Source organism: Schistosoma haematobium, chromosome 3 (assembly GCF_000699445.3).
Source record: "Schistosoma haematobium chromosome 3, whole genome shotgun sequence".
NCBI classification, from domain to species: domain Eukaryota; kingdom Metazoa; phylum Platyhelminthes; class Trematoda; order Strigeidida; family Schistosomatidae; genus Schistosoma; species Schistosoma haematobium.
In genome coordinates, this window is record NC_067198.1 from 21,805,649 (window position 1) to 21,866,596 (window position 60,948).

The window sequence follows — 60,948 nt, forward strand, 5'->3', positions numbered from 1 at the left end:
TCAAATCTCGATGTTGTGGTGGTAAATAAATCCCCAAAATAAATAGCCCTGTAATTTTCCGACATTGGATGCTGACCACATGTTTTAGAGGACTCATCTAGCTGAAGGCGCTCGGTCAGGCATCCGCACCAGATCACGTGTGGTAACGCCGTGCTCAACATCAACCATAATCGCTAGTCAGATTAGATCAGAGAATTCCGATATTTTGGTTATCGCCAAATACACTCTTCCGATCTCCTCGACTCTGTCTTTTGATTTCTCTGGGTGGTTACGAATTATATTAGGTGTTACTGGTAGAAGCGTTGTCAAACACTGAATATCTGTGCGATCCTCATTGGTGAGACTGACGTGATCTGGTACACCTAATTGCAACTGTGAGTCTTTTCCTTTTTGGGATTTTTATATATCATTGCCTTATTTTTTATTTTTTTAAACATTGTCATTTTTTTCTTGAATATATATATATTTTCCCCTCGTTCATTATCGTACTTCATATTTCATCATGACTGAACAGACACCCAAAGTACTCAAGCTTAAGACTTTGTCCCCGCCTTCGTTTCAACTGATGCCTTTCTGGTCCGACAATATAGAAGCCTGGTTCTGTTACGCAGAAGCCGACTTCCACGAGCACGGCGTGAACGACACACGTGCACAATTCCTCGTAGTAGTCAAGGCACTACCGCGGGAATTCAACAGGTACGTAACACCTAGTATGTTTACTAGTGATGTTTCTGAACCTTACGAAACCTTAAAACCTTCGATTCTTAAACGAGGAGACCTAACCGATCGACAAAGGTTAGATCAACTCTTTAATAACATAGACCTGCAACACGGTTCTGCGACGGACATGTTGCAAAGGATGAGAGAGATTATAGGCCCAAGAACTTTCGACGAAGGTCTATTGAAACAACATTTCTTGTCTAAACTTCCCCCCACGGGTGCAAGCGCTTCTGGTCTCGTTTAAGAACAACGCCTTAGACGAACTGGCTGCATTTGCCGATCGTATCTTAGAAATTACGAAATCTACTGCCGAGGTATTTTCAGTCAAAGAAAAGCCTCAAACGACTCAGAATGACATAACCGAGTTATGTCATACACTCACGCGTTATCTTAATCTTCGTAACGACCGTAATCACTCACACAGCCCACGTAGAAGCATTTCACGTAAGCGATCTGTCTCTAGACCACGAGAGACGGATAACCCCGACTGGTGCTGGTATCATAACCAGTATGGAAAGTTTTCCAGAAATTGCAGAAAACCCTGCAATTTTCCCAACACGAAACCGAATGACTCGATAAACAACTCGGGAAACTTCCAAGCCGGCACGCGTTAACGGCAACCGTAGCCGGCAAACATAGCCGTCTGTTATACGTCACAGATGTGACAACGAGAGTTCGCTACCTCGTCGACACTGGCGCAGAAGTAAGCGTTCTCCCAGCAAATCCTAACGACCGGCTTAACGAATCGGCTCTAAACTTACAGGCGGCAAACGGAAAACCGATCGCTACGTATGGCAAAAGGTACGTTTACCTTAACGTGGGTTTACGCAAACCCATTCACTGGATTTTCGTTGTTGCAGATGTTTCTATGCCAATCATTGGTGTGGATCTTCTACAACACCATAATCTGATCATCGACACGCGCAAACGGAGGCTAGTAGACGGAAACACTAATTTGTCCGTTTGCGTAACTTCTTTTACTGGTTGTAGAGTATCCCCAGTCACAGTTAAACATATGATAGACCCACTCTATCAACCATTACTCGATAAGTACCCTGGGATACAACAAACGCAACCGAGATTACCGTGTGTAACCAGCAATGTTACACATCACATCACGACTACAGGACCACCTGTATTCTCTAAAGCACGACGACTAGCTCCTGAAAAGCTAAGGTTAGCGAAAAACGAATTCGATCACATGATAGATTTAGGAATCATACGACCGTCAAGTAGCCCATATGCATCTCCGTTGCACATGGTCCCTAAAAAGGACAGCAACGATTGGCGTCCAACTGGTGACTATCGGCGATTGAACGCGAAAACCATTCCCGATCGTTACCCGTTGCCTCACATTCACGATTTGACAGCTACCTTGAAAGGTACAACTGTCTTTTCGAAAATCGACTTGGTTAAAGCGTATAACCAAATCCCTATGGCTACTGACGACATACCGAAAACAGCTATCATAACTCCCTTCGGACTCTATGAATTTTTGCGAATGCCTTTCGGTCTAAGGAACGCTGCTCAAACATTCCAAAGATTCATAGACGACGTTTTTCGAGGACTCAACTTCGTACATGCGTATGTTGACGACTGTCTAATCGCAGGTCCGGACAGAGAAACACATCTCAAGCATCTGGATCTTGTTTTCGAACGACTACAAAAACATGGCATAACTGTAAACGTTCAGAAATGCCAATTCGGAACCGACTCGTTAGACTTCCTAGGACACACTATCGATGCTCAAGGTATCCGACCCCTTAGAACCAAAGTGGCGGCCATTCTGGATTACCCGATCGTATCTTAGAAATTACGAAATCTTCTACTGCCGAGGTATTTTCAGTCAAAGAAAAGCCTCAAACGACTCAGAATGACATAACCGAGTTATGTCATACACTCACGCGTTATCTTAATCTTCGTAACGACCGTAATCACTCACACAGCCCACGTAGAAGCATTTCACGTAAGCGATCTGTCTCTAGACCACGAGAGACGGATAACCCCGACTGGTGCTGGTATCATAACCAGTATGGAAAGTTTTCCAGAAATTGCAGAAAACCCTGCAATTTTCCCAACACGAAACCGAATGACTCGATAAACAACTCGGGAAACTTCCAAGCCGGCACGCGTTAACGGCAACCGTAGCCGGCAAACATAGCCGTCTGTTATACGTCACAGATGTGACAACGAGAGTTCGCTACCTCGTCGACACTGGCGCAGAAGTAAGCGTTCTCCCAGCAAATCCTAACGACCGGCTTAACGAATCGGCTCTAAACTTACAGGCGGCAAACGGAAAACCGATCGCTACGTATGGCAAAAGGTACGTTTACCTTAACGTGGGTTTACGCAAACCCATTCACTGGATTTTCGTTGTTGCAGATGTTTCTATGCCAATCATTGGTGTGGATCTTCTACAACACCATAATCTGATCATCGACACGCGCAAACGGAGGCTAGTAGACGGAAACACTAATTTGTCCGTTTGCGTAACTTCTTTTACTGGTTGTAGAGTATCCCCAGTCACAGTTAAACATATGATAGACCCACTCTATCAACCATTACTCGATAAGTACCCTGGGATACAACAAACGCAACCGAGATTACCGTGTGTAACCAGCAATGTTACACATCACATCACGACTACAGGACCACCTGTATTCTCTAAAGCACGACGACTAGCTCCTGAAAAGCTAAGGTTAGCGAAAAACGAATTCGATCACATGATAGATTTAGGAATCATACGACCGTCAAGTAGCCCATATGCATCTCCGTTGCACATGGTCCCTAAAAAGGACAGCAACGATTGGCGTCCAACTGGTGACTATCGGCGATTGAACGCGAAAACCATTCCCGATCGTTACCCGTTGCCTCACATTCACGATTTGACAGCTACCTTGAAAGGTACAACTGTCTTTTCGAAAATCGACTTGGTTAAAGCGTATAACCAAATCCCTATGGCTACTGACGACATACCGAAAACAGCTATCATAACTCCCTTCGGACTCTATGAATTTTTGCGAATGCCTTTCGGTCTAAGGAACGCTGCTCAAACATTCCAAAGATTCATAGACGACGTTTTCGAGGACTCAACTTCGTACATGCGTATGTTGACGACTGTCTAATCGCAGGTCCGGACAGAGAAACACATCTCAAGCATCTGGATCTTGTTTTCGAACGACTACAAAAACATGGCATAACTGTAAACGTTCAGAAATGCCAATTCGGAACCGACTCGTTAGACTTCCTAGGACACACTATCGATGCTCAAGGTATCCGACCCCTTAGAACCAAAGTGGCGGCCATTCTGGATTACCCGATCGTATCTTAGAAATTACGAAATCTTCTACTGCCGAGGTATTTTCAGTCAAAGAAAAGCCTCAGACGACTCAGAATGACATAACCGAGTTATGTCATACACTCACGCGTTATCTTAATCTTCGTAACGACCGTAATCACTCACACAGCCCACGTAGAAGCATTTCACGTAAGCGATCTGTCTCTAGACCACGAGAGACGGATAACCCCGACTGGTGCTGGTATCATAACCAGTATGGAAAGTTTTCCAGAAATTGCAGAAAACCCTGCAATTTTCCCAACACGAAACCGAATGACTCGATAAACAACTCGGGAAACTTCCAAGCCGGCACGCGTTAACGGCAACCGTAGCCGGCAAACATAGCCGTCTGTTATACGTCACAGATGTGACAACGAGAGTTCGCTACCTCGTCGACACTGGCGCAGAAGTAAGCGTTCTCCCAGCAAATCCTAACGACCGGCTTAACGAATCGGCTCTAAACTTACAGGCGGCAAACGGAAAACCGATCGCTACGTATGGCAAAAGGTACGTTTACCTTAACGTGGGTTTACGCAAACCCATTCACTGGATTTTCGTTGTTGCAGATGTTTCTATGCCAATCATTGGTGTGGATCTTCTACAACACCATAATCTGATCATCGACACGCGCAAACGGAGGCTAGTAGACGGAAACACTAATTTGTCCGTTTGCGTAACTTCTTTTACTGGTTGTAGAGTATCCCCAGTCACAGTTAAACATATGATAGACCCACTCTATCAACCATTACTCGATAAGTACCCTGGGATACAACAAACGCAACCGAGATTACCGTGTGTAACCAGCAATGTTACACATCACATCACGACTACAGGACCACCTGTATTCTCTAAAGCACGACGACTAGCTCCTGAAAAGCTAAGGTTAGCGAAAAACGAATTCGATCACATGATAGATTTAGGAATCATACGACCGTCAAGTAGCCCATATGCATCTCCGTTGCACATGGTCCCTAAAAAGGACAGCAACGATTGGCGTCCAACTGGTGACTATCGGCGATTGAACGCGAAAACCATTCCCGATCGTTACCCGTTGCCTCACATTCACGATTTGACAGCTACCTTGAAAGGTACAACTGTCTTTTCGAAAATCGACTTGGTTAAAGCGTATAACCAAATCCCTATGGCTACTGACGACATACCGAAAACAGCTATCATAACTCCCTTCGGACTCTATGAATTTTTGCGAATGCCTTTCGGTCTAAGGAACGCTGCTCAAACATTCCAAAGATTCATAGACGACGTTTTTCGAGGACTCAACTTCGTACATGCGTATGTTGACGACTGTCTAATCGCAGGTCCGGACAGAGAAACACATCTCAAGCATCTGGATCTTGTTTTCGAACGACTACAAAAACATGGCATAACTGTAAACGTTCAGAAATGCCAATTCGGAACCGACTCGTTAGACTTCCTAGGACACACTATCGATGCTCAAGGTATCCGACCCCTTAGAACCAAAGTGGCGGCCATTCTGGATTACCCGATCGTATCTTAGAAATTACGAAATCTTCTACTGCCGAGGTATTTTCAGTCAAAGAAAAGCCTCAAACGACTCAGAATGACATAACCGAGTTATGTCATACACTCACGCGTTATCTTAATCTTCGTAACGACCGTAATCACTCACACAGCCCACGTAGAAGCATTTCACGTAAGCGATCTGTCTCTAGACCACGAGAGACGGATAACCCCGACTGGTGCTGGTATCATAACCAGTATGGAAAGTTTTCCAGAAATTGCAGAAAACCCTGCAATTTTCCCAACACGAAACCGAATGACTCGATAAACAACTCGGGAAACTTCCAAGCCGGCACGCGTTAACGGCAACCGTAGCCGGCAAACATAGCCGTCTGTTATACGTCACAGATGTGACAACGAGAGTTCGCTACCTCGTCGACACTGGCGCAGAAGTAAGCGTTCTCCCAGCAAATCCTAACGACCGGCTTAACGAATCGGCTCTAAACTTACAGGCGGCAAACGGAAAACCGATCGCTACGTATGGCAAAAGGTACGTTTACCTTAACGTGGGTTTACGCAAACCCATTCACTGGATTTTCGTTGTTGCAGATGTTTCTATGCCAATCATTGGTGTGGATCTTCTACAACACCATAATCTGATCATCGACACGCGCAAACGGAGGCTAGTAGACGGAAACACTAATTTGTCCGTTTGCGTAACTTCTTTTACTGGTTGTAGAGTATCCCCAGTCACAGTTAAACATATGATAGACCCACTCTATCAACCATTACTCGATAAGTACCCTGGGATACAACAAACGCAACCGAGATTACCGTGTGTAACCAGCAATGTTACACATCACATCACGACTACAGGACCACCTGTATTCTCTAAAGCACGACGACTAGCTCCTGAAAAGCTAAGGTTAGCGAAAAACGAATTCGATCACATGATAGATTTAGGAATCATACGACCGTCAAGTAGCCCATATGCATCTCCGTTGCACATGGTCCCTAAAAAGGACAGCAACGATTGGCGTCCAACTGGTGACTATCGGCGATTGAACGCGAAAACCATTCCCGATCGTTACCCGTTGCCTCACATTCACGATTTGACAGCTACCTTGAAAGGTACAACTGTCTTTTCGAAAATCGACTTGGTTAAAGCGTATAACCAAATCCCTATGGCTACTGACGACATACCGAAAACAGCTATCATAACTCCCTTCGGACTCTATGAATTTTTGCGAATGCCTTTCGGTCTAAGGAACGCTGCTCAAACATTCCAAAGATTCATAGACGACGTTTTTCGAGGACTCAACTTCGTACATGCGTATGTTGACGACTGTCTAATCGCAGGTCCGGACAGAGAAACACATCTCAAGCATCTGGATCTTGTTTTCGAACGACTACAAAAACATGGCATAACTGTAAACGTTCAGAAATGCCAATTCGGAACCGACTCGTTAGACTTCCTAGGACACACTATCGATGCTCAAGGTATCCGACCCCTTAGAACCAAAGTGGCGGCCATTCTGGATTACCCGATCGTATCTTAGAAATTACGAAATCTTCTACTGCCGAGGTATTTTCAGTCAAAGAAAAGCCTCAAACGACTCAGAATGACATAACCGAGTTATGTCATACACTCACGCGTTATCTTAATCTTCGTAACGACCGTAATCACTCACACAGCCCACGTAGAAGCATTTCACGTAAGCGATCTGTCTCTAGACCACGAGAGACGGATAACCCCGACTGGTGCTGGTATCATAACCAGTATGGAAAGTTTTCCAGAAATTGCAGAAAACCCTGCAATTTTCCCAACACGAAACCGAATGACTCGATAAACAACTCGGGAAACTTCCAAGCCGGCACGCGTTAACGGCAACCGTAGCCGGCAAACATAGCCGTCTGTTATACGTCACAGATGTGACAACGAGAGTTCGCTACCTCGTCGACACTGGCGCAGAAGTAAGCGTTCTCCCAGCAAATCCTAACGACCGGCTTAACGAATCGGCTCTAAACTTACAGGCGGCAAACGGAAAACCGATCGCTACGTATGGCAAAAGGTACGTTTACCTTAACGTGGGTTTACGCAAACCCATTCACTGGATTTTCGTTGTTGCAGATGTTTCTATGCCAATCATTGGTGTGGATCTTCTACAACACCATAATCTGATCATCGACACGCGCAAACGGAGGCTAGTAGACGGAAACACTAATTTGTCCGTTTGCGTAACTTCTTTTACTGGTTGTAGAGTATCCCCAGTCACAGTTAAACATATGATAGACCCACTCTATCAACCATTACTCGATAAGTACCCTGGGATACAACAAACGCAACCGAGATTACCGTGTGTAACCAGCAATGTTACACATCACATCACGACTACAGGACCACCTGTATTCTCTAAAGCACGACGACTAGCTCCTGAAAAGCTAAGGTTAGCGAAAAACGAATTCGATCACATGATAGATTTAGGAATCATACGACCGTCAAGTAGCCCATATGCATCTCCGTTGCACATGGTCCCTAAAAAGGACAGCAACGATTGGCGTCCAACTGGTGACTATCGGCGATTGAACGCGAAAACCATTCCCGATCGTTACCCGTTGCCTCACATTCACGATTTGACAGCTACCTTGAAAGGTACAACTGTCTTTTCGAAAATCGACTTGGTTAAAGCGTATAACCAAATCCCTATGGCTACTGACGACATACCGAAAACAGCTATCATAACTCCCTTCGGACTCTATGAATTTTTGCGAATGCCTTTCGGTCTAAGGAACGCTGCTCAAACATTCCAAAGATTCATAGACGACGTTTTCGAGGACTCAACTTCGTACATGCGTATGTTGACGACTGTCTAATCGCAGGTCCGGACAGAGAAACACATCTCAAGCATCTGGATCTTGTTTTCGAACGACTACAAAAACATGGCATAACTGTAAACGTTCAGAAATGCCAATTCGGAACCGACTCGTTAGACTTCCTAGGACACACTATCGATGCTCAAGGTATCCGACCCCTTAGAACCAAAGTGGCGGCCATTCTGGATTACCCGATCGTATCTTAGAAATTACGAAATCTTCTACTGCCGAGGTATTTTCAGTCAAAGAAAAGCCTCAGACGACTCAGAATGACATAACCGAGTTATGTCATACACTCACGCGTTATCTTAATCTTCGTAACGACCGTAATCACTCACACAGCCCACGTAGAAGCATTTCACGTAAGCGATCTGTCTCTAGACCACGAGAGACGGATAACCCCGACTGGTGCTGGTATCATAACCAGTATGGAAAGTTTTCCAGAAATTGCAGAAAACCCTGCAATTTTCCCAACACGAAACCGAATGACTCGATAAACAACTCGGGAAACTTCCAAGCCGGCACGCGTTAACGGCAACCGTAGCCGGCAAACATAGCCGTCTGTTATACGTCACAGATGTGACAACGAGAGTTCGCTACCTCGTCGACACTGGCGCAGAAGTAAGCGTTCTCCCAGCAAATCCTAACGACCGGCTTAACGAATCGGCTCTAAACTTACAGGCGGCAAACGGAAAACCGATCGCTACGTATGGCAAAAGGTACGTTTACCTTAACGTGGGTTTACGCAAACCCATTCACTGGATTTTCGTTGTTGCAGATGTTTCTATGCCAATCATTGGTGTGGATCTTCTACAACACCATAATCTGATCATCGACACGCGCAAACGGAGGCTAGTAGACGGAAACACTAATTTGTCCGTTTGCGTAACTTCTTTTACTGGTTGTAGAGTATCCCCAGTCACAGTTAAACATATGATAGACCCACTCTATCAACCATTACTCGATAAGTACCCTGGGATACAACAAACGCAACCGAGATTACCGTGTGTAACCAGCAATGTTACACATCACATCACGACTACAGGACCACCTGTATTCTCTAAAGCACGACGACTAGCTCCTGAAAAGCTAAGGTTAGCGAAAAACGAATTCGATCACATGATAGATTTAGGAATCATACGACCGTCAAGTAGCCCATATGCATCTCCGTTGCACATGGTCCCTAAAAAGGACAGCAACGATTGGCGTCCAACTGGTGACTATCGGCGATTGAACGCGAAAACCATTCCCGATCGTTACCCGTTGCCTCACATTCACGATTTGACAGCTACCTTGAAAGGTACAACTGTCTTTTCGAAAATCGACTTGGTTAAAGCGTATAACCAAATCCCTATGGCTACTGACGACATACCGAAAACAGCTATCATAACTCCCTTCGGACTCTATGAATTTTTGCGAATGCCTTTCGGTCTAAGGAACGCTGCTCAAACATTCCAAAGATTCATAGACGACGTTTTTCGAGGACTCAACTTCGTACATGCGTATGTTGACGACTGTCTAATCGCAGGTCCGGACAGAGAAACACATCTCAAGCATCTGGATCTTGTTTTCGAACGACTACAAAAACATGGCATAACTGTAAACGTTCAGAAATGCCAATTCGGAACCGACTCGTTAGACTTCCTAGGACACACTATCGATGCTCAAGGTATCCGACCCCTTAGAACCAAAGTGGCGGCCATTCTGGATTACCCAGAACCGACCACTGTCAAGCAATTACGCACGTTTAACGGCCTGGTAAGTTTCTATAGACGCTTATACCGAAATGCGCATTACTTCTGAAGCCTCTTACCGATCAACTTCGTGGAAGTGCGAAATCCATTCATTTGGACGACACCGCACGAAAAGCATTCTCCACAATTAAGGAACTGATCGCAAAAGCGATAATGCTTGCACATCAGGACACTTAAGCACCCATTAGCATCGCAGTAGACGCATCCGACTCGGCAATCGGAGGAGTCTTAAAACAATGGGTTAACAACTCCTGGCTGTCTTTGGCATTCTCCTCTAGAAGGTTGCTAGACACCGAATCGAGGTACGGCACATTCGGTAGGGAACTCCTAGCTATGTATTGTGCTGTACGACATTTTCAACACTACATCGAAGGTCGTGAATTCACTCTTTTCACTGACCATAAACCACTCACCTTCTCTCTAAGCTCTCCTTCAGACAAGTACTCTCCCCGTGAGTCTCGACAACTGGACTACATTTCGCAGTTTACTTCAGACATTCAACACATCTCTGGAGCAAACAATGTAGTTGCAGACGCTTTGTCTCACATAACTTTTTTGAACAGTTTCCAAGGAATCGACCTTCTTAAACTCGCCGAGCTTCAAAAAGAAGACACTGATCTTCAGCACGAGTAATCGTCTACATCCCTTAAACTACGCATCAAACAGATGGGAACAGGTAAGGAAACCTTACTTTGTGACACATCTACGGGTAGGGATCGCCCAATCGTGCCGAAACATTATCGACGCAATGTCTTCAACACATTGCACAAACTTTCGCATCCAGGTGTTCGTGCAACCATCAGACTTATAGCAGAACGGTTTTGCTGGACTGGCATGAATAAAGACGTGAGGGAGTGGACACGCTCCTGTGTAAGCTGCCAAAAATCTAAGGTCATCAGACACGATAAATCTCCCTTAGGCTCATTTAAAACTCCCGATGCTCGTTTCGTCCATGTTCATCTGGATTTGGTAGGAGCTTTACCAGATTCAAATGGATACTCTAACCTCTTAACTTGCGTAGACCGTTTCACTCGATGGCCAGAAGCAGTACCTATCAAGGACATCACTGCTGAAACAGTGGCCCGCACCTTCGTCGAACGATGGGTAGCAAACTTCGGCTGCCCTTCAACCATCACTACAGACCGCGGACGTCAGTTTGAATCTGAACTTTACCGTCGTCTGACCACACTTTTAGGAACCACTCGCTTCCGAACGACTGCCTACCACCCACAAGCAAACGGGTTGGTAGAACGCTTTTACCGACAGCTAAAAGCTTGACTATCAGCTGCAAACGTTTCACAGTGGACTGACGCTCTTCCACTCGTCTTACTAGGTATCCGCAATGCAGTGAAAGCTGACACTGGATACACCGCCGCTCAACTCGTTTATGGAACGACACTTCGACTTCCAGGAGAGTTCGTGGACCTTTCATCCTCTTCAATGAGCATGGATCTAACCTCCTACACGAACAGGCTTACAAACGCAATGCGTTCAGTTAAACTTGCTTCCACTCGACCTCAATCAACCGATGTTTCCGTCCAACCTGACTTACGATATAGTACACACGTTTTCGTTCGTCGAGACCCACATAGACGACCATTCGAATCAGCGTACGAAGGACCTTTCAAAGTTCTTCAACGTGGGTCTAAGTACTATATAATCGATAAGAACGGAACAAACGATAGCATCAGCATCGATCGCTTAAAAGCAGCGTATCTAGAAGGAAATCCTATTCACGTCGACTTTCCTTCGGTACAATCGAACGACACGACTCCACTCATAATTCCTCAATCGACAACCAACACACGCAATGATACTCCAAATTTATCTGAAAATAAACTTGAAACGACGCGTTCTGGAAGAAGAGTTAGATTTCCAGAACATTTGAACGACTATTGCACTTAAGGCACTACTAGGCATCTAATATTATCTCGATCTTTCTTTTTACGATATATAATATATTAAAAAAAAATTTTAATATGCTTACATATTTTTATTTTTATTCCAAAAAAAACAAAAAGAAGCATTATAAATTTTTTTAACGATATTACGTGTATATTAGTTTATATTCCAATTTTTTTCGCCGACATTGTATTTTTACGCACATACGAGTATATTTCGACATGCACTTACATTTTCTTTTTTGTTTCCCAGGCCGGCTGGAAAAGAACGATGACGTTCAGGAGGAAGTGAAATTTTCATTGTACGTTTTCTTTTTTTACTATGTTGTACCTCGGTCCCGTATAGTATGGAAAGACGACCAGACGCTGCTAATCCTATCAAGCTATCAGAAGAGTGTTTACCAACGACAAACTCGCTGGGTTTAAACTTCTGGCTGACCACGTCTTAGGGTCATCACAAACCCACTAGGGGGGGAGTGATCTGTAGTGGTAAATAAATCCCCAAAATAAATAGCCCTGTAATTTTCCGACATTGGATGCTGACCACATGTTTTAGAGGACTCATCTAGCTGAAGGCGCTCGGTCAGGCATCCGCACCAGATCACGTGTGGTAACGCCGTGCTCAACATCAACCATAATCGCTAGTCAGATTAGATCAGAGAATTCCGATATTTTGGTTATCGCCAAATACACTCTTCCGATCTCCTCGACTCTGTCTTTTGATTTCTCTGGGTGGTTACGAATTATATTAGGTGTTACTGGTAGAAGCGTTGTCAAACACTGAATACCTGAGTCATCTTCAAGCAGATAAAACAAAGTAGCATTAGATTCAAAAATTTATTCAAGAACTTACATTAAGAATCGAATATCAAACAAAGGTTTAAACCAAGTTCCCCTTTAAAAGTTGTATTGTTAATGTTAAGCTGCAGTTTTTGTTGTTTTTTTCCAAACGAAAGAGTAAAAGAAGTCAAAAAATACTGGAAGTGGTTATGAGACTGAAATGGACGTCCAGCATCCTTTTTATAATCTGCTGTTAGTTGGGTCTCCTGTAAACAGTTCCATAGGGCCATAGCTCTAAGGGCGAAACAGTTCTTAGGATCTGTGAAGGCTCACTCCTGTTGCATTCTAAATGGAAAAATAGTGATGAATTTCGTCAGAAATGTGGAATAGATAAGTAACCAAATTACATATTTTTAGCAAAGAGTTTATGCAGTTGTGATTTACCTTGAGTTCATGAATATTATATAAGGCCAGCTACTATTACTTGTGCAAAGCATAACATGGGCTTAGTACCGTATTGCAATGCTGTTATTATTTTGCTCCCATTTAAGTATTCCTATGCATCTGCGTCTAGTTTAACAGGAAAACATATAAGCAGAGTTAGTGTCTGATAAACTAAAAGTCCCAGATGTCAAAAAGATTCTTAACATTTGTCCACAGCCAGCTGCATTTAATTGAGACACAGAACACTCATCTTCTAAGACTGTATACTGCTGTTTTACGGGCAACTAAAAGCTCAGACGCTTGGCTATCTTGTTACCGATGTTATTGCTGGGGAAATTCGTTTGATGACAGTGATCATGAAATATGGTTAGTGATAGATGTACAGTCTGGAAATAAACAACAAACATACTTAAAGCTATCCTATAATATATGACAGCAACAGCATCAAAGGCACATTTTTTTCCTATTTTTAATCAAACTTATTTGAATCAGTACACGCATTAGAAACAGGCAGCTCTACTTACTAAACTGATCTGTTTCGTTACAGGCTTCAAGCACTATACTTAGGTATACCACAATTCTTTCAACTAAACTGAATTATACGACAACCAAGAATACTAAACTAAGCAAGTGTCATATTTATTGTTTCATTTGCACAGACATGTTGCTCAAAGTAGTTAAATGTACATAATTAAGCCGATAAAACCAAAAAACGAAATATAGGCCAGTTGAACTTACCTAACAGAAGACGAAGGATATATATATATATATATATATTGCTTTCCGACTGAAGACAACAGTCAGTTGTTCATAGAAACATAGTTTACAGTACAACAAACCTTTCTTCAGTAACATTATGCAGTGACGGTCTATCTGGAAACAATCAACTATGTGATTAAACTCACTATGACTTGAGATATCATTCCAGCGTGCAATGAACGTACAGTATAACGTAGTAGGATGTGACGAATAAAAATTAAAAACTGAGAAAACTTAACAACATAATCTAGTTATTTAATTAAAAATACATTATGAAATGACAAAATCTGTGGTTGCTTGAACTCACAGATGACCCTATGCGATACAATAAGATTACATGGTTGCGTAGCGGATAAATTCACTCGTCATTTATAGGTTTTTGTTGTTTTTAGAATAAAATCTGAGCTCATAACCGAGTGATATTGGTGTATTATGCCAAAAATCATTAGAAACAGGAATTTTATCTTTCATTCTCTACGTAACAAATATTGGATATTACCGTTGATTGCCCGCGCCTTTTAGAGGTGGTGTTATGTGTCTGTCAGATGTTCTACGGAAACATGTTTTGTCAAACATGGAGTTGGTTAGTTTTTATAGTATGATTTAAGCTGAATCCTACTTATTTTGGGTGTTTATAAGTGATCATGTAGTGTTACTTGTGAGCAAACTTGTCAAACGCCCAATCTCTCAAATTTGGGGAAATTTCTTATCCGTTTTGAGGGAATTTCGCGGAAGCCGCTATAGAAAATCCTGGGAAAATGGCACAGAACTCCTAAACTTTTGCAGATTTCCCCAAAATAAGGAGATTGGGTAGTGATTAATAACTGTTGACTACTGGGATAAGTTCCATAATTTTATTGACTATTCCAGTGGCCAATAAATGACGACCTTGTCATTCGAAATCACAATTACTTATGTCCAAATATTTTCAGAGGTGGGTACACGAGAAATTGTCTTCTGTCAGTCCTCCGAGTTCTCCGCTCTGTAGATATTACGTTCTGGTGTTGAGTCATAACCCAGGATTTTCAATATTGCTTGTTGTTGCGGAGAATCGCATTAGTACAGAGAGTGGTAATGAACACTTGATCAGACCCAGACTATCCAACTTCTGTTTTCGGACTATCGGAACTTTTTTCACAAATGATCGTTCGTACATATAAACATATAACAAATGTAAACAAAAACACCATTCTGTATTCTGAAAACTAATATAAGACCACTTCGACAGAAGTTCATATCTTCCAGTTTACTCATTAAATTCAAAAGGCCTTATAACACCCCCAGTTACTAACCCTTAACTATCTAGCGAAGGGTTTCTCATTGTTATTCTCTCAGATCAAGTTCAAAGTCAGCAAAAACTCCGAAGACTTAGTGTTGGAATACTTAGATCACTGCAATCGGTGTTCATAACTGGTCACAGAAGAGGGAAATTAATAATGAACACAGTGGCTTTGAGTGCGGTTAGAAGTATGGGGCGCTTGTCAATTCCCGGTTGCTCACACTGTGGAAGGGTTCTTCTACAGGTACCTGAAAAGGAAATTACGTTAGAGCTGATCTTAACGACCTGAGAACATGACCGCAGTGCTCAAGGGACAAGGTCGGTCACACGACCTTTTTGTGGGTACAGTGAGACTAATTTATGAACGACCTTTGAGCGACACTAGAGTGTCCACCTAATAACTAGGACCAAACGAGGGTTATAAATCAGTGTGGGGAATTAGAATTGTGATTTACAGTTGATGGTTAGGGTTAGAAATTACACTTACTCAAAGACCTCTTATCGTATACCTAATTGGTTCGTCCATAAATCATAGTTTTCGCTGTGGGTACTTTTTGTGTTAACTCCGTACTTCCTGAGACCTTACTGACGGATACGGATATCTGTGGGATAAGGCGAAGTATGTATTTATAGGGTCGACCTTTTCTAACCCCCAGCCTTCCCTTGTGAGGAGGCAGCATCGCTGTTATGCTGGTTGTCTGAGGGAAACACCTTACTGCCGTCACACCTCTGTACAGTTAGCAGTCCGACTTTGCCCTCGGACCTTGAGTTTACTGCTTTTAGTCTTAACGTTCGCCAACCGACCTACCTGACATAGTTGGACCTTGAGGAACGATCTTTCCAGCCAGTATAACCCAATCGGTCTATCACGCTAGGCAAGCTCGACCACAACGTCAAAGTGGTAGCAACGGTCGGGTCATAACTGATCATGTGAGTTAGTGCTCTCCAGTAACATCAAATTCGTTTTATTGGAAACACTAACTTTTGTCCAACATGTAATTTCGTAAGCGTATCTTCGCCATAGATCGTAAGATGAATTTCGATTCCATCAAATATATCCCTATTATTTACATTATAAAAACCAGGTATAGTTTTCTGAGCTGATTTGAGAATATGAGCTTCATGATAGTTCCAACTGATAAGAAATACCGTGGTTGGACGACGACGGATAAAATGTCACAATGAATTCAACACATAAACTTAGTCTGAATTAAAGAGAAATAATCATGCATCCAATATCTGTTTAGGTGACATTCATTTGATAATTTTGAGCAATGGTTTACAGTGTATTTATCACTCATCAACCTAACCCATTTATTTGCACTTATGAACATGTATTGTATTTATTATCATTAACACCAAAGCTCGCCAAACCAGATTGACCAGGTTTTGTACACTTGAACTTGAAAGTTCACCGATAAAGACTTTCCGTTGGTTAATAACCGTCCAGTTCCACTAATTATTCAGGATAATGTAACACTAGAAGTGGTTAGTAAGATCAAGTTTAAGAAGAGTTGTTTTGCACCTAAATCAGGAAAACTCTGTAGTAGTTTCACACTGCTGTAAAACCCATGCTCATAGTTGTAGCTAACCAATATTTCTGCTCCCAACTACTGAGTGTCATGCTTCAGTCCGTCTTATCCACTTGCGTATTATCCCTTCATAGTTTTAGTATTGATTGTCTGAATCATAGTACTTAAGATTTCGAAAAGTTGGTGGTTACATTCTGTCTTAAGTGTCATAATTTAGGCTTAGGACAGAGTAAGGTAAGCATCTACTTTTTTAATCGGTTGGATTTTACAGTAGCAATTTTGCGTGATCAGTGAACTCACTATTAATATGGTTAGTTTGTAATGTTTATACAATCTTCAGTAAATAATTCTTGTTTTTGTCGTACCTAGTCTTCCGAAGTTTCTTTCACAAATTACAGTCTACGATTTAGTAATACAAAATAGTTTGAGCATGGGATGGATTGTTTATGACGATAAAACGGCATATTTGCAATGTCACGACAAACGGAAAAATGAATTAGTGACGCTTCACAACTTACAATAGGTCTAGAAACGTTAGAAATAGACTACCTAACTAAACATAATATATAGAAGGTATAAGTTGATAGTAAGGTGACAAGTGTATTGTTAATGATAAAAAACAACAGCTCAAATCAATGTGTAAACGTAGGTAGGTCAAAGCTCAGAAGAATAAACGTTAAAATCACTCAATGCGAATCGTGCAGATAATCGAATAGTAATGAATCTTACGAAAGGAACTAAAAGGGAACAAACGAGCATAGGATAATCTATTCCATGGTTACTGTTTACTCAAATATGCACGTAAACATTACGGTATATTAGAGCAAAGCCCGATGGAAATCTAATTTTGTTTGCTTATATGTATTACAACTCATTATATTCTTATAAATTAATTTATAATAACTACCATAATTATATATCTTGAGAGATTTTTCCTGTTTAATGGTAAATTTTACAGCAGCAGTACTTAACAGCATGTTATTGGGCCGACAAACTTGTTTGTCTAGAAAGATGTATGGAATAATCTCAAATTCATTCAACAAACTAATTTAGATCGTTCAGAAGATGTATTACTTTATGCCAAAGCCCTGTATTATAGTCGACAATATCATCGTGCAATAGCTTTAATTCAAAATTGTAAGGAGTTAAAAGTACGTTAACTGGGATATTTAAAAAACAACCTAGCAATCACTTGTTTGTCGTTATTTCATTGCCCAGTGTTATTACGCTTGCTCAGAATACAAAAAGGCTCTTGAATTTCTCGAACAGTCTGATTGTAATTCTACCGATTTCAACTCCAATATAACGTCACTGGTCGCTGGTTCTTTATCTAAACAACTATGTATATCAACAGACTGTCAGAATGCTGTAAATGATGATTCCACAAAACAATCGAATACTGTATCAGACAGTTTAATAAGCGGTTTTAGTACAGAACAAGTAGTTTACTATTCGTTGAATATCCTATCTTGATATTTCTTAGCTTCATAGTAGTATTGCATTATTGAAGGGAAAGTTATATGAATTAATGGAAAACAGATCTTTGGCAACGCAATTTTATAAAGAAGCTTTACTTCTTGACGTAACATGTTATGAAGCCTTCGAAAAACTTGTACACTTTCAATCAATTAGCTCAGAAGAAGGTGAGTAATGATAGTAATAATTGGGGTTCTATTTATCTGGTAACAGAATCTGCTTTACTAACCGAATTGAATTTCACTGATCATCTCAATCCGTTGATGAGCAAATTGGCTGAATTTCTTTACAAAGATAAACTAAACAAGGTAATTGTTTTTGAAAATATTTCTTTGTCTAAAAGAATTCAGTATCAGAAACTAAGGTACCTGGTGAATTTGACTCATTGACCAACAATGTCGACGTTATTGTTAATAAAGCTGGACGTATGTTAGATGTTTGTCGATTTCAGGAATGCTACGATATTACATCCAGGTATAAAACAAATAAGAACAGTAATATAACATCAATATTTTTTCTTTCTTTAGATTAATGCAATCAGATCCATTTAATCTTGCATGTTTGCCAATTCATATTTCTGTTTTAAAAGAATTAGAAAAAGCAAATGGTATCTACATGATTTTTCATAGACTTTTATAGTTTTACTTCTAAAGAGTTATTCAAAGTATCTCATAAACTTATGGATGTTTATCCGTCAAGTGCAGTAAGTTAGCTTTGGTATTCGAGATAGATTTCTTTTTTTATAGCTTGCCTGGTTTGCGGTGGGTTGTTATTATCTGTGCATTAAGAAGAATGAACTTGCAAGACGACATCTTGTGTAAGTAATTGCTCAGACATTGAATTATTATACTATATGTATTGCTTAATTTTTTACTTATGAATGACTGTTTCGGTATGTTATTTAATTTTTAGGAAGGCTTCACAATTAGATAGAAGATATGGTCCTATATGGCTTACACTTGGGCATGCATTTGCTGCTGATGGTGAACATGATCAAGCTATTGCTTCCTATTGTACAGCTGCTCAAGTTATTCGAGGGTAGGTTTAAATTAAGAATACATTGAAAGTTTTTCATTTCTTTACAACAATAAGTCAGATCTAAGTGGGCAGAACACAATTCGACTTCTTAAATTATCGTTTACCATAACGTTAGGACTTATTTTCTGGGACTCCACTAATATCCACTTTGGGAATGGTACGTCTAGTAGGGATTTAATGCATATCATACATTTATTACAATTATATTGTAAACTTTTTGAAGCTATTGTACGTGGACTGTGCTCATTTTTTACATGGTGATCACTAATCGTAAACTTGATCATTTGTAATATCTCATTCTTCATCTGAATCTATCAAAAGATCTGTTCATGGAGTTTTAAAGCAATGACATAATCAGCATACATACACCCATCCTTTTTGCAACGATACCTGTGAAAAATTTTATCTCTCGGTAGTACAAAATTACGTGGCATCTAAGTAAGTCATCCAATTCAACATCATAAATTTTTCATCACTCCGATAACCGTGATCTTTTACTAATACATAACTTTCCGGAAGGCCAGATTCTTGTTTGTTTTATAAACTTTATATCTCAGAACCATGGAGTATCACAATACGATAACCATTAGAGTAACTTGAGATTACATATGAAACAAATAGCCATCTGTTCTTTCAGTTCTTCAAATGAACAAATTACTACATATGAAAATTGTTGTTTATTTTAGACTTGAATTCGATTCCTTCGTTTTTTAACAAACTACTGACTTTTTTTGGTGATATTATAAAATATGCCTGTTAGATTGTAGCCGTCAATACTTGCTCGTTTCTGGGCCAGATTCCAATAGATAGAATGGTCTGATTTTGGTGATATATCGTTATTTCTCATGTCGTAACACACAGCTTGTAGAATATGTAACAAAACGTTGTGATATGAAACGAGTTGATTACGACTGAATAAGCCAATCATTTTAAAAAACCCAGTAGTTGAACGTATTTGTAAACTTATAGATAAAATTTGAGAGCTTGTAGTTCAGTCCTGGTTGAAAATGAACAGCTATGGAATCGCAGGAAGTTTTCAGTGTTATTGGAACTCAGGCTTTCTTTACATCTTCACGTTTTAGACGATGAAGCACAGCACTGTTAAACCTCCGTTAGCGAAAGTTGTTCTAAAGCCTTATAGCTACTTAGTCAAAGGTGAATTTTTTAACAGTAATTGTGACAAAAAATCGAACAACTTCACTACCCGTTGTTAGTGCGTTTGTAATTAAAGTTGCTTCTATAATAATTAAAAATCTCAATCTATATGAGTTATTCGTAATAGTAATCACTGTTGTTCGTTTTCTTTTATCTTGACGCTGTATAGTTCGCATATTCCTATTATGTATATTGGTATTGAATACAGTGCTAGCAATAATCGCAATCTAGCTGAACGATTTCTTAATCAAGCCTATTTAATTAGTCCAAGTGATCCTTTTGTTTTACATGAACTGGGCACATTGGCTTTTGAATCACAAAAGTAAGCAAACTTTGTGCGTGAATTATGTTTATTTTTTTTGTATTACTTCTATCGTTAACGTTTTTGATATCATTTCTATTGAATCAATCACCATGTTATGGCACATGAATTTCTTATTTCTCAACCAAGCGTCATAGATTTTCTGGGCTAGCATTGGTAACCGATGCATAAAGTGTACAATTATGATTTTGAATTGTATTGACTATCTCAGGCACTGGAGACGATTTATATTGAACTGTTTGTCACATCTGTTGTTGAATATGTTCCTTCATTTGTGTTCAACTGTCGCGTGATCTATTGTTTGTTGCCCTTTAAAATCTAAGGTTGCAAGTCTTGAGTCTATAATCATTTTTCTTTTAAAGTTGTTCCAATAGCCTTAAATGACTCCATATTCCTAAGTGCACATAAGTAAGCAGTTTTATATCAATAGGATATCATTATACTCTGACAACATAAACATATTTGGAAAATAGTAGGTGAGTAATGGTCTCAACTGTTCGAGATCGCTAACTCTTCGTTTCAGCTTTTTGCATAGAGTATTCATTTAATATTTAAACTATAATCTTAAATGGATTTAATTAATCTTCTTTATCAGAATAGGGGGTTGTGGAGGTTGTAGTAATTCGACAGTCCGGTTCATGAGTCGATTTAAACTAGACCACCATTGAAAACCTGGAGGCGCTGAACGTCTGTTTCTTCTTAGTTTAGTTAAAGTCTTAGTAAGATCTTAATAATAAAGGTAAAAACAAAATATATTCAGTATTTAGGTGATATATCATAATTGGTAGTGAGTTATTGAATCAATAATCTAAAGCTGGATAGTTTAGCTTTTGTCATTGTGCATGTTTGTCGAATAGAACAAATCTGTCCGTTAAAAAAGTGTTTGTCCTAAATAATTAGCTTCTTTTTAAAGCCAATGGTAATACTACTGTTTGTACTTAAGCTGTTCAGCTTAAAGGGCATAATCGTATCTAAAGGGATTTGGTTTAATTTTATTTATTCCCTTAAATGTGTTGGGTTTTCTTAATTCACTTGATGGCGTAACAGTCAACATATTAGTTTGTGATGTATCTTCATGTAACCCTTTGATGAAAAATATATATTTACATAATTCAAAAAAATGATTAGTGTAACTCGTCAATTACTAGTTTATATTCTCGACTGTTAGCCACGTTTATTGGAAGAGCAGGGCTACAGGTTACTATTCAAGTGTCTAAACCTAAACAATTGGACAGGGGATTTTAGTCAGTCAGCTACAACGTAGGACCAGGAACATATATGCATCGGTCCAAGTTGCCATACCTCATCAGCACAGCAAGATAAACACCAAATTCATAGAAGTAATTACTTCAGTGGTAGTAAGGTATAAAAAAGATTAAAACTAACTAACGTTATTCCCAGCAGTAGGTATATGATGGAACTAAACAGAAATGGAGATTAAAACACGAAGTTCAGCGAAGGGATCTCTTTTCAACGAATTTATTATCAAGCTGTACAATCGTATATATATGAAAATTTTGTTTTTGTAAAAGTACTGATTCTGTGAGGATATGTGAACACAGTTAATAAAAAAGGTTGTAACACTAGATTACGTAATACGAATAATAACAATAGATTTAGTGAATATAATAAGATGATTAAAATGTTTTTGATATAATAATTAAAAGTCATAGAGGTGTGAAAAATAAATAAGGTGATATGATGAGTATTTACGAATAAAACAATGGGAATATAAGACATAAGTAAAGGGGGGAATGCAGTAATCACAATAATGACAATAATAATAATAGGATAATCAAAATAATTAAGGCCAAGGTAACGATAAGACGTACTTCTTTTGTACGCATAGTTCTGGTTTAAGCTCCTGGATGGTAAGAGCTTCGGCTATTTTTAAGAGTTGGATACGAAGAAATCTGGGTAGATTTGAACGAATCATATAAACAACCTTAAAATCAATTTGTGGATCTGTAGAATGGTTATAGTCGATTAGGTGTTCAAGTATAGAACTCCTAACTGCTTTCCTTCCACCCTTATAGAACCAAGCTGGGATATGTTCCCGTATCCGAGTTAAAAGCGAGCGCTGGCTACGGCCAATGTACCTTGCTCCACAAGAGTAGGTGAACTGGTAGATGCACATGGAGGCGACCAAACGCGGAAGCTTATCTTTTATGGATACAGAAAATAAGTTCCTACTAGTGAAGGTTATTCGCAGTTTTGCCGCGTTAAATGTTCTTCTAATAGTTGTTGTTAGACGATTTTTGATAACGTCTGATGTTCGACCACCTTTTAATTCCAGACTTATATAAAGGCTTTTCTTCGGAACGGAACAACTAGATTTCTTGTCGTAACTACTTCTATTCATATTCTTTTCTATGAACCGTTCCGGGTAACTATTTTCCGTCAAGGTTTTCTTGAGGAATGCGTGTTCTTCGTTAATGCATTCCGTACTGCATATCTGATGTATTCGATAACATAAAGAATGGATAAGGTTTCTCTTCCTACTTAACGGAAATCAGCTATAGAAGTTGGTTAGCTGGTCATTCCATATTTGTTTTCTAAAGATGGATCTTTTTAAAGAACCATTACTCTTTCTCATCAGACGTACATCGAGAAAAGGAATTGATTGGTCTCGTTCCCTTTCTAAGGTGAAGTCTATGGAAGGGTGGCATGAATTAAAGGTATGTAGAATATCATCTAAATCAATATTATTGTCACAAACGACAAACGTGTCGTCCATGTATTTCACGTATAGGTGGAATCGATTGATCATTGAACGGAGTTGGTCGTTTTCTACTTTTGTCATGAAACAGTTTGCTAAAGTTGGACCCAGCGGAGACCCCATTGCAATCTCATCCCTTTGTCTGTATATTTCATCATTGAAACTGAACTGGACATTAAAACTACAGCATAACAATAGTTCTTTCAAGTGTTCAGTAGGCAAACCTAGATCTATGTTGTTAGAATCAATATACTCACATATATAACATATCGTTTCGGTTAAAGGTACGCTAGTGAACAAAGAATTAACGTCAAGCGAGAACATGTGTTTTTTCGGAAGTATTAACGTCCTTAATACGATCAATAAATTAAAAAGTATCATGAATAGAATATTTACATACTTGCCTTCTAACCGGTTCCAATTTTTCCGCTAACCATTTGGCGATTCTGTGGTATGGTGAACTTGACATATCCAAAATAGGTCGTAACGGTAAACCCGGATTATGTACTTTCGGTAGTCCATATAAGCGCGGGATTGTTGAACCCATGGGACGTATGTTATTATATAAATCTTGGGTTATTATCCCCTTATTCTTAAGATTTTTAGCAACATCTGTTAGCTGTTTTTCGATTTGCAATGTTTTATCAACTTCTTTAAGTTTGGAGAATTTAGTACCATCCTCTAGAATTAACCTCATTTTATCCAAATATTCTTGGCGGTCAAGTAGTACTACACCAGCTCCTTTGTCAGGTTTACTTAGGATTAAACCCTTATTTCTTTTCAACAGTATTAGAAATGGAGATATTGGATAGTCTTGTCGGACATCACTTGAGGTTGCGAAATCAGATGACAGTTCGCCATAAGTTCTGACTCGAATAGTAGTGTTTGAGTAAAAAGCTTTCACAAGGTTTATGCACTTCTGAGGTACACCTTTCAATGACAGACACTGCCACAGGGGATGTTAACCTTTGATCAAGTGGTTGAAAGTTAAAGACTGTAACCGATTAAGCCATAACCCAAAAATTCAGAACTAATTAGAATAGTACTAAAAGATTTTTGTTACTTCATCACAATTCATTAGTAACTTTTTCTATACTCCTTTTTAGATATGTAGACGCTACAAGATTCCTAGTTCGAGCTTATGAAAAGGCTTGTGAATTAAGTGGACAAGTTCCTTCGCCTTTCTGGGAGCCTCTTGTTAATAATTTAGCACATTCTTATAGGAAAATGGGGTAAATGAAATTTTATGTCTACAATGTTTTAAATATTAGTATCTTATTCCAACAGGTTTTTTGTCAGTTGAAGACTCACACAATTTAGTAGATATAAACAGACCATATCTAGTGATATTTGTTTAAGCTGTTTAACTGTTGTTAAATAAGATTTAATTGTACTTGAGAATATAATGCAAGTGTAGTGTTATTTAGTTATATGTGAAAAACATTACTTGCCTAACTAATAACACATGTATAAAACAGAATAACGGTTATTCTTGGCAGTAAAATATTTTGTCAAGTAATCACGCGAACATAAACAAAAAAACTGTCAATAAAGACACAACCGCAGTGTTATTTCGTTGAAATTTTATATAAGAAAACTTCGTATCACAATCGTTTGAGAAATAATACCCTTAATCAAATCTCACGAAATATTGTCGCAATACCAATAGTATTAATAAGCTCACGCTGTCTTGTAATAAGGAATATAACTATCATTCTTTGTCTGAATGAGTCAAAAATGCTTAGATCTATCTTGAGTCACCTGACCAGTCTGTATATGTTTTTCATCGCGGCATTTCAATTTTCGGTCATTATGATTATTTGTAGATAATTAGGACAAAAAGTTGTACATATGATTGTTGAGTGTATTGGTATATTTAGTATATAACTAACTACTTAGTTCGCTGTACTTTTACATAAATATGTTAAAACCCTTTTATTTGAACTGAGTTAGACTTTACAGCCAAGCAATAGCTATGCATGAACTTGCACTTCGCTTAGTGCCTGAGTCTCCAACAACACTTGCGTGCTTGGCAATGTTGCATGCAATCAATGGTAACTTTGAAGTTGCAGTAGACTATCTTCACCGGTCTGTTGGGGTCCAACCATCGAGCTGTGGGTCTACTTCTAGCAATGTGGCTTCTACAATGCTGAATGTATGTATTGAAGCGTTAACGGGGAAAGGAATTTATGCTTCGAATCATAAAGTTGGAAAAGGTAAGGGTGAATTGAATCGACCAGCCTTTTTATTTTCTATATTAAATGAATGCGGGAAAATAGATATACACTATTACGGTGTATGCACACAGATTTCTACTCACAGAATATCGACTGTCAATATAATTAATCAATTAGTAAATATAAAAGAATAGTATATATTAAAACATACAGCGCAATTAAGGGAAACTACACATGCATGACTATCAGTTTCTATTCTAAATTATAATAAAATCTCATGCCACTGAGTTGCATGATTTTCATGAGTTCTCCTAAAGCCATGATGAACAAACAGCTTCTGTCCCACAGATTGACTGCTTCTACTGTTTTTCCACCTAGCGTCAGCAAATAATAGGGGTATGGAGTAGCGTGGAGCCCTTATAGAGTCACTACCGGTCCAAAGCCCGAGTAAAGAAGGGTTATGGATGAGATTGGCAACTCTATCCCGTAGAAAAGAATCTTGCTAAAAGAACGACAGCCAGAAAAGTCATTTGACTATTTAGGCTCTGCATCGGGAGTTAAAGGATCTTTCAAGTGACTGTGAAAATAAAATACAGTCTGGCGGTGCCTAAAATACTTGAAACACATTGGATGGAAGCTGGGTAGAAATATTAGCTTTGGGATATGTGCTGCTGTATTTTTATCATGGAGAAGAAGGTGCCTCTCGCATACAAGGAGCTGCACGTTTCTAATAAAAATCTTGACGGGACAATTTCTCTTGAAAAACACTAATATACCAGTCAGGATCCATTTCTAATCTCATACTTGTTATGGCTTACTATGTAAAATTTGGTGCGATACCTTACTTACACTTTAAATTTTATTTGACTGTTCAGATTCTATCATTGGAGATTTCATTTCTTATCCAGATGAGTTATGGCACGCTGGCGTTGCATAAAAATCCTATGGATGTTGTGATATGCAAGTATAGAACATCATAGTTGTCACCATCGCTTCTATGTAATTCATAGTGCCAGGAGCGTTGGTAAAATGTCATTGCCTTTTAAGACATTTTAAAGGCTTTATAGACTTTACAGACTACTGTGATGCTAGATTCAGAATTCAATTGACAGGAAACATTGTTTAAATGGTCACGGTGTGTATGCCGTGTTTGCCGATGTACACATTTTCGATTATTTATCAGAATAGATTAATACCATTCCCGGTCGCACAGTGAATCTATAGCTCTTGCTCAAAATAGAGTATAAATCATTTAATGTACCTGAGTGATCTAATCAAAACAAAGATTCAACTATGGGTTTACGATTACTGTATATTACGTATGAAGATGAATAATAAACCTTTATATGTTTGCTACAATTTTCCTAAAATCCAGTCGCTGAATTTAGAGAACTCAAGGAATTCTATTTACTCTTGCTATTGCTTTAGATATTCCAGATACTCTTCCTGAAAACCTTATGACTGCTGCTGGACCAGGAAGTCTCCCAGGATCCAACCGGATTCGTTTTAAAATGGCACCAAGTGAGACGTTAAAGCCTAACAAATCGGTGCTTCAGTTGGATGTTAATTATAGAGAAAAATCTGCTAACGCTCCTAACATATCGCTGCACACAAGCGATGAAGATGTGTCTATGGACCTTGGTTAATTCCTTGGTTTTATATAAGTGATTGCTATTGTCCACATATTCTCTTGTAACTAGATGTGAAACAAGACTAAGCTTTACACATGTTTTTTTTTATCTGTCATTAGGGATTCAAATTTTCCAAGTATAACATCTATCCTACTCGTCTTTACGATTGTATTCACGTAGATTCGTTTTCTCCCCATAATTCAGTCGTAGCTGTCACTCTGATGTAGTGGTCATCTCTACGTATATTATTTCTTAAACCAATTGATACTATAGCATCAATGATTGCGGGTTGGTTTTTAACCGGAAAACAAAGTCATGCTGCTGTATGATCACATACTTCAAATGCATGAAGAGACAAAGTTTACAACTTTCAGGTTATAAAAAGCAATCTGATAGTGATTGATTCCAGTTTGGGCGCCCGGACAGTATCTCAGCCCTCGCACAAATCGGATGATGAAGTGTGGCGCATATATATTTGGTACCCCCTTGTACCAGTGTTTGTGTTTAAATGGAATAAATAATAATTAATTTCAGAAAGCATACGTTTCGATTCCAGTCGCTTGCACGTCTATTGCTAAAAGAAATCTTTGAAACATAACTAAGGTTTAGTCTGAATTTAAAGGTCAACGATTTACTTATTCGTACATAAAGAATTATTGATAAATAGTTTCGTCACTCGGTAATACAATTTATTAATTATTGCTCGGTTTCATTCAGCTAAATTTTATATATGTAAGCAACAAGTATGAAAAAGCTTATAGTAGCTGCAACATTATCAGTTCTCTAGTCATTAAGTTGAACTGTTCACGTAATTTTATATCATTACAATTGTGATGAGGAATGTATAACAATACGAGTCGCTGTTTAGATCAATGTAGCTGACGAAAACTACTAGTAGTCTTTAATACGTCCGTGCACTATGGTAATATTTCGCAACCCCGACTTCAATACAGTGAACGAGACGATTATCCTCTTCTTTACTGGCACCATAACTGGAGTAAAAAGATTGAAGCGTTTCGACAATGGCCTCAGTACACCAACCGAAAATATTAATCAATGGATTATATATCAGTTACAATCATTGGAATCTATGGACTAATTATTCGTTACTAAGCCAAAATATTATTGAAAATGTATCGAAAGCCTACGAGTACAGTCCATACTAGATCACTTGATGTAACGGAAATGCATCTGTATTAATATTGATTTCATTTCTCTTAAGCTGTATTTCAGGACTGGACATCTTTAATAGTTTTAGATACAACGCTGTATGAAATAAGGTTCGTACTTAGGAATACCGCTACTCACTACACTTTGACCTACACTATTGTATCCCGAAATACCACAATACTCAGATAATGAGAAACACAATAGTATTAAAATAGTTACTGTTGGAAAAAGATGAATTAAGCATGTACTCTATATTTTATATTGTAGCTTCGTTTGAGCCACTCATGGGTTTCTCTCTTATAAAGCTAAAAATAAGTCAGTAATTTCATGGAATAGAGTACTAAGGTTTTTACTTCATTCCTATTACAGGCAACATCAATTCAAATACAAACTAAGCATGCAGTGCATAACGTTTTCCCCCACCATTTCGTTAACATCAAGAGTTTGGCCTGTGAAAACGCCCAAGAAACAGGCTTCTAATTTTTTTGCGGTCATGAGTGAGCGGTGGAATCTGCCACTATATCTACAAGACAGGATATAGGAACCGAATGTACCATACATTAATAGTCATTGGTCTGGCTTTATGATCTAATTTCCGAACTGAGCAATCTCCCAACTATATGGGTCTTGTAAATATATGCAAGCTATTTATGCACTTAAACGATCACTTAATCTGACGTATCTGGGTGAACAGTGGTGGATCGCATGTAAACTAGTCAAATTCACTACTACTAAGAATATAATTATTACTATTTGTGTGCTTTTCACTCATACTGTGCTAATATAGAGTACGAAAAAGTGGCATGTGTTTACAACATTTGCGACTGATTTTCATAGAAAGGAATTTCGGGGAATCTCAAGATACTTATTACAAGTAGATTTCTTGAGACTTCACGTAAGTAGTGATTAAAACATGCAAATCGATAAAAATGTATTCAATTCTATGTACATGGCTACGTAACATTTTTAGTGACTAGTTTATATACAAAGTTCTTAATCCGTTTAAGTATCACTGGGTAGACGCTCCAAATAAATCAAATGAAATGAAGTTACTTGAATGTAGGAAGAAACGAAGAATTATAGTACTGTAATGACTGTGAGGCACTTGGTACGGATGAATCAAGGTTGAGATGAACAGGCCAAAAAGAACTATTGGTATGTGGGTTTGTGAGTGTATACGAATTAGGAGTGGCATATGGTGGTAATGATCTGGGCAAATTCATTAGATTGAGTGGAATCGAAGGGGTTTTATGGTTAGTAGACTGATTAGCATACACGGGAGGGCATACAGGTTGAGAAAAAGATGTATGATTATTTAGAGTTGAAGGATATTGAAAGGTGTTTGAGGAATACGAATGGTAAGGTAAAGTACTGGCCGGATGCGATTCTAAGTGGTTTGAAGTAGGAACTCGTTTTCTCTCGGTAGGTGGTTCATTAACACCTAGAAAATCAGCAATAGCAGATAGTCGTCTTCCAGCTGGATTGTGGAATTGGGAGTTTGTGCCTGAACCCTGGTTAACTTCACCCCTCATTCCACGCCTGAAATATCTTGGGGTTTTTATCCAGTTCTGCTTTTGAGCTTTTTTAAGTTCACAGCGTCTTGAAAATATGGTGTACGCGTCGAATATTTTCTCATCATTTGTAAGGTTATCTGGTGCTGGTTGGTGCATTATATTTTGTGGTTCATAAGGGTTAATAAGTGACTTTAAAGGAGGATTGTTTTGCGCATGCCGATTAAATGACGTTGAAACGACTTGATTTTTGTGACACTCAACACCTCTTTGAGGCGAATTCGGGATATTCTTCAGTCCTTCTCTGTTTATTGGCACGGGAGCATAAACAGGTCTTGAGACGTTCAGGTGATGAGAGGGGTTAGGATGCTCCATTTTCGTAATCAAAGGTGTATTGTTTACAGTCGAACCTACGGAAGCATCTGACAAAACGAAAAATTGGTATAAGCTATAGAAATGAAACTAATCTGACTAAAAAAAATGTACATCTCAGACAGCCCCTAGACGGTAGACATGATAAAGCCAAAATATTTGTAAGAAACTTAATGGTAACACTACCTAGTACTTTGACTAATAAAATACTATTACTGAGACAATTAGATCGTTTTGTGTTGAAAATAAATGTCACATTTATAAAAATGTCACTCATGTAGTTAAGAGTTTGCTATCCATCATTCAAATTATAATATGAACTCGTTAGACGAGTTTATTTTACTGTCTGTATCAAATGACTAGATAGTTTTAGAAACATTGTATGACTGTGTAGGAGAGTATTGGTTCTTAGTAGTTTATCCATCTTACGAATAGAAGCAACGTATAGGGATGCTTGGCTGTTGAAAAGTCTAGAAATTCAATAATTGGGAATTCGCCTGAGGCAGTGAATTATTAATTGGAACACATGGTTTCCGTAAGTCCCAAGTAAAAACCTCGCATCACTAGCCTTATTGCAAACAGTATAAATCAAATATATCATTTTCTACTTGACAAATGAGTCACATCTAACTTAGAATTTTACCATACAACAGAATAGGTGTTTACTTACGGTGTACTGGATCTTCAATTCCTGATATTTGATTATAACCAGGAGATATATATTGCTGATTATCTCTGTTAGTAATCTGCTGACTGGAATTTTTAATCTCAGTTACATTGATATTCTTTTCTTTTAACGTTGGATTTAGACCCCTAGGTAACTGTCCGGAAGATTTGAGAGCATCAATAGCTGATAATATTACATTAAATGCACTGCTGGATAAAGCTATTCGAGTGCTATTCTCTCCTGCATTAGCATTACGTTCATTTAAGCTCCCAGTGTTTGGAGGAATAGGGTAGTTGTAATTCTTGTACATAGGAACTGAAGGGCCTACTGGAGTTCCAAGTGGTGGGAGAATTAAGCCTTTTTCAAATCTTCTAAGACAATGGATTGTTAAATTAAACACAAAGATAAAAATTGTCAATACAAAAGCATATAAATAGATAATTAAAAGTATTTATGCTAAAAATATCAATCCGAACAGCCAGTCAAAGCAACTACGAGGTATTCATTGACTTGTACACATATACAAAAATAATAGGTCGTTTGGGATTTCATTCTTAAGTATTTCATTCTAACTATATAAATATGAGGAAAAACAGTTTTTCAGGAGGGGTAGGCAATTTTTATGACTAGGGAGTCATCAAATTTTAGGACTTTCGTTGGGATAATTCTACCGACTGAAACACATTTGATTAAGTCTGTTTACTTTAATAATTTAGACAATAAAGTAATAAACAAAAACCTATGATTCAGATCACTTTGTTAGTAGAGAGGTAGAGGATCTCTAAATAATACAGTCGGGTGATGGCAGCCATTGATGTGAATCAAATGACCGTTAGAAAATACTAAAACAGTGAGTTGGGTGAGCAACAATTCTCCAAATATTGCTTTTTATTTCGTCACTGAATGTATGAAACATGGAAGTTACAGGGACTTGATACCAGATATCTTCCTACAAATTACTAGCTATGTCATTATGTAAAAATGGTGAATTAGTGAGTTTGTAAACTTTAATTGATTGAGATGGCCAAGAAGTGGTTTGCATGTGCCTACCTTAGTGGTATGCTAACCAGATTAAAGGTGAGTAGTCAGAAGTTTTAAAAAGGTCTAGATCACACACGTATTGTAGTATCAGTTTATGAAGTTTTGAAATGCTGGGTCCGAAACTTCTCAACTGGAATCAGTAGAGATACGAGACCGAAGGTTTGGGGCTTCAGGTTATCAGGCTCATAAAAAGATGTTGAAGTAAAGCTGATGCATTCTAAACATCATCCAATTCTAATTGCTGAGTACCTTTGTTTTAGTTACTTAGCACCTATTCATTTCCACTTTACGCTGTACGGATAGAAAAGTGGCAAGTGAGACAGATTATAATGGTGTAAATATTTCCAATACAACCCATTATTTGGGACATTTTGGACCTATGCTTTAAGTTGCCCGCCTTTATTTGCTGAATGTTTACGATAGTCATTAAATACAAATAGATTTTCAAACATAAGACACCAAAATATTTGCAGGTAAACAGGTTGCAACATTGGTAAATTCTATAACCATAATAAAATTCTACCAATAAATAAATTCACTTAGGCAAAAATATAAATTTAAATAACGTGGATAAATTGCAGCATATAATAATGCTGGCGACAACAAATAAACCATGATGTGTTCATAGGCCTGTCGTGTAAACCGTGATCTTGATAAATAATATTACAGTTTTAGCGTAACAATGAGATGATGTATTTTGCTAAATCCGTCAAAGTAATATACTCTATAAAACCAACAAGGTTATATAAAATGATGTACAGATATTAACAGAAAAATATGCCCAATTCCTAAAACTAGTCAATTTCTATAATCACTATAAAACGATTTTAAATGGTTATACTTGACTTTATTGAAGAATTTATCGGCATATGTTTGTTACTGATGTCTTGTCAAAGTACAAGGATTAGATGTTACTGAGGTAACTCGTTCCTAATGGCATCTTTTTAAGTGAACTCAGCTTAACTCACTAGTTAGATAACCGGAGCGGTAGCTTACTGAGTAAGATATTAGACTTTCAGCCACTACGTCCCAGGATCAGACTCCGTCCCACTTACTTTGGTCTGGATAACTGGGAAGTATGAATAACCCTTACCTAGGATGTAGCTCATACCCACGCACTTGGTGAAAGAGTTATATTTATATATTTTTAGACACATAAACATTAGTACAAAGGGGCACTAAACAGATGTGCGAGGCATAAATCATTCGATTTGCGTGAGGACTGAGATACCTGGGTTTCCCAATCGAGGCAGATGGTTTCCTTAGTGGGCAACTCGCCGAGCCTTTAACCTGAATGTCTGATCGACAAGGCAGTGGAACAACGTTGAGAGATTCAGTCCCATGGTAGTCGGTGACCAGCAATAGGTTCATATGTAATTTGTTCCCTCAGGATCCTGGAGCCCATGTGCACTACTGGTTTGGAATCTCAAGCCTGGACTCAGATTGATCACATCGCGATCAGCTACCGCTAGCGTGGTTGTGTACAAGACTGCCGCTCCTTTTGGAGTACCTACCTGGACTCTGACCATGCCTTGGTCTGCGCCAATCTTGCCTTACTTTTCAGTGGACAACGAAGTGACCGCCACCAACGGATTGATATAAGCAAGCTGGTTGCAACTTCTGTTGCAAGTAAGTATCGAACCGAGCTAGCCTCTAGGCTAGCTACCACTCCACCGAAAAGTATAGATGAGCATTGGTTGCAATTGCATGACGCCATGAAAATGGCGGGTACAGTCAGTTGTGGGTTTGCGAAACGTCCCGCTTATAAGCACTGGGTTTCTTCTGGTTCCTTACAACTCATTGAAGCCCGTCGGTCTACTCCGGGTGACCGTGAGTTTGACCATAAACGAAGGATGTTACGTAAGGAAATTGGGCAGAGCTTGCGTAAGGACCGAGAAGCCTGGTGGTCGGAGCGTGCTAATGAGCTGGAAGCAGCAGCTGCATCTGGTAACTGCCGGAAGCTCTTCCAGCTCATCCGAGTCACTGGCAGCAAGAAGTCTGGTGTGAGTGAAACAATCTCCGAGGATGATGGGATGCCAATCACTAACCTCCATCGACGTCTTGGACGATGGGCAGAATTTTTCGAAGGGCAGTTCAACTGGCCTGCTGCTCCGGCAACATCGGTCAGACTGTCCTGCCCTCCATGGCCGGTGACGACTGATCCACCAAACGAGGAGGAAGTCCGCAAGGAACTCCAACTCTTCAAGCGTTACAAATCACCTGGCCCAGATGACTTACCTCCGGCTCTTTTTAAAGATGGTGGTGACTTTTTGACTAACGAACTGACGACGTTGTTTACGAAGGTTTGGGAACTAGAGAGTGTACCAACGTCATGGAATGAGTCGATAGTTGTCCCTATCTTTAAAAAGGGTTCACGTCGTTCCTGTAACAACTATCGGGAGATAAGTCTACTTCCGATTGCGTTCAAGCTATTGGCTTCCGTCATACTTCGTAGGTTGTTCAAAACCCGAGAAAGATTGACTCGCGAGGAGCAGGCTGGGTTTCGTTCTGGTCGAGGATGTATTGATCATATATTCACCCTCCGCCAAATGTTAGAACACCGTCATACTTATCAAAGGCCAACAATCGTAGTGTTTCTTGACATCAGGGCTGCCTTCGATTCGTTAGACAGGACTGTTCTCTGGGATTGTCTATTGAAGAAGGGTGTGTCTGAGAAGTTTATTAACATCCTAAAAGCCCTATATAAAAACACCTCAGACAGAGTGAGGGCATACAACCACCTCTCTCCATTGTTCCATTCGAGCAGTGGGGTTAGGCAGGGTTGCCCAATCTCACCATTCCTCTTCAACTTTGCCATCGATGACATTCTGGAAACAGCTCTGATGAATGTAAGTAATGGTGGTGTGGATCTGTTGCTTGGAGAAAGACTCCTCGACCTTGAGTATGCGGACGATATTGTCTTACTGTGCGATAATGCCCAAGGCATGCAATCCGCACTTAATCAGTTGGCAATCAGTGTCCGTAGGTATGGTATGTGCTTTGCACCTTCTAAGTGCAAAGTACTTCTACAAGACTGGCAGGATTCCAATCCTGTACTCACCCTGGATGGTGAGCAGATAGACGTAGTTGAGAAGTTCGTGTATCTGGGTAGCTGCATAAGTGCTGGTGGGAGTGTGAGTGATGAGATCAATGCACGAATAGTGAAAGCCAGAGAGGCTTATGCCAATCTGGGACACCTTTGGCGCCTTCGTGATGTTAGTCTGGCTGTAAAAGGTCGGATCTACAACGCGTCGGTGAGAGCAGTTTTGCTCTATGCTTGTGAAACCTGGTCTCTCCGAGTTGAGTACGTTAGACGACTCTCTGTGTTCGATCATCGCTGTCTCCGAAGGATTGCTGACATTCAGTGGCAACACTATGTCAGTAATGCAGAGGTTCGGCATCGTGTGTTCGGGTACAGAGATGATGATTCAATTGGTGTCACCATCTTGAAACACCGACTTCGGTGGCTTGGACATGTTCTCCGAATGTCGTCCCAGAGAATTCCACGTCGTGCATTATTTGCCGACTCTGGGACTGGTTGGAAGAAGCGGAGAGGTGGTCAGTGCATGACATGGTGTCGTGGCATGAAAGAAAGCTGCAAAGGACTGGCTTCTGTTGGTCCTTCACGACTCCCTGGTTGGGGTCTGAGAGATGGTGCTACACAGTGGCTAGAGACGTTATCAGATATGGCTCAGAATAGAAGCCAGTGGCGATCCTGCTGTAACCTTCTTTTACTTTCTTCGTAAAAAAGAACTGGTTGTATCTTCCTTAACTGAAGGGTTTCTTCTGATTGTACCTTTCCATTCATCCATTATTACCACGATTATTATTACACTACCTTACACCAATCTCTTCCTTATTGTTATTTTTTACCCTCTTCGCCTTTTTTTTCATTTTCTTTAAATTCTCATTGTTTTGTGTGGCGCATATATATTTGGCGAAGTCTTGTACCAATATGTATGTGTACAAATAAATAAATAGAAAAATAAATAATAGTAACAATTGCTCAATTTAGTAAAACTTGGTAATTATTATACATTTAAAAATTGATACATAATTTGAATAAAATTGGATATAATTTGACACATATAATTGGCCCCCGAATGACCTGGTATGACCGTGCATACAACCACTGCAAGGGAAGGCCTACGCATTACATTCTCACGGTGGGGGTGTTGTGTACGAAATTGAGAGGATGAAAAGAGAGTGTCCGGCGCTTTAACCGGGTGGATGGACACGGAGGGTCTACATAGGAAAGTTGAAAAACCCTGATTTCAAAACAATGGTGCACATAGGCTCCAGGATCCTAAGGAAACAAGTGGCGTATTAACATATTGTTGGTCACCGGCTACCATCAGACTGCATCTCCTTACGGTGCTCCACTGCTTTGTGGATTAAACCTTTAGGTCAAAGGCTCGATGAGTGACCTCCCTAGAAAACCACCTGTTTCCGTTAGGGCACCCGAGCAGTACCCCAGCCCTCACACAAATCGAATGACTTATGTGGCGCATATCTATTTGGTGCCTCCTTGTACCAATGTTTATGTGTTTAAATAAATGATATAAACTTCTGGAGCCTATATCAAGAAAGCTTTTATACAAACTAAACCCGCTCTAGTTGGCAAACAGGGAAGAAGAGGAATGGGAACAATTTCGTTCACAGCGTTGAAGTTATAGATGCGAATCATTATCATGATGCACAAGCGTGTGACTAAGTAGAATTGAGCAAGGAAAATAGCACAACATAATAAGAAGGAAAAATGAGCAGCTTTCATATTTAATTTAGACAAAATAAAATGCATAGGTGACTGATAAATTTTATTGATGGTTCGCTATGCCAAAATTACTGAAGAACATGTGTATCTTTTCACCATTTAAAATGTTAACCCCTGGCTGGGGTCCGAGAGATGGTGCTACACAGTGGCTAGAGACGTTATCAGATATGGCTCAGAATAGAAGCCAGTGGCGATCCTGCTGTAACCTTCTTTTACTTTCTTCATAAAAAGTGGTGGTGTCTCCCTTACCTGAAAGATTTCTTCCGATTGTACTTTTCCGTTCCCTCATTACTACCACACTACCTTACACCAATCTCTTCGTTATTGTTCTCTTTTTTTTCTATTTCTCTTCGAATTCCCATTGCTTTGTGTGGCGCATATATATTGGCGCTCTCTTGTACCAATATTTATGTGTTCAAATAAATAAATAAATTTCCAACTCCCCTAAGTGGACTCTTCATATCCACCAACCCGGCTAAAGCGCCGGACATTTGCTTTTCGTCCTCTCAATTTCGTAAACAACATCCCCGCCGCGAGAAGACATTAGGTAGGACTTTCCCGTCAGTTGTTGTATACGCCTGGCCATGTGAGCATTTCGAGAGGGAGAGTTGACTCTCCCCACTCTCAGTTATACCAGGGTATTTGGGGGCTTTATTTATAATTACTTAGTTAGACAATCAAAACATTGAACGGTGCATATATATTTTTTGCAAACCCATTAAGAACACAAGATAACATTGGTTTAAACGACTTAGCTAGCAGCGTTCTATTTTATTTACTAGTCTTGATTTTAAAATTTTCCGTAGGAAATAAGCAGTGGGATTCAGTCAATACCTTCATAAATACAATTTTCTCCATTACAAACAAGTTTACAAATTTACACTTTCAAGCATTACAAGAAAGAATTGAAGAAATTATGTATTTATATTACTTACCTTGATTTATAATAATGATTGTAAGAAAAATCATGTATAAAAAAGCAATGTTGAACTGGAGAATTTTCAGTATTTGATAATTTGTTAGCCTGAATTCTTGCTGTAGCGGATACATCTGCTGCTGTTTGTCGAAGGTTTTCTTCATGTCTACTCTTCAAAGTTTTTAACTTTTCTAAAACCCAATCAGCTTCCTTTGTGAACTGGTCAGTGTAAGAAGAGTCTCGTCGTAATTTACCGCTTGAATTAGATGCTTTTAATTGCAGTAAGCCTTCTTGTTCTAGCTCTTGACTAGTGAAATATAAGTTTTATAAAACACAAAAATAGATTATTTATCAAAAGTAAACATCCATTACCTGTGTTCTCTTTCTAGTATTTTATTATTTGATAGTGTCTCTAAACAATTATCTGCAATTACCCAACCACAAGACTAAAGTGAGACTATAAAAAACGTAAACCACATGTAAATTTATTATTATCAAACATCTCACCTGCTTTTGCTTTTGTTAGGTTATCTTAAAATTTCAAAGCATCAAAAGAAATTCTTTTTAAAGTGCACTGTGAAGAGAGAGTGCACCAGAAGTTTGTCTTAGACATACTTTGAAACAGAAGAATGGAAACATCCCTATAGTAAATGGGTTCTATGGGTGCTTGAAAAACAAGTTTTTCAAAGCTAACTGGGCCTACATGATTTACTGACTGATGTCATTTTGTAATAAAAACAAACGCCAAATCGGAAATCAGCTTATTTTAATAAAGTCTTTTTGATTATACAATTCGCATAGTCAGTGACGCTAAGAAAACAACAAAATAATCAAGAGCTGCTCTTAGCGGAAGAATTCAAACTGTTTTCCATAATGATTTGGCTATCGATGTTTGATATTTTATTGCTTTCTAAGAGTCCTTTTAAATTATTCGTTCTATGATGTTACAGTTCAGTAGTTTGAAGTTTCCGCAATTTTGAAAGAGATTAATAATTACAAAAAAGATTATTTCCGAACATTTACACACCGCGATAATACCGTTACTTATGTAAACTACTTTATTTAAGAGGTTGGAAAGAAACACATCGAAATCCCAACCCGGAAAAATGCAACAAGTAAAAGATTTTACTGTAATGTTCCAACTCATTAACTTAGGAATATACAACTATAAAAACGTTAATATAATATATAATATATATATATATATATATATATATATATATATATAAAACTTGACTTTTCAAAAACTAGAATATGCAAAATACCAAGTAAACTGAATGTCAACGTACATATATTTTTCACAATCCTCATCTGTGATTGTTATATCCTCTACAAATTCTCCGTTCAGTTGTATATCCTTGTTTTCTGATATAATAGTATCCATAAGAAATTGAGACTTTCTGTTTGGATTGCTTGTGTCAACATCGGTAACACTGTTCCTTTTTTTATCGATTGATCTCATGATAACATTGTAACGTGCATAAAAACTTGAGTCAGAATCTGGAGAGCTCACTAGATGTACATAAAGTTATTGGACATAAAATACGAGGTAAAATACCTTCTGCAGTATTTGTTTCTTCATCAGAAGAATCTTCTATTATTTCTCCTTCTTCAAGGTCTCCCGAAACGGGAGTATTAGAAGCGGAGTGCTCACAAGTACGCGGAGGCTTTATAGAAAGGTAATTATAAAAAGTTAATAAAGATTTGAATTCTTACCGATTTTTGACACTTCTCTTTTAAAAGACGTGCTTCATTGTGTTCTTGAATAAGACGTATAATTTCGCTTTGAAGATCAAGATCTAGTAAAATTAACTCTATGTGAAATCAAGGCTTACCTGCTACAGAATGTTCTTTGATAATAAGACGTTTCCTTCCTTCAAAATCTTCTATCTTACGAGCATACACCTCCAGTCGACAAGCTTGAAGTGATTTATCACTATAATCCCGGTCAATAATTCTGAACAGAGGTAAGTAATATGTGTTCTAGAAAACTTTTAATATACTGTTTTGATTAACTTACAAGATATGTTTTTCGATGGATAATACTACACAGGTGATTTATCACTGACTTTTTTGGTAACCACTGATTACAGAGACTACAAATATACAGACATTCATCCAGTTCCCGTAACTGATACTCGATCATATAATTGAGTCCTATTAGAGGCTGAGTACACACATCAAGAAACGGTTGTATCTTGGCAGTAACTTTTACTTGAGCCTGACGTTTACCCTTCAACAAAGAACGATTTCCTACAATTATATGACATAAAAAAGGTCATATCAGAACGATCAGAAAAATACGAGTCTTATTTCTAAATGACAATTTTCATCGGTAATGTTAGTCACTCTCAAAGTAAAATGTTACTAAAGTTTCTAGATAGGCAATAAGTATTATTATTAACCCTTAATTTGACCATATTTTTTCCGACGTTACCTCTACATGCCTTATCATATGAAAAATTTGCAGTGGCCACAAACCTGCTCCCCATACAATTGATGCTGGTGAGTTTTAAATACACGCAAAAAATACAATACAAATCATAATGTATAGGGAATCTAAATTAAATGCTACACTTCACTTTCCAGGAAAAGTTAGGAAACCCCTCCTTTGCTGCTATACAGCCCGATCGGATAAGTTCGGGTTTAGATGCATAAGGTTAGTCAGTCATCAACAACGTAGAACTTCGTACTTACGTACATCAGTTCGAGTTGCCATATCACATTAACACAAAGATACAATTGTCAATTCAAATCCCGTAGTTGTGGAGGTAGTAAAAGTATAAACAGTAATCGGAAACATGAGGGTTTGAAGATGTTATTCAAGAAGTACAATACAGTGAAATAAATTTGGAAAGAAAATAAAGGACATGAAGAATTCAGAAGATTAGAATTTAGGAGAACACAAAGAGTGGATACACCTGCGCACATCACTGCAAACGATTTTGAGCCATGTCATTCAAGATCTCTAATCATCGGTTGCTATCGTCTCGTCGATCCCAACCAGGTAGTCTACACCTACCAACATGGCTCAGTCCACTTGTCAGTGATTTCATGGATTTGTGCCATGTTTTGGTCTGTTCGCCTGTAGTCTTCTTCCAACTTACTCCTACTCCAACACCTACACTGACGAATAAGGGGTACTATCTTATTATAAAAATAATTATCATAGGCAATTTTGTAACACAATGAATACGAGATTCACACTTATCTAGTAGATGGAAATTTTACAACAAACTATACTTCAGTGATAAAAGAAACTTAATTTTAATCATACCTATATGAAATTGACTCCTTTTGCAATATTACTTTACAGGCTAGTAACTAACAGAATCAGAACGATAGTTTATTTGGTACGAAACCATTGTAAGAATGGGTAGAAAACTAAGTAAACACCATACTACCACTAATACATTTTCTATGAGCAAGAGCCTCCATTTGCTGCTAGTAGTAATGGTGCGAAAATGTTTTTCCAAATTCAATTAGTTAGTTAATGTGGTTTGAATCCATGAGGCTGGAAACTAACTCAAAAATTTTTTCCCAAATATTAATTCTGATAGAAACAGACAGAGGTTGGAAGATAATGAAGTTGTAAATGGTTATTGCTTCTTTGCTATCTGACTGACTGAAACACACGGTTACAGTATGAAACAGACATAAAAAGTCAGTATTTAAAATTCACAAATGTGTTGCAATTGAATCGCACACAAAACGGGTCTAACATTGATTTTATCGATCCCATACATAGGTACTTTTCTTGTTAGTTTCATAGAATGACAAAATAATTGAGATTATTCGTAATACCAAGAGCTTTGAGAGCTATTACTTTGTTAGTCAACGATAGTTAATTGGGAATGAGATAAAACCAAACCAAGCGATGTAAGAAGCCAGTAACTAGTTACTAAAATAAAACAACTATGTTATAAAAAGATAAGTTAAAACAAATAATAAAAGATTGTAAAAGTTTATCTAAGTTCAGATTTTATTCTTGCCTTACCAGTTGACTCAAAAATAAAAACATTTTCTCGATGTCGACGTCCATTAAGATGTGAACCAAGAGCTTTGTGAGATGGGAATTCCACTTCACACAACTAAAGAAATATAAAAGGGATTATTTAAAATATAACATAGAAGACTGAAGGAAATTTGGTTGGACTTAGTATGCAGTTTAAAAAAATAGTATTCGTGTATGAGTTGACAAACGGTTAGAAAAACTTACAATATCTGGGATATGTAACGCTACTTTATTATCGATGTTGAACCTACTAGTTTAACACTCAAAATAGTAAAGGAGTGGTAGCTAAATGGTTATAATAACACAGAATTCCATGCATGGGGAATTATACGACCTGAGTTCAGTCGTTAATGTGCTCCGTTAAACCAGTAATTGACCGGGTCAAATACACCTTCACTTGTCAAGATTTAGAAAGCCAAATATTATTGTAGATCAAAAAAGTACAAATCAAAATGTAGCACGAACTTAACTGTATCTACAGAGATACATTATTATCTGCATGCTGTGCAGCAAACTCCGCCTGTAGCTCCTCTAGAGTTACTTCCGGTTCCAAGCCCACACAAAGGAGGGTTGGATGTGAAATCGGTTACCCCATCCTGTAGAAAAAAACCTTGCTAAAAAACGCCAACGAGATTAATAAAATTAAATCATTTAAACTCTGTCCTGGGAGTTTAAGAAAGAATTATGAAACTTCACGATGAAAGCTGAGATTCTTCGGAAGTCACGAGGCCGGTGCCTCTTCTAGCAACCATAACAACAATTATTATAGGTACATGGAATGTGGGAGACCGGGAAAACCCGATAAATAGTAACAGAAATGAGGAAATACAACTCGGCAGTACTCGAAATCAGCGGAACCCCTTGGACAGCAAAGGATAGATACGGGAGAGATGCTGTCGCACTCCAGTCACGAAGAGGAAAATGCTCCACACATTCAGGAGGTGCTCTGATGCTGTCCAAAGAAGCACGAAATGCACCTATAGAATGGGAATCTTCTGGATGAAGGGTCATCGAAGCATCCTTCAAAACAAAGAGAGAGAATCACAATGAATGTTATCCAGTGTTATACACCCACCAATTATAGCAACGACGACAATCAAGATCAGTTCTATGAGATCTCACCATCATGATGGGAGACCTAAACGCCAAAGTCGGGATGTAAAACACCGTGTATGAAGATATCATGGAACAACATGGACTGAGAGAGATTTACAAAACTTATGTGCATTCAACAACTTAGTTAAAGGTGGTACAATATTGCCAGACAAAGCTACATGTTTATTTATTTATTTTAACACATAGATATTGGTACAAGGAGGCACCAAATACATATACGCCACACAAATCTCATTTGATTTGTGTGAGTACTGTGATATTGCCCGGGTGCCCAAATCGAAGCACGTTTTTTTTTAGGAGGCCACACCCGGAGCCTTCGACCTAAAGGTTTCATCTAAAAGGCGGTGGAGCATCGTAAGAAGATGCAGTCCCATGGTGGTCGGTGACCAACGATTGGTTCATATACCATTTGTTCCATCAGGATCCTGGAGCCCATGTGAACCATCGGTTTGGAATCAGGGTCTTCCAACTCCCCATCGGTGAACTCTCTGTGTCCACCAACCCGGTTAGAGCGCCGGACATTCCCTTTTCGTCCTCTCGATTTCGTAAACAACATCTCCGCCACGAGAAGGCAGTGAGTGGGACTTCCCTGGAAGGGGCCATATACGCGTGGCCATGTGAGAGCATTTCGGGAGGGAGAGTGGACTCTCCCCACTCTCGGCCGTACCAGGGCATTTGGAACTAAAACTTCAAATATTGTGCTACATCGGTCTCACCAGACCACACCACGGAGAATCAAATACCTATTTGTATCAACAAAAAATTCCGAAGGACAATGGAAGACTTGAGAACATGGAGAGGAGCTGAGATACCTTCGGATCACCACCTGGTCGTTGACAAGATGAAAATGAAGCTAAAAAATGTAATGGAAAACTGAGGAAACAACATCGTTCAGTACATCCTTCCTTCGACATATTGGCAAACTCAACGAATTCGAAATAACTCTCAACAAAGGGTTCCAAGCCTTACATAATATATTCAAACAAGAAAAAACTACTATGGAGGACAATTGGAAAAGGATTACAGAAGCACTAGCTTCAACGTATCAGGAGGTTCTATGACGCATCAGACATCATCATAAGGAATGGATCTCTATAGAAACCTTAGACAAGATTCGAGAAAGGAAGAACGAAACGGCAATTAACAACAGCTGAACAAGAGCAGAGAAAGTCAAGGAACAAACTGTATACACAGAAGCAATTGAAGAGGAGCATTAGACCCGACAAGCAGAAATATGTGAAAGACCTAGCAACAACAGCGGAAAAAGCTGGAAAAGAAGGAAGTATGAGACAGCTATATGACACGACGAAGAAACTGGCAAGGAAGTATAGTAAGCCAAAGAGACCAGTCAAAGACAAGTAAGGCAAGACAATTACTAAGACTCAAGGAAAGAGGAACAAACGGGTAGAGCACTTTGAGGAACTCTTGAATAGGCCAGCCTCACTGCACCCAACGGGTATTGAAGAAGCATCTACAGATCTTCCTATGGACGTCACTCCACCAGCGAAGGAAGAAATCTGGATGACCATCAGACGAATAAAGAGCGAGAAAGCAGCAGGACCTGACAACATACCAGCTGAAGCACTAAAGTTAGACATAGAAGTAACTGCAAGCATGCTTCATTTTCTACTCAGGAAGATTTGGAAGGAAGAACAAGTGCCGATGGACTGGAAAGAAAGACCTCTCATCAAGATTTCAAAGAAATGAAATCTGAGCAAATGTGAGAACTACAAAGTCATCACACAACTATTTGTACCAGAAAAAGTTTTGAACAGTGTTGTTGAATCGCAAATAATATTCAGTAGATGCACAGTTTCGAGATCAACGAGCTAGACTTCGTAAGGATCGGTCGTGCACAGACCAAATCGCTACATTACTGATTATTGTTGAACAATCAATAAAATGGAACTCGTCACTATACATCAATTTAATTGATTAGGAGAAAACAAATGACAGTGTGGAAAGGAAAACCTTATGGAAACTTCTTCGACACTATAGAGTATCTGAGATTGCCAATATCACCCGGACTACAGTGCAAAGTGGTGTATGCAGGACAGCTGACAGACGCTTTCCAAGTAAGAACCGGTGTCAGACAAGGCTATCTACTCTCCCCCTTTCTCCTTCTTCTAATGCTTGGCTGAATTATGAAGACCTCGAGATATGAGGGAAAGCACGAAATACAATGGATAGCTCAGAACCAATTGGACGATTTGGACTTTGCAGATGACCTAACCCTCCTACCTCACACACACGAACAAATGCAGATTAAGACAACTAGTGTAGCAGCAGCCTCTGCATCAGTAAGTCTTAAAAAACACAAGGGAGAAAGCAAGATCCTCAAATACAACACGAAGAACGCCAACCCAATCACACTTGATGGAGAAACTCTGGAAGAGGTGGAAAGTTTCACTTACCTTGGTAGCATCATCTATGAAAGTGAAGGATCTGATGCAGACGTAAAGGCGAGGATTGGCAAACCAAGGACAGCATTCCCACAATCGGAGAACATATCAACAGTTAAAAGACAAATCGAATGATATCAAACAAAAACTTATGCTCAAACTCTGAAATCATGTCCTCATAACACAACACCAGGTTAAAGATCAGTGAAACTGATAACACCGTCTAGACTAAGAACTCTGAAATTAAAATATGCGGTTTTAGAAAACTTGAGAGCCCCTAAATGCCCTGGAATGACCAACGGTAGGGAGAACTCGCTTTTCCTCTCGAAATGCTCACATGGCCAGGCGTATACAACAACTGACAGGAAAGTCCTACCTAATGTCTTCTCGCGGCGGGGATGTTGTTTACGAAATTGAGAGGACGAAAAGCAAATGTCCGGCGCTTTAGCCGGGTTGGTGGATATGAAGAGTCCACCTAGGGGAGTTGAAAAACCCTGATTCTAAACCAATGGTGCACATGGGCTCCAGTATTCTGAAGGAACAAATTACATATGAACCTATTGCTGGTCACCGACTACCATGGGACTGAATCTCTCAACGTTGTTCCACTGCCTTGTCGATTAGACATTCAGGTTAAAGGCTCGGCGAGTTGCCTCCTAAGGAAACCACCTGCTTCGGTTTGGGTACCCGGGTAGTATCCAAGCCCACACACAAATTAATGATAATTGCTGGAAAAATTACTCTTGCTTCAACGCTTATTGAGAAGAATCATATTCACAATCATTTGATAACATGCACTTTTATTTTTTTCATGTTACGTCACTTGTGTACTCTCCTTTATTCTCATCTTGCATATTTTAATTTTAAACTTTTACAGAAGCTCGCCTATGGTAGGAACACTGTTCTATCTAAACGATCTTAAGTCACTGACTGATCGAAAGTTGAATGCTACCACCGAACACGAATACTGAGACAGTCTTTCTGAAACCACGTATGCCAATCAAACTGGCCTCCTTCAATGTCCGCACACTAATGCAGGTCGGAAAACAGAGAGGGTTGGCTGTCTTTAGTCTTAATATCGATGTCTATTGTCTGAGGCCCGTATTCAAGACTCTAGTGAAGTACTACAAATTCGATCTCCATCTGTCGGAGAGCTTGTTTCATGTGCATTTGTCTGGGGACATTGTGGTATCTTGGTCCAGTTTTTCTGGCGTTGGTATGACGCTAAGCTGTAGAGCCAAGGTAGCACTGATTGGATGGACCCACATTAACAGTCGGTTATGTGCTGTTAGATTAGAAAGGCCCATCAAAGTGCGAAGAAATTGGTGTGAAAAACAATGTGTTTTAGTCATTGCCTATGCTCCGACAGATTGCGGGCCGGATGTGATCAAGTGTGAGTCCTACTACCAATTAAGTGTTCGTTTACACAAAGTCCGTCCGAAAGATATTGCGGTACTAGCCGGAGACTTGGATGCTCAGGTCGGGCGTCTAGGCACAGGATAGAGTCGTTCAGGTGGCCAATGGGGACTCGTTGGTCGCAGGTCAGGTAACGGTGACCGTCTACTGCAACTTTGAGCAGACTACAACCTGTTGCCGGTTAGCACTAACTTCCGGAACAGTCGCCGCCAATGTGCTACTTGGTGTCCTCCTTCTGCATCTCAAACCTGGACTCAGATTGATCACATCGCGATCAGCTATCGCTGGCGTATTTGTGTACAAGACTGCCGCTCCTTTTGGAATACCTATCTGGGCTCTGATCATGCCCTTGTTTGCACTAATCTTACCTTGCGTTTCAGCAGCTTACAAATTCATCATCCTAAACGGGTAGATGTCAGTAAATTGGTTGCAACTTCTGTTGCAACTAAATATCAAATCGAGCTAGGTTCAAGGCTAGCTAACATACCACCGAAAAGTATAAATGAGCATTGGTTGCAACGGCATGACACCATGAAGATGACGGGTGAAGTCGCTTGCAACTTCGTGAAACGTCCCGCTTGTAAGCACTGGAGTTATTCAGCCTCTTTACAACTCATTGAAGCCCGTCGGTCTACTCCGGGTGACCGTGAGTTTGACCAGAATTTATGACTTTTATGTAATGAAATTGGGCAAAGCTTGCGTAAAAATCGAGAAGCCTGGTGGTCAGAGTATGACAATGAGTTGGAGGCAGCAGCTGCATCTCCACCAATGTTAGAACACCGTGACACTCATCACAAACCAACAATCGTAGTACTAGTTGACAGTAGGGCCGCATTCGACTCGCTGGACAAGACTGTTCTCTGTGACTGTCTTATTTATTTATTTATTTGAACACATGAATATTGGTACAAGACAGCGCCAATATATATGCGCCACACAAAACAATGAGAATTCGAAGAGAAATAAAAAAAAACTAAGGAGCGCAAAAGAAAAAGAGAACAATAACGAAGAGATTGGTGTAAGGTAGTGTGGTAGTAACAAGGGAACGGAAAGGTACAATCAGAAGAAATCTTTCAGGTAAGGGAGACACCACCACTTTTTATGAAGAAAGTAAAAGAAGGTTACAGCAGGATCGCCACTGGCTTCTATTCTGAGCCATATCTGATAACGTCTCTAGCCACTGTGTAGCACCATCTCTCAGACCCCAACCAGGGAATCGTGAAGGACCAACAGAAGCCAGTCCTTTGCAGCTTTCTTTCATGCCACGACACCATGTCATGCACTGACCACCTCTCCGCTTCTTCCAACCAGTCCCAGAGTCGGCAAATAATGCACGACGTGGAATTCTCTGGGACGACATTCGGAGAACATGTCCAAGCCACCGAAGTCGGTGTTTCAAGATGGTGACACCAATTGAATCATCATCTCTGTACCCGAACACACGATGCCGAACCTCTGCATTACTGACATAGTGTTGCCACTGAATGTCAGCAATCCTTCGGAGACAGCGATGATCGAACACAGAGAGTCGTCTAACGTACTCAACTCGGAGAGACCAGGTTTCACAAGCATAGAGCAAAACTGCTCTCACCGACGCGTTGTAGATCCGACCTTTTACAGCCAGACTAACATCACGAAGGCGCCAAAGGTGTCCCAGATTGGCATAAGCCTCTCTGGCTTTCACTATTCGTGCATTGATCTCATCACTCACACTCCCACCAGCACTTATGCAGCTACCCAGATACACGAACTTCTCAACTACGTCTACCTGCTCACCATCCAGGGTGAGTACAGGATTGGAATCCTGCCAGTCTTGTAGAAGTACTTTGCACTTAGAAGGTGCAAAGCACATACCATACCTACGGACACTGATTGCCAACTGATTAAGTGCGGATTGCATGCCTTGGGCATTATCGCACAGTAAGACAATATCGTCCGCATACTCAAGGTCGAGGAGTCTTTCTCCAAGCAACAGATCCACACCACCATTACTTACATTCATCAGAGCTGTTTCCAGAATGTCATCGATGGCAAAGTTGAAGAGGAATGGTGAGATTGGGCAACCCTGCCTAACCCCACTGCTCGAATGGAACAATGGAGAGAGGTGGTTGTATGCCCTCACTCTGTCTGAGGTGTTTTTATATAGGGCTTTTAGGATGTTAATAAACTTCTCAGACACACCCTTCTTCAATAGACAATCCCAGAGAACAGTCCTGTCTAACGAATCGAAGGCAGCCCTGATGTCAAGAAACACTACGATTGTTGGCCTTTGATAAGTATGACGGTGTTCTAACATTTGGCGGAGGGTGAATATATGATCAATACATCCTCGACCAGAACGAAACCCAGCCTGCTCCTCGCGAGTCAATCTTTCTCGGGTTTTGAACAACCTACGAAGTATGACGGAAGCCAATAGCTTGAACGCAATCGGAAGTAGACTTATCTCCCGATAGTTGTTACAGGAACGACGTGAACCCTTTTTAAAGATAGGGACAACTATCGACTCATTCCATGACGTTGGTACACTCTCTAGTTCCCAAACCTTCGTAAACAACGTCGTCAGTTCGTTAGTCAAAAAGTCACCACCATCTTTAAAAAGAGCCGGAGGTAAGTCATCTGGGCCAGGTGATTTGTAACGCTTGAAGAGTTGGAGTTCCTTGCGGACTTCCTCCTCGTTTGGTGGATCAGTCGTCACCGGCCATGGAGGGCAGGACAGTCTGACCGATGTTGCCGGAGCAGCAGGCCAGTTGAACTGCCCTTCGAAAAATTCTGCCCATCGTCCAAGACGTCGATGGAGGTTAGTGATTGGCATCCCATCATCCTCGGAGATTGTTTCACTCACACCAGACTTCTTGCTGCCAGTGACTCGGATGAGCTGGAAGAGCTTCCGGCAGTTACCAGATGCAGCTGCTGCTTCCAGCTCATTAGCACGCTCCGACCACCAGGCTTCTCGGTCCTTACGCAAGCTTTGCCCAATTTCCTTACGTAACATCCTTCGTTTATGGTCAAACTCACGGTCACCCGGAGTAGACCGACGGGCTTCAATGAGTTGTAAGGAACCAGAAGAAACCCAGTGCTTATAAGCGGGACGTTTCGCAAACCCACAACTGACTGTACCCGCCATTTTCATGGCGTCATGCAATTGCAACCAATGCTCATCTATACTTTTCGGTGGAGTGGTAGCTAGCCTAGAGGCTAGCTCGGTTCGATACTTACTTGCAACAGAAGTTGCAACCAGCTTGCTAATATCAATCCGTTGGTGGCGGTCACTTCGTTGTCCACTGAAAAGTAAGGCAAGATTGGCGCAGACCAAGGCATGGTCAGAGTCCAGGTAGGTACTCCAAAAGGAGCGGCAGTCTTGTACACAACCACGCCAGCGGTAGCTGATCGCGATGTGATCAATCTGAGTCCAGGCTTGAGATGCAGAGGAGGACGCCAGGTGGCACATCGGCGATGACTGTGCCGAAAGTTAGTGCTAACCGGCAACAGGTTGTAGTCTGCTCAAAGTTGCAGTAGACGGTCACCGTTACCTGACCTGCGACCAACGAGTCCCCATTGGCCACCTGAACGACTCTATCCTGTGCCTAGACGCCCGACCTGAGCATCCAAGTCTCCGGCTAGTACCGCAATATCTTTCGGACGGACTTTGTGTAAACGAACACTTAATTGGTAGTAGGACTCACACTTGATCACATCCGGCCCGCAATCTGTCGGAGCATAGGCAATGACTAAAACACATTGTTTTTCACACCAATTTCTTCGCACTTTGATGGGCCTTTCTAATCTAACAGCACATAACCGACTGTTAATGGGGATCCAATCGACTAGTGCTGCCTCAGCTCTAGCGCTTAGTGCGACACCAACGCCAGCAAGACCAGACGAAGATGCCACAGGGTCCCCGGATAAGCGCACATAAAACAAGCTTTTTGAAGCGACAGATGGAGATCGAATTTGTAGTACTTCGCCAGAGTCTTGAATACGGGTCTCGGATAGACAACAAACATCAATATTAAGACTTTCCAAAGACATAGCCAGCCCTATCTGTTGTCCGACCTGCATAAATGTGCGAACGTTGAAGGCAGCCAGTTTGAATGGTGCACATGGTTTCAGAAAAACTGCTTCAGTTCTCGTATTCGGTGGTAACATACAATTTTCAACCGGACAGTGACTCGAGAACGTTTAGATACAGTCGAATTTCCACAAACGACGAGCCGCTGTATAAGTATAAAAGAGGGTGAATAATGTGGAATAATAATAATAATAATAATGACAATCATAGTAATAATAATAGTATTAGTAATGACAATAATTGTAATGATAATAATTTGAATCAATTGATTGTTTTTCGAAGCGAGAAAAGTAATTTCCATAGACATAAAGAGTTCATCATTTGTGTGTGGGCTGTGATACTGCCCGGGTGCCCAAACCGAAGCAGGTGGTTATCTTAGGAGGCCACACCCTGGGCCTTTGACCTAAAGGTCTAAACCACAATGCAGTGGAGCATCGTAAGGAGATGCAATCCCATGGTAGCTGGTGACCAACGATTGGTTCATACGCCATTTGTTCCCGCAGGATACTGGAGCCCATGTGCACCATTGGTTTGGGACTGTCTAATTAAGAAGGGTGTGCATGAGAAATTTATTAACATACTACAAGCCCTATACATAAACACCATTCCTCTTTAATTCTGCTATGGATGATCTTCTTGAAACAGCTCTGATGGATGTAGGGTGATGATGGTGTGGATTTGTTGTTCGGAGAAAGACTTCTCGACCTTGAGTATGCAGATAACATCATCTTACTGTGCGATGATACCCAAGTCATTCAGTCCGTACTTAATTAGTTGGCAATTAGTGTCCGTAAGTATGGTATGTGCTTTTCACCTTCGAAGTGCAAAGTACTTTTACGAGACTGACAGGCCCCTGAACCTGCACTCACCCTGGGTAGTGAGCAGATAGTAATCAAGACGTTCGTGTATCTGGGTAGCTGCATAAGTGCTGGTGGTGGCGTAAATGATGAGATCAATTCACGTACAGTGAAAGCCAGAGCAGCTGATTCATACCTGATGACACATTGAAATCAAACATAAGACTCCAAATACTGAAACATCTTATAATTAGTTCAGTTAGAGTAAGATGAAAATTAGGGGGAACTAGTATCACTAGTGATAAGTTTGCTATCAAAAGCTCGTGAAGGTACCAGTTCCAAATGAATCTTAACATAAATTTTGAGCACATCAGTTGAAGTAGTTAAACATGTTTCAGTAGACTATGCAGTGATTTGATGACAATAGACAGTATCTCAAGTGAGTAAACAGGAAAGCTGAGCAGATCAAAGAGGTTTGTACACTATATTCTAAAAAAACTTAGCTCTGAAGACTGTAAACTGAGGTATTTTTGACTACGGATTTGTACCCAGTATTAAATATATGCATGTATATTTGACTTAGTGGTATGTTGCAGTGTAAAACGAAATTAGAAATGTACTTTTATCCATATAGTGTTTGGATTTATCTCCCAAGTCAACATGTTTATTAGGAAGCCTATTAAGACAAACTGTGGAACTAAAGAAATTGTTTGCAACTGGCTGAAATTTCAAAGACTGATTTAGAAGTTTTCTGTCAAACATTATCATGAACGAGATCAATGTGTACAGTTACTCTGGTAAGATAGACAGTTTTTGAAAATAAGCTGTGTGGATTTAACTCAATTTCAAATGGTTTGGATTAGCCCGTTGTTAGTAATCTAAACTATTTCAAAATGAATTGAATCTCATACACTTTGCACAGGTGAAGGGCTATCTGAGCTTAGTAGCTGAGTAGATAACGCGATGGACTTTAAAGTAAACAGTGCTGCGTTCGAGTCCCATAGGGAATATTAACTCTGGGTTGCAGGTACATTCAGATAACAATTCCCAAATAGGAAGAAACCCATGTCCTAGACTCGACTACTAGCTACATTCTACTCTACAACAACTGTATGAATATAGTTGTCCTTCAAAAAACCGTACATTTACTCCAACTTTGTAGGGGTTGGTCTTTGTCTTGTCAGTCAGTCAGTAACAACGTAGAACTTCGTACGTACGTACATCAGTTCGAGTTGCCATACCACATTAGCACAGAGATGCAGTGGTCGGTTCAAATCCCGTAGTGGTAGAGGTAATAAGAGTATAAGCAGTAATCGGGAAAATTAGCGTTTGGAGATGTTATTCAAAGAGTATAATACAGTGAAATAAATTTGGGAAGAGAAAAAAAAAGAGACAAGGAGGAATAAGGAGTTCAAAATTTTGAAGAACACAAAGAGTGTATGCACCTGCGCCATTGCAAACGATTTTGAGCCATGTCATTCAGGGTCTCTAACCATCGGTTGCTATCATCTAGCGGTCCCCAACCAGGTAGTCTACACCTACCGACATGACTCAGTCCACTTGTCAGTGACTTCATGGACTTGTGCCATGTTTTGGTCTGGCCGCCCATAGCTTTCTTCCAACCTACTCCTATACCACTGAACATCGCACGTCGAGGCAGTCGGTCGTTGGGCATACGTAACGTGTCCAAGCCATCTCAACTGATGAAGTTTCACTACTTCATCAATCGATTTGCCATCCTTACCTATTACCCGTTTCCTAACAACTGCATTACTTACTCGATGGTCGCACGATATACGAGCAATATTTCGAAGACACCTATGATCAAATACTAGTAACCTACGAATGTCCTCTACTCTTACCGGCCATGTTTCACTGCCATTAAGTAGGAAGGAACGAACTGCTGCGCAGTAAACCCGTCCTTTGGTTGATAGACGGATATCTCGCCTACGCCATAAATGACGCAAGTTGGCAAAAGCTAGTCGAGCCCTCTGTATCCGTGCTGAGATTTCGTCACACACCAGACCACAAGGGCTGATGAGACTTCCAAGATAAGTGAAGCGATCGACACGCTCAATTACTTCACTCACTATCATTAGTTCGGGTGTCGATGCAGCCCAATCCTGAAACAACATTTTGCATTTCGAGGGAGAGAATCGCATCCCGAACATGCCTGCATTGTTGCTTAGAGTGGTCAGAAGACTGCATTTTGTCAGCGTCTTCACCAAATAGAACTGCCATTAGTATATTCTAAGTCAACAAGTGAACCTCCCGGTAGAAGTTCAACCCGTGGAAATTTAGATGAGGAAAGTGTTATCTCTAAAAGCACGTCAATGACGAAGTTGAACAAGAATGGGGAGAGTGGACAGCCCTGACGAACACCACTTGAGGTAATCAATTCTGATGACAGTTCGTCATAAGCTCTCACTCGACCAGTTGTGTTCGAGTAGAGAGCCTTTATAAGGTTAATGTATTTCTTTGATACTCCTTTCAGTGACAAACACTGCCACAGAGCCTCACGATAAACAGAGTCAAATGCCGCCTTAAGGTCGAGAAATACTACTATTGTGGGGCGTCTGAACGTATGTCTGTGTTCTAGAACCGGACGTAGTGTGAATATCTGATCTATACAACCACGTCCAGGTCGAAAAACAGCATGATTTTCTCTAGTCTCCTCTTCACGAGCTTTGGTTAGGCGTCGAAATAATATTGAAGCTAATATTTTAGACACTATATTAGTCAAACTGATTCCTCTGTGATTGTCACAAGAGGACTTTTGTCCTTTCTTATAGACTGGCACAATCAGTGATTGAGACCAGTCAGATGGGATTACGTCCAGTTCCCAAATTCTACCTAAGACCTCAGTTAATCTCACTGCTAATACTGGACCACAATCCTTAAAAATCTCAGGAGTAAACCTGTCAGAGCCTGCCTCTCTCTCACGCTTCAGATTTCCTATAGCTTTTTCAATTTCGCAAAGAGTCGGAGGACTTACATCAACTTACCATTCAGGTCGACTGGAGATCGTGGGAAACAGAAGTGTGGCTGAAGGCCAGTTGAATTGATCCCTGAAGTGTTCTGCCCATCGACCCAATCTCCTGGATTGAGAATGAACAATATGTCCATCTTTTTCGGAGATAGTTTCACTAAAAGTTAGGTTCCTAATACCAGTTTCCTTAACAAGCCTGAACAGTTGTCTGCTGTTACCTATCGCCGCTGCCTTTTCCATCTCTCTTGCATTTCCTGTCCACCACTGTTCACGATCATTGCGTAGACTTTTTGTCAGCTTGCGCTTAAGCTGACTCCGTTCTTCGTTATGTTCAGAGCCAGATGGAATGAGTTTCCGAGCATCTATCAGTGAGATAGATTCTGTTGAGATCCAGTGTTGCTCCCTAACCTTATGGTTTACCGTACTTGCAGACATTACTGCTGTTTCCACAGCTTTTTGGATATCATTCCATGCTGCCTCAGGGTGGGCATCACATACATGGCTGCGTAACTGTTTTCCTAGTTGTTCCTGAAATATACTCTTAGCTTGACTATCATTAAGTAGGGCCCTAAGAGGTTTCCTTGCAGTGTCTTTCCTACGTCCAGTAAGACGCAGACAGATACGCGCTCGTACTAGAGGATGATCTGAGTCTAAGCATGTGCTCCAGAATGAGCGACAGTCTTCTATGGAGCCCCTCCATCGGTGGCTGATAGCGATGTGATCTATTTGGGTCCAACGTTGGGACGAATTAGGGGGTCTCCATGTTAAAAGATGTTTTTCCTTATGCCTAAAGTTAGTATTTGCAAGAAAGAGGCGGTTATCTGAGCATAGCTGCACTAGACGGTCGCCATTATCTGTTCTTTGAGCCGCGATGCTATAAGATCCACCCAGGTGTCTTTCCCTATCGCTTAGTTTACCTACTTGAGCATTCAAGTCACCGGTCATTATTACTACATCCGAACGCCTAGTTTTAAGAAGGTTTGAGAGCTTTCTGTAAAACTCATCTTTTACATCATCTGAGCTGCAGTCAGTGGGAGAACAGGCAGAGACGACGAAGAGGCAACGACGAGTGTCCCTATCTTTTCGGATCCTTACTGTTACGTTCAGTCGGACAGCGCACAAACGACTGTCTACTGGGATCCACTCTAAGAGAGCTAGTACTGCCCTAGGACTCAATGCTATACCTACGCCGGCGAGGCCGCGGGAAGCAGAATCTGGGCTTCCAGATACACGAAGTGTGAATCGAGTTGGTTCTTTATTTTGGCATGGTGAGGTCAAATGAATGACACTACTCGGATCCTGTATGCGCGTTTCGGAGACGCAGCACACATCGATGGCGCGAGACTAAAGTCCTAGCTAAGGAAGCCTGATGTCCTATTTACCACAGTGTTCGGACGTTAAATGCTCCTATATGTAGTTTAGAGAGTGGTTTCAGGAGACCAGGAATAGCGTTCCGCGTAATCGAATCGTTTGCCCTAGCGGTGCGGGATGATAAAGAGATGTGAGAAGGGTTAGTCATGGAGATAAGAGAGGTATTAGGAGGTGTAGAAAGGATTTGAATGTGAACAACTTGTTCTCGTGTGCTGTTACGGGTATGAGGGCTGATATCACTTCCCGGGTGCCCACACCGTGGAAGGGTATTTCTTGAGAAACCTGAAATAGAAGTCGGATTAGTGTTGGTCTTAACGACCCGGGAGCGTGACCACAGAGTCCAAGGGACAACTGCTTGAGGCCGGTCGCGCACGGCCTTTTTGTGGGAGGTTTTTGACGTGTTAGCTCCGTTCTCCAAAGGGCCTTACCGCCGGAGACGGAAATCTGCGAGGTAATGTGAGGCGTGACATTTTAAGGGTCGACCTTTTCTAACCCCTTTCTTTCTTGTGAGTAGGAAGCATCGCTGCAGATGTTGTTTGTCCGAGGGAAACACCTTACTGCTGTCACATGCCTCTACAGTCAGCAGTACGACTTCGCCCTCAGACCTTGAGTTGCTGCTTTTAGTCTTACCGTTCTCCAATCGACCTGCCTGGCATGGTATAACCTACAGGAACATATGTTCCAGCCAATATAGCTCGGTTTGGTCATCACGATAGGCGAACCCGACCACCGCGTCAAGGTAGCAGCTTCGGTCGGGATCTTTGTCTTGAAAACTCACTTATCAAGATGCAATACGTACATGAGTCTTATTTGATGGAAACGACGTGTACAACTTCTGAACACCTTCGGTAAACCAAGACGTGGTATCATTCCATCGAACTGCTGACTTGAACTGAACTGTGCTAGTAGATGCGAATTACCTACTTAAGGCCCACGCGATCAGTTGTAGATTTCGGGCGATATTACTCAAAATCTATCACAGCGCCATAGATATATTCACACTTTACCTTCCTCTAAGTTGTAAGTTCTAGTATTCCTTTGCATAAACCTTTTCATTCTGTTTTCTAGGACTATATTATCAATGTTTATCTTTTTCACTATCAGGCCTACTAAAAGTATTTTGACTGCTTTGCTGTCTATCTTGTTAGTTTCCTCTTGTAATGGTAATTTTACCATGGACGATTGGGTAAGACACACATTTATGTGAGGCTCTATGTTATGACTGACCCATGGGTAAAAATGATACAAAAATGTCGTAGAATATACTAGTCAACTAATAATCATAACGACTCTGATGAGTTGTGGAAAAAGTGTTTCGTGGGCTGTAAAGTATGTCCAAAATACAAACTGAGGACGAGTAAATCTATGCACCCGGTAGTTCTGCTTCAAATGACTCAGAGGTTATTACATCTTCCTTCACAACAAAAAGATAATAAATATTAACCCATTCCAATAGGTTCTGCAATTTATGAGGATAAGTTTATCTGTAAACTAAAATATTTGATTAAAATTGGGCATTTTTTATGAAACACGAAACTTAAGGTAATAAAAACGCATTAGAGTTATATACGTAAACACCTCACCTCACAGTAAAATGATCCAGATAATCCCACAATAGAATTAAGTTCATTTAAATACTGAGATTTCAACCATTCGTGATGTTTTACCTCCCAGTTCTCCTGGAAAAGACAGGTAGTTATATAATCCATATGAAATAAACACAAAGGAACACTGGTTGGAAAAAGCAGTTATTTTTACCTCTAAAACACTGGAGTCAAATGAATTTATTCCACTAGACTGAAGAGTCCTTTGAGTATGTGTCAGACCACGTATGTGTAACATGAACGCACGCTCGGTACCAAAATCTTGTTTGCAAGTTGCACAATAGTGCTGCGAGCCTTCACTGTCATCATTGTCATCATTTCCAACATTTTGTTTACAAACAGTTGGTATATTAGTGGACCCTAATCCAAGGTAGTTTGCAAGGGAAAAGTTCTGGTCACCTGAATCTAAAATGAATTAAAAGTAAAGTCACTTAAAATTTCCGAGAGAAAATGATAAAACAAAAGCCTTGAGTTGGGTTATAAGGAACTTGAGCAATAATTTACGTAACTTTGTGACAAATGACATCATGGTTATAATAAACAAATAAAAGTAACTGATGTATTTAAACTAGAAATTGGATGGTTTGGTTTTTTTTATCACTAATCGATATATCATCTCAAAGTTCGATACTGGCTAAAGGTTAACACTGACTGATCGAAGAGTATAATGTTAAGCACCCCATTTGGATATCTACTACGAATTCGTTAAATGGGAGATCTTTCAAACAACTTATAGCAGCACAATACAGTCAGGTGAAAGAATGACAAGAAAAATTGTGGTGGATTCTGGATTTCAGACGATTAAACCATCTAGCTTAGAAAACACAACAGTTTGCGAATTCTATCCCTGAGCTACAAAGTTCTATCGTTTCATAAGCTTCAAGTTACATATGAGACACAAGAACGATTAATGTAAATTTTAAGGGTTTGTGGATAACGAAATATACTTTTTAATCCATAAAAAATGGCTCAAATGATTAGACACAGAACATCAGCGGTTGAAAACTAGTAAAAACAAGTATTGATCAGTTATCATTTTATTTGAAATGGTATTACAAATGAGCAAAATGTTTACGTAAAGAACACTTAAGTACGAGAAGCAAGTTGGTAGAAACTGTCAGTAGGAAACCTGGGATAACAGATCTTTAGTAGAATAACTCAGTTTATTATACTGCCAGTATTAGGTCAGTGATATCTAGATGGATTGTACTTGGTGTAAGGAAATCACTATGAACTGTGTTCGATATGGAAGAACTTATTTTGGTAGGAGAGCATCAGTCTTTAGTAAATAAACAGTAAGGATTCAAGACAATATTGCTTTTAATGAACAAATTAATAAGGTAAACAACATTCCATACAGCAGTATGGTGACTCAACCAAAGACCTGGAACTCGGGCATTTTGGACACTGAATATTTATTTTTAGAAACCCATCTCAACAACAGCCAAAAATACTGACTATTGATCATCTGCAGCTGATTCTAGTGACATTTGGATACCTTCGTAAAGGAGAAGCATACATAACGTCTGTCTCAGATGTTAAAACCTGTTTCTTGGGACAGTATCCTGTGGTAATCGTAAAGCAGCACAAAAAAAATCGTGTCGGCGAATTTCCATATTGGTGGACTGAATTCTCAGGTTAATCATATAAAATGTACCTTTGAGATCAATATAACAATTTGAGTACTCAAACCACATTTAAATGATAGTCACTCCCTTAAAGATAGAAACCATAAGTACAATAATTTTAACTCACAATAAGACGTAGGCGCATTTTTATTGCAACTGGAATCCCCTGACACCGAACTGACCCATTTTTTATACATGTCATCCCAATCTATGCCGAGTCCTCGGCTTAAATTCACAAATATTTCATACCACTGAGGATTGGTACGAGCGATCCAACTAAGGTAATTATTCCAAGACGCCCAATCCCAATCTCCAGCTTTAACATAACGGTCAAAATATTCCTTCATTACGGCGTTCGGGTCAGAACAAGGATCCAGCACCTCTGAGTTTTCGGGTAGGGCCTTCTTTTCTTCTGAAACTGCATTATCGAGATCCACAGTCCCATCTGGTTTTGTCTGCAGAACTGAGAGGAAAAATACAAACATACTTTCTCTTTGTCTTTATTCTCCTCATCGGAGCTCTCATTGAACTCAGGATCATTTTGCTGAACAGACTCCAAAAGTTTTCCAAAATAACTAATCATATTCTGATAGTAACGAGTGTAGTCGGCAGCAGCAGATGCCGAATAGGCTGTATTTGAGTTTGGAACACTATCAGTGGCTGGACGTTGGACGTTTTGAAGGGTGCTAGCTTCGACTGAAACTTAAAAATGCCAGTCAACAAAAAAGTATCAAACCTTGATGGGAGACGTCATATCCCATTGTTGTCATGGTTCTTAAACGTTGGATATACTTAAGGTATCTGTAGTACTCCTCCGTAAGTTTGTCATACTGAGCCTTGTAATCTTCGGACTTGTCACCACCATTTGCGTACCACTCGCGAAGCTTCGCTGAGTAGTGGGAAAAGTAATCAAACATTTGCTCCTCATAATTTTTGATCTCAGCCAATTTGTCTGCGGTCAAAAGATGCGCCATGCTAGAAAGATTTTTATCACGTTCTGAAAGCAGTGTGGCTTGAGGATATACATTTATTCAAGGATTATTCAGTTAAACATTTGTTAAGTTGAGTGAGAAAGGTGAAGAAATACAAAACAGCTACGAACCAGTCGAAAAGTGCGCAATCACGGGACACTTTTAAATCTCCCAGTATGTTTGGCCTTTAAAGCTCAAACCTCAAGTGTTGTCGCGTTCAAATAGCAACGTGTTGGTTAATTGGTACCAGAATACTAATTATAGAAGTCACCAACTAAGTTGAGAACGGTATAGGAATTCACGAATTTAAGGCAACGACACCATTGTATACCCTTTGTGACTAAGAGAAAAGATAATAGGTATATCGCACTAGTACCATGACTGCTTTGGTAAACGGCAAATACTATTTTGTGGGTACCTACTGAAACTGATATCACCGCCTGACTTTTGAGCTGACTCTAATAATTTCATATCCATATTATGAAAACTCTCACATCATTTTGCCCTTCTTGTGTATACCCAGTTCAAAAATAATACGAATTGATCGTAGAGCTGTTATAAGAAGGAAAGACACTAGAAATATTAAATTTCTTGATACAAAAGCTAGCTGTGATATTTGCATGTTTAGATCACTGAGAAAATCATTATATGTATATCGTTCGGTGATTTGTTTGATATCTTTTCTGGACATTATAGCGACCTAATTTTGTGAAGAGGACGCGATTGGTATGATGAAAACAAT

At 39.8% G+C, this 60,948-nt stretch overlaps 2 protein-coding genes across 4 annotated transcripts; one reads left to right on the forward strand and one right to left on the reverse strand.

Annotated features, from left to right (window-relative positions):
- Nucleotides 1-14,545: 14,545 nt before the first annotated feature.
- Nucleotides 14,546-27,954, forward strand: CDC16_1 (anaphase promoting complex subunit cdc16). 2 transcript variants are annotated; one of them, XM_051213274.1, is made up of 15 exons: nucleotides 14,546-14,631; nucleotides 17,818-17,872; nucleotides 17,913-18,010; nucleotides 18,045-18,299; nucleotides 18,343-18,502; nucleotides 18,549-18,643; nucleotides 18,679-18,809; nucleotides 18,863-18,942; nucleotides 18,989-19,038; nucleotides 19,082-19,152; nucleotides 19,248-19,373; nucleotides 20,698-20,850; nucleotides 24,676-24,801; nucleotides 25,523-25,785; nucleotides 27,175-27,954. In XM_051213274.1, exons 1-15 carry the CDS (start codon nucleotides 14,581-14,583, stop codon nucleotides 27,390-27,392), a joined length of 1,932 nt encoding a protein of 643 aa, XP_051069238.1. In that variant the 5' UTR covers nucleotides 14,546-14,580; the 3' UTR covers nucleotides 27,393-27,954. The 2 variants fall into 2 exon arrangements, with proteins under 2 accessions (XP_051069238.1, XP_051069239.1); XM_051213275.1 differs by having other exon boundaries at nucleotides 14,549-14,631; nucleotides 17,818-18,010.
- Nucleotides 27,955-29,461: 1,507 nt separating this feature from the next.
- MS3_00005249 (uncharacterized protein) lies at nucleotides 29,462-60,400 on the reverse strand (the record flags this gene model as incomplete). Of its 2 annotated transcripts, XM_051213276.1 has the most annotated exons (14): nucleotides 59,972-60,400; nucleotides 59,723-59,937; nucleotides 59,363-59,690; nucleotides 57,762-58,012; nucleotides 57,587-57,682; nucleotides 41,826-41,919; nucleotides 39,849-40,081; nucleotides 39,664-39,811; nucleotides 39,545-39,627; nucleotides 39,387-39,495; nucleotides 39,118-39,340; nucleotides 37,848-38,135; nucleotides 31,101-31,468; nucleotides 29,597-30,480 (listed from the first exon to the last, which is right to left on the reverse strand). In XM_051213276.1, the coding sequence occupies exons 1-14, from the start codon at nucleotides 60,207-60,209 to the stop codon at nucleotides 29,597-29,599; spliced, it is 3,558 nt and encodes a 1,185-aa protein (XP_051069241.1). In that variant the 5' UTR covers nucleotides 60,210-60,400. The 2 variants fall into 2 exon arrangements, with proteins under 2 accessions (XP_051069240.1, XP_051069241.1); XM_051213277.1 differs by having other exon boundaries at nucleotides 29,462-30,480; nucleotides 31,101-31,465; nucleotides 59,723-60,400.
- Between the last annotated feature and the right edge of the window lie 548 nt (nucleotides 60,401-60,948).

Excerpts from the sequence above, each read along its gene's own strand:
- CDC16_1 (XM_051213274.1), top strand. The coding sequence starts at position 14,581 with ATGTGTCTGTCAGATGTTCTACGGAAACATGTTTTGTCAAACATGGAG. Across the intron at positions 17,873-17,912 it reads ACTTGTTTGTCTAGAAAGAT|ATCGTTCAGAAGATGTATTA; the intron begins GTATGGAATAAT and ends AAACTAATTTAG. Across the intron at positions 18,011-18,044 it reads AAAATTGTAAGGAGTTAAAA|CAATCACTTGTTTGTCGTTA; the intron begins GTACGTTAACTG and ends AAAACAACCTAG.